General features: G+C 46.7%; 2 protein-coding genes across 2 annotated transcripts; both read left to right on the top strand.

Annotated features, from left to right (window-relative positions):
• The first annotated feature begins 36157 nt into the window (after positions 1-36157).
• LOC122551417 (protein FAM237A-like) lies at positions 36158-44973 on the top strand. The gene is made up of 2 exons (XM_043693273.2): positions 36158-36520; positions 44600-44973. Exons 1-2 carry the CDS (start codon positions 36184-36186, stop codon positions 44752-44754), a joined length of 492 nt encoding a protein of 163 aa, XP_043549208.2. The 5' UTR covers positions 36158-36183; the 3' UTR covers positions 44755-44973.
• A 4577-nt stretch (positions 44974-49550) lies between these two features.
• LOC122551416 (putative methyltransferase DDB_G0268948) lies at positions 49551-68354 on the top strand. Its single transcript, XM_043693272.2, has 6 exons — positions 49551-49874; positions 52127-52287; positions 54391-54604; positions 58387-58487; positions 62315-62452; positions 64698-68354. The coding sequence occupies exons 1-6, from the start codon at positions 49764-49766 to the stop codon at positions 64786-64788; spliced, it is 816 nt and encodes a 271-aa protein (XP_043549207.1). The 5' UTR covers positions 49551-49763; the 3' UTR covers positions 64789-68354.
• Positions 68355-68620: the final 266 nt, after the last annotated feature.

The following is a 68620-nucleotide window of genomic DNA, read 5'->3' as shown; positions in this document are numbered from 1 at the left end:
CTCTCTCTGTGTTCCTGTTCTCTCTCTCTATGTTCCTGTTCTCTCTCTGTGTTCCGGTTCTCTCTCTGTGTTCCGGTTCTCTCTCTGTGTTCCTATTCTCTCAGTGTCCCTGTTCTCTCTCTGTGTTCCTGTTCTCTCAGTGTTCCTGTTCTCTCTCTGTGTACCTGTGTTCTCTCTCTGTCTTCCTGTTCTCTCTGTGTTCCTTTTCTATCTCTGTATTCCTGCTCTCTCTCTGCGTTCCTGTTCTCTCTCTGTATTCCTGCTCTCTCTGTGTTCCTGCTCTCTCTCTGTGTTCCTGCTCTCTCTCTGTGTTCCTGTTCATTCTCTGTGTTCCTGTTCACTCTCTGTGTTCCTGTTCTCTCTCTGTGTTCCTGTTCACTCTCTGTGTTCCTGTTCACTCTCTGTGTTCCTGTTCACTCTCTGTATTCCTGCTCTCTCTGTGTTCCTGTTCTCTCTCTGTGTCCCTGTTCTCTCTCTGTGTCCCTGTTCTCTCTCTGTGTCCCTGTTCTCTCTCTGTGTTCCTGTTCTCTCTCTGTGTTCCTGTTCTCTCTCTGTGTTCCTGCTTTCTCTCTCTCCGTGTTCCTGCTCTCTTTGTGTGTGCCTGTTGTCTCTCTGTGTTCCTGCTCTCTCTCTGTGTTCTTGCTCTCTCTCTGTGTTCCTGTCCTCTCTTTGTACCTGTTCTCTCTCGGTGTTCCTGTTCTCTCTCGGTGTTCCTGTTCTCTCTCGGTGTTCCTGTTCTCTCGCTGTGTTACTGTTCTCTCTGTGTTACTGTTCTCTCTGTGTTCCTGTTCTCTCCCTGTGTTCCTGTTCTCTCCCTGTGTTCCTGTTCTCTCCCTGTGTTCCTGTTCTCTCTCTGTGTTCCTGTTCTCTCTCTGTGTTCCTGTCCTCTCTTTGTACCTGTTCTCTCTCGGTGTTCCTGTTCTCTCGCTGTGTTACTGTTCTCCCTGTGTTCCTGTTCTCTCCCTGTGTTCCTGTTCTCTCTCTGTGTTCCTGTTCTCTCTCTGTGTTCCTGTTCTCTCTCTGCGTTCCTGTTCACTCTCTGCGTTCCTGTTCTCTCTCTGTATTCCTGTTCTCTCTCTGTGTTCCTGTTCTCTCTGTGTTCCTGTTCTCTCTCTGTATTCCTGCTCTCTCTCTGTGTTCCTGTTCTCTCTGTGTTCCTGTTCTCTCTGTGTTCCTGTTCTCTCTGTGTTCCTGTTCTCTCTCTGTGTCCCTGTTCTCTCTCTGTGTTCCTGTTCTCTCTCTGTGTTCCTGCTTTCTCTCTCTCCATGTTCCTGCTCTCTCTGTGTGTGCCTGTTGTCTCTCTGTGTTCCTGCTCTCTCTCTGTGTTCTTGCTCTCTCTCTGTGTTCCTGTCCTCTCTTTGTACCTGTTCTCTCTCAGTGTTCCTGTTCTCTCGCTGTGTTACTGTTCTCTCTGTGTTCCTGTTCTCTCCCTGTGTTCCTGTTCTCTCTGTGTTCCTGTTCTCTCTCTGTGTTCCTGTTCTCTCTCTGTGTTCCTGTTCTCTCTCTGTGTTCCTGTTCTCACTCGGTGTTCCTGTTCTCTCTCTGTGTTCCTGCTCTCTCTCTGTGTTTCTGTTCTCTCTCTGTGTTCCTGTTCACTCTCTGTGTTCCTGTTCACTCTCTGCGTTCCTGTTCTTTCTCCGTGTTCCTGTTCTTTCTCCGTGTTCCTGTTCTCTCTCTGTGTTCCTGTTCTCTCTCTGTGTTCCTGTTCTCTCTCTCTCTGTGTTCCTGTTCTCTCTCTCTCTGTGTTCCAGTTCTCACTCTGTGTTCCGGTTCTCTCTCTGTGTTCCTATTCTCTCAGTGTCCCTGTTCTCTCTCTGTGTTCCTGTTCTCTCAGTGTTCCTGTTCTCTCTCTGTGTACCTGTGTTCTCTCTCAGTCTTCCTGTTCTCTCTGTGTTACTTTTCTATCTCTGTATTCCTGCTCTCTCTCTGCGTTCCTGTTCTCTCTCTGTATTCCTGCTCTCTTTGTGTTCCTGCTCTCTCTCTGTGTTCCTGTTCTCTCTCTGTGTTCCTGTTCTCTCTGTGTTCCTGTTCTCTCTGTGTCCCTGTTCTCTCTCTGTGTTCCTGTTCTCTCTCTGTGTTCCTGCTCTCTCTCTCTCTCCATGTTCCTGCTCTCTCTGTGTCCCTGTTTTCTCTCTGTGTTCCTGCTCTCTCTCTGTGCTCCTGTTCATTCTCTGTGTTCCTGTTCTCTCTCTATGTTCCTGTTTGCTCTCTGTGTTCCTGCTCTCTGTCTGTGTTCCTGTTCTCTCTTTGTATTCCTACTCTCTCTCTGTCTTCCTGTTCTCTCTCTGTATTCCTGTTCTCTCTCTGTGTTCCTGTTCTCTCTCTCTGTGTTCCTGTTCTCTCTCTCTATGTTCCTGTTCTCTCTCTGTGTTCCTGTTCTCTCTCTCTGTGTCCCTGCTCTCTCTGTGCTCCTGTTCTCTCAGTGTCCCTGTTCTCTCTCTGTGTTCCTGTTCTCTCAGTGTTCCTGTTCTCTCTCTGTGTACCTGTGTTCTCTCTCTGTCTTCCTGTTCTCTCTGTGTTCCTTTTCTATCTCTGTATTCCTGCTCTCTCTCTGCGTTCCTGTTCTCTCTCTGTATTCCTGCTCTCTCTGTGTTCCTGCTCTCTCTCTGTGTTCCTGCTCTCTCTCTGTGTTCCTGTTCACTCTCTGTGTTCCTGTTCACTCTCTGTGTTCCTGTTCACTCTCTGTGTTCCTGTTCTCTCTCTGTGTTCCTATTCTCTCTCAGTGTTCCTGTTCACTCTCTGTGTTCCTGTTCACTCTCTGTGTTCCTGTTCTCTCTCTGTGTTCCTGTTCTCTCTCTGTGTTCCTGTTCTCTCTCTGTGTTCCTGTTCTCTCTCTGTGTTCCTGTTCTCTCTCTGTGTTCCTGTGTTCTCTGTGTTCCTGCTCTCTCTCTGTGTTCGAACTCTCTCTCTCTGTTTTCCTGTTCTCTCTCTGTGTTCCTGTTCTCTCTCTCTGTGCTCCTGTTCTCTCTGTGTTCCTGCTCTCTCTCTGTGAACCTGTTCTCTGTCTGTATTTCTGTTCTCTCTGTGTTCCTGCTCTCTCTCTGTGTTGCCGTTCTCTCTCTGTGTTCCTGTTCTCTCTCGGTGTTCGTGTTCTCTCTCTGTGTTGCTGTTCTCTCAGTGTTCCTGTTCTCTCTCTGGGTTCCTGTTCTCTCTGTGTGTTCCTGTTCACTCTCCGTGTTCCTGTTCTTTCTCCGTGTTCCTGTTCAGTCTCTGTGTTGCTGTTCTCTCTCTGCATTGCTGTTCTCTCTCTGCTTTCCTGTTCTTTCTCCGTATTCAAGCTCTCTCTCTGTGTTCCTGTTCTCTCTCTGTGTTCCTGTTCTCTCTCTGTGTCCATATTCTCTCTGCGTCCCTGTTCTCTCTCAGTGTTCCTGTTCTCTCTCTGTGTTCCTGTTCTCTCTCTGTGTTCCTGTTCTCTCTCTGTATTCCTGCTCTCTCTCTGTGTTCCTGTTCTCTCTCTGTGTTCCTGTTCTCTCTCTGTGTTCCTGTTCTCTCTCTGTATTCCTGTTCTCTCTCTGTTTTCCTGTTCTCTCTCTGTTTTCCTGTTCTCTCTCTGTGTTCCTGCTCTCTCTCTGTGTTCCTGTCCTCTCTTTGTACCTGTTCTCCCTCGGTGTTCCTGTTCTCTCGCTGTGTTACTGTTTTCTCTGTGTTCCTGTTCTCTACCTGTGTTCCTGTTCTCTCTGTGTTCCTGTTCTCTCTGTGTTCCTGTTCTCTCTCTGTGTTCCTGTTCTCTCTCTGTGTTCCTGTTCACTCTCTGCGTTCCTGTTCACTCTCTGCGTTCCTGTTCCCTCTCTGTGTTCCTGTTCCCTCTCTGTGTTCCTGTTCTCTCTCTGTGTTCCTGTTCTCTCTCTGTGTTCCTGTTCTCTCTCTGTGTTCCTGTTCTCTCTCTGTGTTCCTGTTCTCTCTCTGTGTTCCTGTTCTCTCTGTGTCCCTGTTCTCTCTCTGTGTTCCTGTTCTCTCTCTGTGTTCCTGCTCTCTGTCTCTCCGTGTTCCTGCTCTCTCTGTGTGTGCCTGTTGTCTCTCTGTGTTCCTGCTCTCTCTCTGTGTTCCTGCTCTCTCTCTGTGTTCCTCCTCTCTCTCTGTGTTCGTGTTCTCTCTCGGTGTTCGTGTTCTCTCTCTGTGTTCCTGTTCCCTCTCTGTGTTCCTGTTCCCTCTCTGTGTTCCTGTTCCCTCTCTGTGTTCCTGTTCTCTCTCTGTGTTCCTGTTCTCTCTCTGTGTTCCTGTTCTCTCTCTGTGTTCCTGTTCTCTCTCTTTGTTCCTGCTCTCTCTCTGTGCTCCTGTTCATTCTCTGTGTTCCTGTTCTCTCTCTATGTTCCTGTTTGCTCTCTGTGTTCCTGCTCTCTCTCTGTGTTCCTGTTCTCTCTGTGTTCCTGTTCTCTCTGTGTTCCTGTTCTCACTCTGTGTTCCTGTTCTCACTCTGTGTTCCTGTTCTCTCTCTTTGTTCCTGCTCTCTCTCTGTGCTCCTGTTCATTCTCTGTGTTCCTGTTCTCTCTCTATGTTCCTGTTTGCTCTCTGTGTTCCTGCTCTCTCTCTGTGTTCCTGTTCTCTCTGTGTTCCTGTTCTCTCTGTGTTCCTGTTCTCACTCTGTGTTCCTGTTCTCACTCTGTGTTCCTGTTCTCTCTCTGTGTTCCTGTTCTCTCTCTGTGTTCCTGTTCATTCTCTATGTTCCTGTTCATTCTCTATGTTCCTGTTCTCTCTGTGTGTTCCTGTTCTCTCTGTGTGTTCCTGTTCTCTCTGTGTGTTCCTGTTCTCTCTCTGTGTTCCTGTTCTCTCTCTGTGTTCCTGTTCTCTCTGTGTTCCTGTTCTTTCTGTGTTCCTGTTCTCTCTGTGTTCCTGTTCTTTCTGTGTTCCTGTTCTCTCTGTGTGTTCCTGTTCATTCTCTGTGTTCCTGTTCTCTCTGTGTTCCTGTTCACTCTGTATGTTCCTGTTCTTTCTGTTTTCCTGTTTTCTCTCTGTGTTCCTGCTCTCTCTCTCTGTCCCTGTTCTCTCTCTGTGTTCGTGTTCTCTCTCTGTGTTCGTGTTCTCTCTCTGTGTTCCTGTTCTCTCTCTGTGTTCCTGTTCTCTCTGTGTTCCTGTTCTCACTCTGTGTTCCTGTTCTCACTCTGTGTTCCTGTTCTCTCTCTGTGTTCCTGTTCTCTCTCTGTGTTCCTGTTCATTCTCTGTGTTCCTGTTCATTCTCTGTGTTCCTGTTCTCTCTGTGTTCCTGTTCACTCTGTATGTTCCTGTTCTTTCTGTTTTCCTGTTTTCTCTCTGTGTTCCTGCTCTCTCTCTCTGTCCCTGTTCTCTCTCTGTGTTCGTGTTCTCTCTCTGTGTTCGTGTTCTCTCTCTGTGTTCGTGTTCTCTCTCTGTGTTCCTGTTCTCTCTCTGTGTTCCTGCTCTCTCTCTCTGTTCCTGTTCTCTCTGTGTGTTCCTGCTCTCTATCTATGTTCCTGTTCATTCTCTGTGTTCCTGTTCTCTCTGTGTTCCTGTTCTCTCTCTGTGTTCCTGTTCTCTCTGTTTTCCTGTTTTCTCTCTTTGTTCCTGCTCTCTCTCTGTGTCCCTGTTCTCTCTCTGTGTTCCTGCTCTCTGTCTGTGTTCCTGTTCTCTCTTTGTAGTCCTACTCTCTCTCTGTCTTCCTGTTCTCTCTCTGTATTCCTGTTCTCTCTCTGTGTTCCTGTTCTCTCTCTGTGTTCCTGTTCTCTCTCTCTGTGTTCCTGCTCTCTCTCTGTGTTCCTGCTCTCTCTCTGTGTTCCTGTTCTCTCTCTCTCTGTGTTCCTTTCTCTCTCTGTGTTCCTTTCTCTCTCTGTGTTCCTTTCTCTCTCTGTGTTCCTTTCTCTCTCTGTGTTCCTGCTCTCTCTCTGTGTCCCTGTTCTCTCTCTGTGTTGCTGCTCTCTGTCTGTGTTCCTGTTCTCTCTTTGTAGTCCTACTCTTTATCTGTCTTCCTGTTCTCTCCCTGTGTTCCTGTCCTCTCTCTCTGTGTTCCTGTTCTCTCTCTGTGTTCCTGTTCTCTCTCCCTGTGTTCCTGCTCTCTCTCTGTGTTCCTGTTCTCTCACTCTGTGTTCCTGCTCTCTCTCTGTGTTCCTGTGTTCTCTCTGTTCCTGCTCCCTCTCTGTGTTCGAACTCTCTCTGTGTTCCTGTTCTCTCTCTGTGTTCCTGTTCTCTCTCTCTGTGTTCCTGTTCTCTCTGTGTTCCTGCTCTCTCTCTGTGAACCTGTTCTCTGTCTGTATTTCTGTTCTCTCTGTGTTCCTGCTCTCTCTCTGTGTTGCCGTTCTCTCTCTGTGTTGCCGTTCTCTCTCTGTGTTCCGGTTCTCTCTCTGTGTTCCGGTTCTCTCTCTGTGTTCCGGTTCTCTCTCTGTGTTCCTGTTCTCTCTCTGTGTTCCTGTTCTCTCTCGGTGTTCGTGTTCTCTCTCTGTGTTGCTGTTCTCTCAGTGTTCCTGTTCTCTCTCTGGGTTCCTGTTCTCTCTGTGTGTTCCTGTTCACTCTCTGCGTTCCTGTTCTTTCTCCGTGTTCCTGTTCTCTCTCCGTGTTCCTGTTCTCTCTCCGTGTTCCTGTTCTCTCTCCGTGTTCCTGTTCTCTCTCTGTGTTCCTGTTCTCTCTCTGTGTTCCTGTTCTCTCTCTGTGTTCCTGTTCTCTCTCTGTGTTCCTGTTCTCTCTCGGTGTTCGTGTTCTCTCTCTCTCTTCCTGTTCTCTCAGTGTTTCTGTTCTCTCTCTGTGTTCCTGTTCATTCTCTGTGTTCCTGTTCTCTCTCTGTGTTCCTGTTCTCTCTCTGTGTTCCTGTTCTCTCTCTGTGTTCCTGTTCTCTCTCTGTGTTCCGGTTCTCTCTGTGTTCCTGCTCTCTCTCTGTGTTCCTGCTTTCTCTCTGTGTTCCTGTCCTCTCTGTGTTCCTGTTCTCTCTCTGTGTTCCTGTTCTCACCGTGTTCCTGTTCTTTCACTGTGTTCCTGCTCACTCTCTGTGTTCCTGTTCTCTCTCTGTGTTCCTGTTCTCTCTGTGTTCCTGTTCTCTCTCTGTGTTCCTGTTCTCTCTCTGTGTTCCTGTTCTCTCTCTGTGTTCCTGTTCACTCTCTGTGTTCCTGTTCACTCTCTGTGTTCCTGTTCTCTCTCTGTGTTCCTGTTCTCTCTCTGTGTTCCTGTTTGCTCTCTGTGTTCCTGCTCTCTGTCTGTGTTCCTGTTCTCTCTTTGTAGTCCTACTCTCTCTCTGTCTTCCTGTTCTCTCTCTGTGTTCCTGTTCTCTCTCTGTGTTCCTGTTCTCTCTCTGTGTTCCTGTTCTCTCTCTCTGTGTTCCTGCTCTCTCTCTGTGTTCCTGTTCTCTCTCTCTCTGTGTTCCTGCTCTCTCTCTGTGTTCCTTTCTCTCTCTGTGTTCCTGCTCTCTCTCTGTGTTCCTGCTCTCTCTCTGTGTTCCTGCTCTCTCTCTGTGTTCCTGCTCTCTCTCTGTGTTCCGGCTCTCTCTCTGTGTTCCGGCTCTCTCTCTGTGTTCCTGCTCTCTCTCTGTGTTCCAACTCTCTCTCTGTGTTCCTGTTCTCTCTCTCTGTGCTCCTGTTCTCTCTGTGTTACTGCTCTCTCTGTCTTCCTGTTCTCTCTCTTTATTCCTGTTCTCTCTCTGTGTTCCTGTTCTCTCTCTGTGTTCCTGTTCTCTCTCTCTGTGTTCCTGCTCTCTCTCTGTGTTCCTGTTCTCTCTCTGTGTTCCTGTTCTTTCTCTGTGTTCCTGTTCTCTCTCTGTGTTCCTGTTCTCTCTCTCTGTCCCTGTTCTCTCTCTCTGTCCCTGTTCTCTCTCTCTGTCCCTGTTCTCTCTCTCTGTCCCTGTTCTCTCTCTCTGTCCCTGTTCTCTCTCTGTGTTCCTGTTCTCTCTGTGTTCCTGTTCTCTCTGTGTTCCTGTTCTCTCTCTGTGTTCCTGTTTGCTCTCTGTGTTCCTGCTCTCTGTCTGTGTTCCTGTTCTCTCTTTGTAGTCCTACTCTCTCTCTGTGTTCCTGTTCTCTCTCTGTGTTCCTGTTCTCTCTCTGTGTTCCTGTTCTCTCTCTCTGTGTTCCTGCTCTCTCTCTGTGTTCCTGTTCTCTCTCTCTCTCTGTTCCTGCTCTCTCTCTGTGTTCCTTTCTCTCTCTGTGTTCCTGCTCTGTCTCTGTGTTCCTGCTCTCTCTCTGTGTTCCTGCTCTCTCTCTGTGTTCCTGCTCTCTCTCTGTGTTCCGGCTCTCTCTCTATGTTCCTGCTCTCTCTCTGTGTTCCAACTCTCTACCTGTGTTCCTGTTCTCTCTCTCTGTGCTCCTGTTCTCTCTGTGTTACTGCTCTCTCTGTCTTCCTGTTCTCTCTCTGTATTCCTGTTCTCACTCTGTGTTCCTGTTCTCTCTGTGTTCCTGTTCTCTCTGTGTTCCTGTTCTCTCTGTGTTCCTGTTCTCTCTGTGTTCCTGCTCTCTCTCTGTGTTCCTGCTCTCTCTCTGTGTTCCTGCTCTCTCTCTGTGTTCCTGTTCTCTCTCTGTGTTGCTATTCTCTCTGTGTTCCTGTTCTCTCTCTGTGTTCCTGTACTGTCTCTGTGTTCCTGTTTTCTCTCTGTGTTCCTGCTCTCTCTCTCTGTGTTCCTGCTCTCTCTCTGTGTTCCTGTGTTCTCTCTGTTCCTGCTCCCTCTCTGGGTTCGAACTCTCTCTGTGTTCCTGTTCTCTCTCTGTGTTCCTGTTCTCTCTCTCTGTGTTCCTGTTCTCTCTGTGTTCCTGCTCTCTCTCTGTGAACCTGTTCTCTGTCTGTATTTCTGTTCTCTCTCTGTTCCTGCTCTCTCTCTGTGTTGCCGTTCTCTCTCTGTGTTGCCGTTCTCTCTCTGTGTTGCCGTTCTCTCTCTGTGTTCCGGTTCTCTCTCTGTGTTCCGGTTCTCTCTCTGTGTTCCTGTTCTCTCTCTGTGTTCCTGTTCTCTCTCTCTGTGTTCCTGATCTCTCTGTGTTCCTGCTCGCTCTCTCTGAACCTGTTCTCTCTCTGTGTTCCTGTTCTCTCTGTGTTCGTGTTCTCTCTCTGTGTTCCTCTTCTCTCAGTGTTCCTGTTCTCTCTCTGGGTTCCGGTTCTCTCTCTGTGTTCCTGTTCAGTGTCTGTGTTCCTGTTCTCTCTCTGCTATCCTGTTCATTCTCCGTGTTCAAGCTCTCTCTCTGTGTTCCTGTTCTCTCTCTGTGTTCTTGCTCTCTCTCTGTGTTCCTATTCTCTCAGTGTCCCTGTTCTCTCTCTGTGTTCCTGTTCCCTCTGTGTTCCTGTTCTCCCTCGGTGTCCCTGTTCTCCCTCGGTGTCCCTGTTCTCTCTCTGTGTTCCTGTTCTCTCAGTGTTCCTGTTCTCTCTCTGTGTTCCTGTTCTCTCTGTGTTCCTGCTCTCTCTGTTTTTCTGTTCACTCTCTGTGTTCCTGTTCTCTCTCTGTGTTCCTGCTCTCTCTCTGTGTTCCTGTTCATTCTCTGTGTGTTTCTGCTATCTCGCTCTGTTCCTGTTCTCTCTCTGTGTTCCTGTTCTGTCTGTGCTCCTGTCCTCTCTGTGTTCCTGCTCTTTCTCTGCGTTCCGGTTCTCTCTCTCTGTGTTCCTGCTCTCTCTCTGTGTTCCTGTTCTCTCTCTGTGTTCCTGCTCTCTCTCTGTGTTCCTGTTCACTGTCTGTGTTCCTGTTCTTTCTCTGTGTTCAAGCTCTCTCTCTGTGTTCCTGTCTCTCTCTGTGTTCTTGCTCTCTCTCTGTGTTCCTATTCTCTTAGTGTCCCTGTTTTCTCTCTGTGATCCTGTTCCCTCTGTGTTCCTGCTCTCTCTCTCTCTGTGTTCCTGTTCTCTCTCTGTGTTCCTGCTCTCTCTCTCTGTTCCTGTTCTCTCTCTGTGTTCCTGTTCTCTCAGTGTTCCTGTTCTCTCTCTGTGTTCCTGTTCTCTCTGAGTTCCTGCTCTCTCTGTTTTCCTGTTCTCTCTCTGTGTTCCTTTCCTCTCTGTGGTCCAGTTCTCTCTCTGTGTTCCTGCTCTCTCTCTCTGTTTCTGTTCATTATCTGTGTTCCTGCTCTCTCTCTGTGTTCCTGTTCTCTCTGTGTTCCTGTTCTCTCTGTGTTCCTGTTCTCTCTCTGTGTTCCTGTTCTCTCTCTGTGTTCCTGCTCTCTCTGTGTGTTCCGTTCATTCTCTGTGCTTGTGTTCTCTCTCTGTGTTCCTGTTCTCTCTGTGTTCCTGTTCTCTCTGTGTGTTCCTGTTCTCTCTGTGTGTTCCTGTTCTCTCTCCGTGTTCCTGTTCTCTCTGTGTTCCTGCTCTCTCTCTGTGAGCCTGTTCTCTCTCTGTGTTCCTGTTCTCTCTGTGTTCGTGTTCTCTCTCTGTGTTCCTCTTCTCTCAGTGTTCCTGTTCTCTCTCTGGGTTCCTGTTCTCTCTCTGTGTTCCTGTTCACTGTCTGTGTTCCTGTTCTCTGTCTGCTATCCTGTTCTTTCTCCGTGTTCCTGTTCTCTCTGTGTTCCTGTTCTCTCTCTCTCTGTTCCTGTTCTCTCTCTCTGTGTTCCTGTTCTCACTCTGTGTTCCTGTTCTCTATCTGTGTTCCTGTTCTCTCTGTGTTCCTGTTCTCTCTCTCTGTGTTCCTGTTCTCTCTCTCTATGTTCCTGTTCTCTCTCTGTGTTCCTGTTCTCTCTCTGTGTTCCTGCTCTCTCTCTGTGCTCCTATTCTCTCAGTGTCCCTGTTTTCTCTCTGTGTTCCTGTTCCCTCTGTGTTCCTGCTCTCTCTCTGTGTTCCTGTTCTCTCTCTGTGTTCCTGTTCTCTCTCTGTGTTCCTGCTCTCTCTCTCTGTTCCTGTTCTCTCTCTGTGTTCCTGTTCTCTATCTGTGTTCCTGTTCTCTCTCTGTGTTCCTGCTCTCTCTCTCTGTTCCTGTTCTCTCTCTGTGTTCCTGTTCTCTCAGTGTTCCTGTTCTCTCTCTGTGTTCCTGTTCTCTCTGAGTTCCTGCTCTCTCTGTTTTCCTGTTCACTCTCTGTGTTCCTGTTCTCTCTCTGTGTTCCTGCTCTCTCTCTGTGTTCCTGTTCTCTCTCTGTGTGTTCCTGCTCTCTCGCTCTGTTCCTGTTCTCTCTCTGTGTTCCTGTTCTCTCAGTGTTCCTGTTCTCTCTCTGTGTTCTTGTTCTCTCTGAGTTCCTGCTCTCTCTGTTTTCCTGTTCACTCTCTGTGTTCCTGTTCTCTCTCTATGTTCCTGCTCTCTCTCTGTGTTCCTGTTCTCTCTCTCTGTGTTCCTGCTATCTCGCTCTGTTCCTGTTCTCTCTCTGTGTTCCTGTTCTCTCTCTGTGTTCCTGTTCTCTCTCTGTGTTCCTGCTCTCTCTCTGTGTTCCTGTTCTCTCTCCGTGTTCCTGTTCTCTCTGTGTTCCTGTTCTCTCTCTCTGTGTTCCTGTTCTCTCTGTGTTCCTGCGCTCTCTCTCTTTCCTGTTCTCTCTCTGTGTTCCTGTTCTCTCAGTGTTCCTGTTGCTCTCTGTGTTCCTGTTCTCTCTGAGTTCCTGCTCTCTCTGTTTTCCTGTTCACTCTCTCTGTTCCTGTTCTCTCTCTGTGTTCCTGTTCTCTCAGTGTTCCTGCTCTCTCTCTGTGTTCCTGTTCTCTCTCTGTGTGTTCCTGCTATCTCGCTGTGTTCCTGTTCTCTCTCTGTGTTCCTGTTCTCTCTCTCTGTGTTCCTGCTCTCTCTCTCTGTTCCTGTTCTCTCTCTGTGTTCCTGTTCTCTCTATGTTCCTGTTCTCTCTCTCGGTGTTCCTGATCTCTCTGTGTTCCTGCTCGCTCTCTGTGAACCTGTTCTCTCTCTGTGTTTCTGTTCTCTCAGTGTTCCTGTTCTCTCTCTGGGTTCCGGTTCTCTCTCTGTGTTCCTGTTCAGTGTCTGTGTTCCTGTTCTCTCTCTGCTATCCTGTTCATTCTCCGTGTTCAAGCTCTCTCTCTGTGTTCCTGTTCTCTCTCTGTGTTCTTGCTCTCTCTCTGTGTTCCTATTCTCTCAGTGTCCCTGTTCTCTCTCTGTGTTCCTGTTCCCTCTGTGTTCCTGCTCTCTCTCTGTGTTCCTGTTCTCTCTCAGTGTCCCTGTTCTCTCTGTGTGTTCCTGTTCTCTCAGTGTTCCTGTTCTCTCTCTGTGTTCCTGTTCTCTCTGTGTTCCTGCTCTCTCTGTTTTTCTGTTCACTCTCTGTGTTCCTGTTCTCTCTCTGTGTTCCTGCTCTCTCTCTGTGTTCCTGTTCATTCTCTGTGTGTTTCTGCTATCTCGCTCTGTTCCTGTTCTCTCTCTGTGTTCCTGTTCTGTCTGTGCTCCTGTTCTCTCTGTGTTCCTGCTCTTTCTCTGCGTTCCAGTTCTCTCTCTCTGTGTTCCTGCTCTCTCTCTGTGTTCCTGTTCTCTCTCTGTGTTCCTGTTCTCTCTCTGTGTTCCTGCTCTCTCTGTGTTCCTGTTCACTGTCTGTGTTCCTGTTCTTTCTCCGTGTTCAAGCTCTCTCTCTGTGTTCCTGTCTCTCTCTGTGTTCTTGCTCTCTCTCTGTGTTCCTATTCTCTCAGTGTCCCTGTTTTCTCTCTGTGTTCCTGTTCCCTCTGTGTTCCTGCTCTCTCTCTGTGTTCCTGTTCTCTCTCTGTGTTCCTGCTCTCTCTCTCTGTTCCTGTTCTCTCTCTGTGTTCCTGTTCTCTCAGTGTTCCTGTTCTCTCTCTGTGTTCCTGTTCTCTCTGAGTTCCTGCTCTCTCTGTTTTCCTGTTCTCTCTCTGTGTTCCTTTCCTCTCTGTGGTCCAGTTCTCTCTCTGTGTTCCTGCTCTCTCTCTCTGTTTCTGTTCATTATCTGTGTTCCTGCTCTCTCTCTGTGTTCCTGTTCTCTCTGTGTTCCTGTTCTCTCTGTGAGCCTGTTCTCTCTCTGTGTTCCTGTTCTCTCTGTGTTCGTGTTCTCTCTCTGTGTTCCTCTTCTCTCAGTGTTCCTGTTCTCTCTCTGGGTTCCTGTTCTCTCTCTGTGTTCCTGTTCACTGTCTGTCTTCCTGTTCTCTGTCTGCTATCCTGTTCTTTCTCCGTGTTCCTGTTCTCTCTGTGTTCCTGTTCTCTCTCTCTGTGTTCCTGTTCTCTCTCTCTGTGTTCCTGTTCTCTCTCTGTGTTCCTGTTCTCTCTGTGTTCCTGTTCTCTCTCTGTGTGTTCCTGTTCTCTCTCTCTATGTTCCTGTTCTCTCTCTGTGTTCCTGTTCTCTCTCTGTGTTCTTGCTCTCTCTCTGTGTTCCTATTCTCTCAGTGTCCCTGTTTTCTCTCTGTGTTCCTGTTCCCTCTGTGTTCCTGCTCTCTCTCTGTGTTCCTGTTCTCTCTCTGTGTTCCTGCTCTCTCTCTCTGTTCCTGTTCTCTCTCTGTGTTCCTGTTCTCTCAGTGTTCCTGTTCTCTCTCTGTGTTCCTGTTCTCTCTGAGTTCCTGCTCTCTCTGTTTTCCTGTTCACTCTCTGTGTTCCTGTTCTCTCTCTGTGTTCATGCTCTCTCTCTGTGTTCCTGTTCTCTCTCTGTGTGTTCCTGCTATCTCGCTCTGTTCCTGTTCTCTCTCTGTGTTCCTGTTCTCTCAGTGTTCCTGTTCTCTCTCTGTGTTCCTGTTCTCTCTGAGTTCCTGCTCTCTCTATTTTCCTGTTCACTCTCTGTGTTCCTGTTCTCTCTCTATGTTCCTGCTCTCTCTCTGTGTTCCTGTTCTCTCTCTGTGTGTTCCTGCTATCTCGCTCTGTTCCTGTTCTCTCTCTGTGTTCCTGTTCTCTCTCTGTGTTCCTGCTCTCTCTCTGTGTTCCTGTTCTCTCTCCGTGTTCCTGTTCTCTCTCTGTGTTCCTGTTCTCTCTCTCTGTGTTCCTGTTCTCTCTGTGTTCCTGCTCTCTCTCTCTGTTCCTGTTCTCTCTCTGTGTTCCTGTTCTCTCAGTGTTCCTGTTCTCTCTCTGTGTTCCTGTTCTCTCTGAGTTCCTGCTCTCTCTGTTTTCCTGTTCACTCTCTGTGTTCCTGCTCTCTCTCTGTGTTCCTATTCTCTCAGTGTCCCTGTTCTCTCTCTGTGTTCCTGTTCCCTCTGTGTTCCTGCTCTCTCTCTGTGTTCCTGTTCTCTCTCTGTGTGTTCCTGTTCTCTCTCTCTGTTCCTGTTCTCTGTCTGTGTTCCTGTTCTCTCAGTGTTCCTGTTCTCTCTCTTTGTTCCTGTTCTCTCTGTGTTCCTGCTCTCTCTGTTTTCCTGTTCACTCTCTGTGTTCCTGTTATCTCTCTGTGTTCCTGCTCTCTCTCTGTGTTCCTGTACATTCTCTGTGTGTTCCTGCTATCTCTCTCTGTTCCTGTTCTCTCTCTCTGTTCCTGATCTGTCTGTGTTCCTGTTCTCTCTGTGTTCCTGCTCTCTCTCTGCGTTCCTGTTCTCTCTCTCTGCGTTCCTGTTCTCTCTCTCTGTGTTCCTGCTCTCTCTCTGTGTTCCTGTTCTCTCTCTGTGTTCCTGCTCTCTCTCTGTGTTCCTGTTCATTCTCTGTGTGTTCCTGCTATCTCGCTCTGTTCCTGTTCTCTCTCTCTGTGTTCCTGTTCTGTCTGTGCTCCTGTTCTCTCTGTGTTCCTGCTCTCTCTCTGCGTTCCGGTTTTCTCTCTCTGTGTTCCTGTTCTCTCTCTCTGTGTTCCTGTCCTCTACCTGTGTTCCTGTTCTCTCTCGGTGTTCCTGTTCTCTCTCTGTGTTCCTGTTCTCTCTGTGTGTGTTCCTGCTCTCTCTCTGTGTTCCTGTTCTCACTCTCTCTGTGTTCCTGCCCTGTCTCTGTTTTCCTACTCTCTCGGTGTTCCTGTTCTCTCTCTCTGTGTTCCTGTTATCTCTCTGTGTTCCTGCTCTCTCTCTCTGTGTTCCTGCTCTCTCTCTGTGCTCCTGTTCTCTCTCTGTTCCTGTTCTCTCTCAGTGTTCCAGTCCTCTCTGTGGTCCAGTTCTCACTCTGTGTTCCTGCTCTCTCTCTCTGTTTCTGTTCATTCTCTGTGTTCCTGCTCTCTCTCTGTGTTCCTGTTCTCTCTGTGTTCCTGTTCTCTCTCTGTGTTCCTGTTCTCTCTCTGTGTTCCTGCTCTCTGTCTGTGTTCCTGTTCTCTCTTTGTAGTCCTGCTCTCTCTCTCTGTGTTCCTGTTCTCTCTCGGTGTTCCTGTTCTCTCTCTGTGTTCCTTTTCTCTCTGTGTGTGTTCCTGCTCTCTCTCTGTGCTCCTGTTCTCTCTCTCTGTGTTCCTGTTCTGTCTGTGCTCCTGTTCTCTCTGTGTTCCTGCTCTCTCTCTGCGTTCCGGTTTTCTCTCTCTGTGTTCCTGCTCTCTCCCTGTGTTCCTGTTCTCTCTCTCTCTGTTCCTGTTCTCTCCCTGTGTTCCTGCTCTCTCTCTGTGTTCCTGCTCTCTCTCTGTGTTCCCGTTCTCTCTGTGTTCCTGTTCACTCTCTGTGTTCCTGTTCTCTCTCTGTGTTCCTGCTCTCTGTCTGTGTTCCTGTTCTCTCTTTGTAGTCCTGCTCTCTCTTTGTGTTCCTGTTCTCTCTCGGTGTTCCTGTTCTCTCTCTGTGTTCCTGTTCTCTCTGTGTGTGTTCCTGCTCTCTCTCTGTGTTCCTGTTCTCACTCTCTCTGTGTTCCTGCCCTGTCTCTGTTTTCCTACTCTCTCGGTGTTCCTGTTCTCTCTCTCTGTGTTCCTGTTATCTCTCTGTGTTCCTGCTCTCTCTCTCTGTGTTCCTGCTCTCTCTCTGTGTTCCTGTTCTCTCTCTGTTCCTGTTCTCTCTCTGTGTCCCTGTCCTCTCTGTGGTCCAGTTCTCACTCTGTGTTCCTGCTCTCTCTCTCTGTTTCTGTTCATTCTCTGTGTTCCTGCTCTCTCTCTGTGTTCCTGTTCTCTCTGTGTTCCTGTTCTCTCTCTGTGTTCCTGTTCTCTCTCTGTGTTCCTGCTCTCTGTCTGTGTTCCTGTTCTCTCTTTGTTGTCCTGCTCTCTCTCGGTGTTCCTGTTCTCTCTCGGTGTTCCTGTTCTCTCTCTGTGTTCCTTTTCTCTCTGTGTGTTTTCCTGCTCTCTCTCTGTGTTCCTGTTCTCACTCTCTCTGTGTTCCTGCCCTGTCTCTGTTTTCCTACTCTCTCGGTGTTCCTGTTCTCTCTCTCTGCGTTCCTGTTATCTCTCTGTGTTCCTGCTCTCTCTCTCTCTGTGTTCCTGTTCTCTCTCTGTGTTCCTGTTCTCTCTCTGTGTTCCTGATCTTTTTCTCAGTGTTCCTGTTCTCTCTGTGTTCCTGCTCTCTCTCTGTGAACCTGTTCTCTCTCTGTGTTCCTGTTCTCTCTGTGTTCGTGTTCTCTCTCTGTGTTCCTCTTCTCTCAGTGTTCCTGTTCTCTCTCTGGGTTCCTGTTCTCTCTCTGTGTTCCTGTTCAGTGTCTGTGTTCCTGTTCTCTCTCTGCTATCCTGTTCTTTCTCCGTGTTCAAGCTCTCTCTCTGTGTTCCTATTCTCTCTCTGTGTTCCTGCTCTCTCTCTGTGTTCCTATTCTCTCTCTGTGTTCCTGCTCTCTCTCTGTGTTCCTATTCTCTCAGTGTCCCTGTTCCCACTCTGTGTTCCTGTTCCCTCTGTGTTCCTGCTCTCTCTGTGTTCCTGTTCTCTCTCTGTGTTCCTGCTCTCTCTCTCTGTTCCTGTTATCTCTCTGTGTTCCTGTTCTCTCAGTGTTCCTGTTCTCTCTCTGTGTTCCTGTTCTCTCTGTGTTCCTGCTCTCTCTGTTTTCCTGTTCACTCTCTGTGTTCCTGTTCTCTCTCTGTGTTCCTGCTCTCTCTGTGTTCCTGTTCATTCTCTGTGTGTTCCTGCTATCTCGCTCTGTTCCTGTTCTCTCTCTGTGTTCCTGTTCTGTCTGTGTTCCTGTTCTCTTTGTGTTCCTGCTCTCGCTGCGTTCCTGTTCTCTCTCTCTGTGTTCCTGCTCTCTCTCTGTGTTCCTGTTCTCTCTCTCTGTGTTCCTGTTCTCTCCCTGTGTTCCTGCTCTCTCTCTGTGTTCCTGCTCTCTCTCTGTGTTCCTGTTCTCTCTCTGTGTTCCTGCTCACTCTCTGTGTTCCTGTTCTCTCTCTGTGTTCCTGCTCTCTCTCTCTGTGTCCCTGTTCTCTCTCTCTGTGATCTTGTTCTCTCTCTGTGTTCCTGTTCTCTCTCTGTGTTCCTGCTCTCTCTCTGTGTTCCTTTTCTCTCTATGTGTTCCTGTTTTCTCTCTGTGTTCCTGCTCTCTCTGTGTTCCTGTTCTCTCTCTGTGTTCCTTTTCTCTCTCTGTGTTCCTGCTCTCTCTCTGTGTTCCTGTTCTCTCTCTGTGTTCCTGCTCTCTCTGTGTTCCTGTTCTCTCTCTCTGTGTTCCTGCTCTCTCTCTGTGTTCCTGCTCTCTCTCTGTGTTCCTGCTCTCTCTCTGTGTTCCTGCTCTCTCTCTGTGTTCCTGCTCTCTCTCTCTGTCCCTGTTCTCACTCTGTGTGTTCCTGTTCTCTTTCAGTGTACCTATTCTCTCTCTGTGTTCCTGCTTTATCTGTGTTCCTGTTCTCTCTCTGTGTTCCTTTTCTCTCTCTGTGTTCCTGCTCTCTCTCTGTGTTCCTGTTCTCTCTCTGTGTTCCTGCTCTCTCTGTGTTCCTGAACTCTCTCTGTGTGTTCCTGCTCTCTCTCTGTGTGTTCCTGCTCTCTCTCTGTGTTCCTGTTCTCTCTCTGTGTTCCTGATCTCTCTGTGTTCCTGATCTCTCTGTGGTCCAGTTCTCTCTCTGTGTTCCTGTTCTCTCTCTGTGTTCCTGTTCATTCTCTGTGTGCCTGCTCTCTCTCTGTGTTCCTTTTCTCTCTCTGTGTTCCTGTTCTCTCTCTGTGTTCCTGTTCTCTCTCTGAGTTCCTGTTCTCTCTGTGTTCCTGTTCTCTCTTTGTGTTCCTGCTCTCTCTGTGTTCCTGTTCTCTCTCTCTGTGTTCCTGCTCTCTCTCTGTGTTCCTGCTCTCTCTCTGTGTTCCTGCTCTCTCTCTGTGTTCCTGCTCTCTCTCTCTGTCCCTGTTCTCACTCTGTGTGTTCCTGTTCTCTCTGTGTTCCTGTTCTCTTTCAGTGTACCTATTCTCTCTCTGTGTTCCTGCTTTATCTGTGTTCCTGTTCTCTCTCTGTTCCTGTTCTCTCTCTGTGTTCCTGCTCTCTGTGTGTTCCCGTTCTCGCTGTGTTCCTGTTCTCTCTCTGTGTTCCTGTTCTCTCTCTGTGTTCCTGCTCTCTCTCTGTGTTCCTATTCTCTCTTTCTTGTCCAGCTCTCTCTCTGTGTTCCCGTTCTCTCTCTGTATTCCTGTTCCCTCTCTGTGTTCCTGCTCTCTCTCTGTGTTCCTGTTCTCTCGCTGTGTTCCTGCTCTCTCTGTGTTCCTGTTCTCTCTCTCTGTGCTCCTGCTCTCTCTCTGTGTTCCTTTTCTCTCTCTGTGTTCCTGCTCTCTCTGTGTTCCTGTTCTCTCTCTGTGTTCCTTTTCTCTCTCTGTGTTCCTGCTCTCTCTCTGTGTTCCTGTTCTCTCTCTGTGTTCCTTTTCACTCTCTGTGTTGCTGCTCTCTCTCTGTGTTCCTGTTCTCTCTCTGTGTGTTCCTGCTCTCTCTCTCTGTGTTCCTGCTCTCTCTCTGTGTTCCTGTTCTCTCTCTGTGTTGCTGATCTCTCTGTGGTCCAGTTCTCTCTCTGTGTTCCTGTTCTCTCTCTGTGTTCATTCTCTGTGTTCCTGCTCTCTCTCTCTTTGTTCCTGTTCTCTCTCTGTGTTCCTGCTCTCTCTCTGTGTTCCTTTTCTCTCTCTGTGTTCCTGCGCTCTCTCTGTGTTCCTGTTCTCTCTGTGTTCCTGTTCTCTCTCTGTGTTCCTTTTCTCTCTCTGTGTTCCTGCTCTCTCTCTGTGTTCCTGTTCTCTCTCTGTGTTCCTTTTCATTCTCTGTGTTCCTGCTCTCTCTCTGTGTTCCTGCTCTCTCTCTGTGTTCCTGTACATTCTCTGTGTGTTCCTGCTATCTCGCCCTGTTCCTGTTCTCTCTCTCTGTGTTCCTGTTCTGTCTGTGTTCCTGTTCTCTTTGTGTTCCTGCTCTCGCTGCGTTCCTGTTCTCTCTCTCTGTGTTCCTGCTCTCTCTCTGTGTTCCTGTTCTCTCTCTCTGTGTTCCTGTTCTCTCCCTGTGTTCCTGCTCTCTCTCTGTGTTCCTGTTCTCTCTCTGTGTTCCTGCTCACTCTCTGTGTTCCTGTTCTCTCTCTGTGTTCCTGCTCTCTCTCTCTGTGTCCCTGTTCTCTCTCTCTGTGATCTTGTTCTCTCTCTGTGTTCCTGCTCTCTCTCTGTGTTCCTGTTCTCTCTCTCTGTGTTCCTGTTCTCTCCCTGTGTTCCTGCTCTCTCTATGTGTTCCTGCTCTCTCTCTGTGTTCCTGCTCACTCTCTGTGTTCCTGTTCTCTCTCTGTGTTCCTGCTCTCTCTCTGTGTTCCTGCTCTCTCTCTGTGTTCCTGCTCTCTCTCTCTGTCCCTGTTCTCACTCTGTGTGTTCCTGTTCTCTCTGTGTTCCTGTTCTCTTTCAGTGTACCTATTCTCTCTCTGTGTTCCTGCTTTATCTGTGTTCCTGTTCTCTCTCTGTTCCTGTTCTCTCTCTGTGTTCCTGCTCTCTGTGTGTTCCCGTTCTCGCTGTGTTCCTGTTCTCTCTCTGTGTTCCTGTTCTCTCTCTGTGTTCCTGCTCTCTCTCTGTGTTCCTATTCTCTCTTTCTTGTCCAGCTCTCTCTCTGTGTTCCCGTTCTCTCTCTGTATTCCTGTTCCCTCTCTGTGTTCCTGCTCTCTCTCTGTGTTCCTGTTCTCTCGCTGTGTTCCTGCTCTCTCTGTGTTCCTGTTCTCTCTCTCTGTGCTCCTGCTCTCTCTCTGTGTTCCTTTTCTCTCTCTGTGTTCCTGCTCTCTCTGTGTTCCTGTTCTCTCTCTGTGTTCCTTTTCTCTCTCTGTGTTCCTGCTCTCTCTCTGTGTTCCTGTTCTCTCTCTGTGTTCCTTTTCACTCTCTGTGTTGCTGCTCTCTCTCTGTGTTCCTGTTCTCTCTCTGTGTGTTCCTGCTCTCTCTCTCTGTGTTCCTGCTCTCTCTCTGTGTTCCTGTTCTCTCTCTGTGTTGCTGATCTCTCTGTGGTCCAGTTCTCTCTCTGTGTTCCTGTTCTCTCTCTGTGTTCATTCTCTGTGTTCCTGCTCTCTCTCTCTTTGTTCCTGTTCTCTCTCTGTGTTCCTGCTCTCTCTCTGTGTTCCTTTTCTCTCTCTGTGTTCCTGCGCTCTCTCTGTGTTCCTGTTCTCTCTGTGTTCCTGTTCTCTCTCTGTGTTCCTTTTCTCTCTCTGTGTTCCTGCTCTCTCTCTGTGTTCCTGTTCTCTCTCTGTGTTCCTTTTCATTCTCTGTGTTCCTGCACTCTCTCTGTGTTCCTGCTCTCTCTCTGTGTTCCTGTACATTCTCTGTGTGTTCCTGCTATCTCGCCCTGTTCCTGTTCTCTCTCTCTGTGTTCCTGTTCTGTCTGTGTTCCTGTTCTCTTTGTGTTCCTGCTCTCGCTGCGTTCCTGTTCTCTCTCTCTGTGTTCCTGCTCTCTCTCTGTGTTCCTGTTCTCTCTCTCTGTGTTCCTGTTCTCTCCCTGTGTTCCTGCTCTCTCTCTGTGTTCCTGTTCTCTCTCTGTGTTCCTGCTCACTCTCTGTGTTCCTGTTCTCTCTCTGTGTTCCTGCTCTCTCTCTCTGTGTCCCTGTTCTCTCTCTCTGTGATCTTGTTCTCTCTCTGTGTTCCTGCTCTCTCTCTGTGTTCCTGTTCTCTCTCTCTGTGTTCCTGTTCTCTCCCTGTGTTCCTGCTCTCTCTATGTGTTCCTGCTCACTCTCTGTGTTCCTGCTCACTCTCTGTGTTCCTGTTCTCTCTCTGTGTTCCTGTTCTCTCTCTCTGTGTCCCTGTTCTCTCTCTCTGTGATCTTGTTCTCTCTCTGTGTTCCTGTTCTCTCTCTGTGTTCCTGCTCTCTCTCTGTGTTCCTTTTCTCTCTCTGTGTTCCTGTTCTCTCTCTGTGTTCCTGCTCTCTCTGTGTTCCTGTTCTCTCTCTGTGTTCCTTTTCTCTCTCTGTGTTCCTGCTCTCTCTCTGTGTTCCTGTTCTCTCTCTGTGTTCCTTTTCACTCTCTGTGTTCCTGCTCTCTCTGTGTTCCTGAACTCTCTCTGTGTGTTCCTGCTCTCTCTCTGTGTGTTCCTGCTCTCTCTCTGTGTTCCTGTTCTCTCTCTGTGTTCCTGATCTCTCTGTGGTCCAGTTCTCTCTCTGTGTTCCTGTTCATTCTCTGTGTGCCTGCTCTCTCTCTCTTTGTTCCTGTTCTCTCTGTGTTCCTGTTCTCGCTCTGTGTTCCTGCTCTCTCTCTGTGTTCCTGCTCTCTCTCTGTGTTCCTTTTCTCTCTCTGTGTTCCTGCGCTCTCTCTGTGTTACTGTTCTCTCTCTGAGTTCCTGTTCTCTCTGTGTTCCTGTTCTCTCTTTGTGTTCCTGTTCTCTCTGTGTTCCTGTTCTCTCTCTCTGTGTTCCTGCTCTCTCTCTGTGTTCCTGCTCTCTCTCTGTGTTCCTGCTCTCTCTCTGTGTCCCTGTTCTCACTCTGTGTGTTCCTGTTCTCTCTGTGTTCCTGTTCTCTTTCAGTGTACCTATTCTCTCTCTGTGTTCCTGCTTTATCTCTGTGTTCCTGTTCTCTCTCTGTTCCTGTTCTCTCTCTGTGTCCCTGCTCTCTCTGTGTTCCCGTTCTCGCTGTGTTCCTGTTCTCTCTCAGTGTTCCTGTTCTCTCTCTGTGTTCCTGCTCTCTCTCTGTGTTCCTATTCTCTCTTTCTTGTCCAGCTCTCTCTCTGTGTTCCCGTTCTCTCTCTGTATTCCTGTTCCCTCTCTGTGTTCCTGCTCTCTCTCTGTGTTCCTGTTCTCTCTCTGTGTTCCTGCTCTCTCTCTGTGTTCCTGTTCTCTCTCTCTGTGTTCCTGCTCTCTCTCTGTGTTCCTTTTCTCTCTCTGTGTTCCTGTTCTCTCTCTGTGTTCCTGCTCTCTCTGTGTTCCTGTTCTCTCTCTGTGTTCCTTTTCTCTCTCTGTGTTCCTGCTCTCTCTCTGTGTTCCTGTTCTCTCTCTGTGTTCCTTTTCACTCTCTGTGTTCCTGCTCTCTCTCTGTGTTCCTGTTCTCTCTCTGTGTGTTCCTGCTCTCTCTCTCTGTGTTCCTGCTCTCTCTCTGTGTTCCTGTTCTCTCTCTGTATTGCTGATCTCTCTGTGGTCCAGTTCTCTCTCTGTGTTCCTGTTCTCTCTCTGTGTTCATTCTCTGTGTGCCTGCTCTCTCTCTCTTTGTTCCTGTTCTCTCTGTGTTCCTGTTCTCGCTCTGTGTTCCTGTTCTCTCTCTGTGTTCCTGCTCTCTCTCTGTGTTCCTTTTCTCTCTCTGTGTTCCTGCGCTCTCTCTGTGTTCCTGTTCTCTCTCTGAGTTCCTGTTCTCTCTGTGTTCCTGTTCTCTCTTTGTGTTCCTGTTCTCTCTGTGTTCCTGCTCTCTCTCTCTGTGTTCCTGCTCTCTCTCTGTGTTCCTGCTCTCTCTCTGTGTTCCTGCTCTCTCTCTGTGTTCCTGTTCTCTCTCTGTGTCCCTGTTCTCACTCTGTGTGTTCCTGTTCTCTCTGTGTTCCTGTTCTCTTTCAGTGTACCTATTCTCTCTCTGTGTTCCTGCTTTATCTCTGTGTTCCTGTTCTCTCTCTGTTCCTGTTCTCTCTCTGTGTTCCTGCTCTCTCTGTGTTCCCGTTCTCGCTTTGTTCCTGTTCTCTCTCAGTGTTCCTGTTCTCTCTCTGTGTTCCTGCTCTCTCACTGTGTTCCTATTCTCTCTTTCTTGTCCAGCTCTCTCTCTGTGTTCCCGTTCTCTCTCTGTATTCCTGTTCCCTCTCTGTGTTCCTGCTCTCTCTCTGTGTTCCTGTTCTCTCTCTGTGTTCCTGCTCTCTCTCTGTGTTCCTGTTCTCTCTCTCTGTGTTCCTGCTCTCTCTCTGTGTTCCTTTTCTCTCTCTGTGTTCCTTTTCTCTCTCTGTGTTCCTGTTCTCTCTCTGTGTTCCTGCTCTCTCTGTGTTCCTGTTCTCTCTCTGTGTTCCTTTTCTCTCTCTGTGTTCCTGCTCTCTCTCTGTGTTCCTGCTCTCTCTCTGTGTTCCTGTTCTCTCTCTGTGTTCCTTTTCACTCTCTGTGTTCATGCTCTCTCTCACTGTGTTCCTGCTCTCTCTCTGTGTTCCTGTACATTCTCTGTGTGTTCCTGCTATCTCGCTCTGTTCCTGTTCTCTCTCTCTGTTCCTGTTCTGTCTGTGTTCCTGTTCTCTCTGTGTTCCTGCTCTCTCTGCGTTCCGGTTTTCTCTCTCTGTGTTCCTGCTCTCTCTCTGTGTTCCTGTTCTCTCTCTCTCTGTTCCTGTTCTCTCCCTGTGTTCCTGCTCTCTCTCTGTGTTCCTGTTCTCTCTCTGTGTTCCTGCTCTCTCTCTGTGTTCCCGTTCTCTCTGTGTTCCTGTTCTCTCTCTGTGTTCCTGCTTTATCTCTGTGTTCCTGTTCTCTCTCTGTTCCTGTTCTCTCTCTGTGTTCCTGCTCTCTCTGTGTTCCCGTTCTCGCTGTGTTCCTGTTCTCTCTCTGTGTTCCTGTTCTCTCTCTGTGTTCCTGCTCTCTCTCTGTGTTCCTATTCTCTCTTTCTTGTCCAGCTCTCTCTCTGTGTTCCCGTTCTCTCTCTGTATTCCTGTTCCCTCTCTGTGTTCCTGCTCTCTCTCTGTGTTCCTGTTCTCTCTCTGTGTTCTTGCTCTCTCTCTGTGTTCCTGTTCTCTCTCTCTGTGTTCCTGCTCTCTCTCTGTGTTCCTTTTCTCTCTCTGTGTTCCTGTTCTCTCTCTGTGTTCCTGCTCTCTCTGTGTTCCTGTTCTCTCTCTGCGTTCCTGTTCTCTCTCTGTGTTCCTTTTCTCTCTCTGTGTTCCTGCTCTCTCTCTGTGTTCCTGTTCTCTCTCTGAGTTCCTGTTCTCTCTGTGTTCCTGTTCTCTCTCTGTGTTGCTATTCTCTCTGTGTTCCTGTTCTCTCTCTGTGTTCCTGTTCTCTCTCTGTGTTCCTGTTCTCTCTGTGTTCCTGTTCACTCTCCGTGTTCCTGTTCTCTCTCTGTGTTCCTGTTCTCTCTCTGTGTGTTCCTGTTCTCTCTCTGTGTTCCTCTACTCTCTCTGTGTTCCTGTTCTCTCTGTGTTCCTGCTCTCTCTGTTGTTCCTGTTCTCTCTCTGTGTTCCTGCTCTCTCTGTGTTCCTGTTTTCTCTCTGTGTTCCTGTTCTCTCCATGTTCCTGTTTTCTCTCTGTGTTCCTGTTCTCTCTGTGTTCCTGTTTTATCTCTGTGTTCCTGCTCTCTCTCTCTGTCCCTGTTCTCTCTCTGTGTTCCTGTTCACTCTCTTTGTTCCTGTTCGCTCTCTGTGTTCCTGCTCTTTTTCTGTGTTCCTGTTCACTCTTTGTGTTCCTGTTCTCTCTCTGTGTTCCTGTTCTATCTCTGTGTTCCTGTTCTCTCTACTGTGTTGCTGCTCTCTCTATGTGTTCCTGCTCTCTGTCTGTGTTCCTGTTTTCTCCCTGTGTTCCTGCTCTCTCTCTGTATTCCTGTTCTCTCTCTGTGTTCCGGTTCTCTCTCTGTGTTGCGGTTCTCTCTCTGTGTTCCTGTTCTCTCTCTGTGTTCCGGTTCTCTCTCTGTGTTCCTATTCTCTCTGTGTTCCTGTTCTCTCTCTGTGTTGCTATTCTCTCTGTGGTTCCTGTTCTCTCTGTGGTTCCTGTTCTATCTCTGTGTTCCTGTTCTCTCTGTGTTCCTGTTCTCTCTCTGTGTTCCTGTTCTGTCTCTGTGTTCCTGCTCTTTCTCTGTGTTCCTGTTCTCACTCTGTATTCCTGCTCTCTCTCTGTGTTCCTGTTCTCTCCCTGTGTTCCTGCTCTCTCTGTGTTCCTGCTCTCTCCCTGTGTTCCTGTTCTCTCTCTGTGTTCCTGTTCTCTCTCTTTGTTCCTGCTCTCTCTGTGTTCCTGTTCTCTCCCTGTGTTCCTGCTCTCTCTCTGTGTTTTTGTTCTCTTTCTGTGTTCCTGCTCTCTCTGTGTGTTCCTGTTCTCTCTCTGCTATCCTGCTCTCTCTGTGTTCCTGTTCTCTCTGTGTTCCTGTTCTCTCCCTGTGTTTCTGCTCTCTCTCTGTGTTCCTGTTCTCTCTCTGTGTTCCTGTTCTCTCTCTCTGTGTTCCTGTTCTCTCTCTGTGTTCCTGTTCTCTCTCTCTGTGTTCCTGCTCTCTCTCTGTGTTCCTGCTCTCTCTCTGTGTTCCTGCTCTCTCTATGTTCCTGTTCTCTCTCTCCGTGTTCCTGCTCTCTCTCCTTGTTCCTGTTCTCTCTCCGTGTTCCTGTTCTCTCTGTGTTCCCTTTCTCTCTGTGTTCCTTCTCTCTCTGTGTTCCTGTTTTCTCTCTCTGTGTTCCTGCTGTCTCTCTCTATTTTTGTTCTCTCTGTGCTCCTGTACTTTCTGTGTTCCTGTTCTCTCTGTGTGTTATTGTTCTCTCTCTGTGTTCCTGCTGTCTCTCTGTGTTCCTGCTCACTCTGTGTTCCTGCTCACTCTGTGCTCCTGATCTCTCCGTGTACCTGCTGTGCCAGTGTTCCTGTTGTCTCTGTCCTCCTCCCTGAGTGATGGCTCTGAGACCACATGGAGATATTAAGTTGTTGTTCTGTATACTCCCTGGGGTAATCTTCAGCCTGACATTATATTTGCCTTAACGAGGGATTAATTACCATGTGATGAATGCCACTTGTGCTGTTAGACCTAAACAGTTAAGTGAATGAGGTGCATAAACAGATGCAAATCATGGATAAAACAGTTTGTAAACAAATATTAAGAGGCGAAATATGGATATATTCAGCCAGTTATCGCAAACATTGATGCCATGAAGGGATGTTGATTTCCAGTCCAGTAAGTGGATTGATGCAAGTGTTACAAAAATAAACTGAATATCTTGCCCTGGAACCATTTGTAGGATCAAAGATGGTTGTACGACTGAGCAATGAGTGTCCTTCACAATGCAAATGCTATTTCCTTCTCTGCAAGTGGAGGGTAGACTGGCTTAAAGTTGGAGAGAGGCCACACCGTGGATTTTGGAGCATCCAGATGAAGTCTATTGTCAGCGAATCCGTGGAAGAAAGTTCCATTGTATCTGTCCCAGTATGTACAGTCGCAGGGTTCTAATGTACCTGTAACACTAACCATTAAATCAAACAAAGGATTGCATGTTTTTATCATGTACTTCACTGGTGTTCCAAAGCATTTTACAATCAAGAATGCACTTTGAATTGTTGTCACAAAATGTGGCATCTTACGCACATAGAAAGGTTCCACAAACAATAATATGATAGTAATTATCACAATATCTGTTTCTGTTTTGTGATGTCGATTGAAGGATAAATATTGACCTGGATACCAAGCCCCTACTCTCCTTTGAATATTGTCATGTGACTTTTCATGTCCACTCAAGAGATCAGATTTAACCCAAAAGTATTTAACATCTTATCTGAAAGATGGCTGCCCTGGCATTGTAATGCCACGTCAATCCTGCTTTCGTTCAGGACTTGAACACACAAACATCTGAGCGATGAGTTTGATACACTCAGTGATGCCCAGTTTGGGTTCTGTCAGGGCCACTCAGTTCCTCACCTCATTACAGCCTCGGTTCAAACATGAATGAAAGAGCTGAATTCCAGAGGGGAGGTAAGAGTGACAGCCTTACCTCCCCATCAAAGTTGCATTCGACCAAGTGTGGCATCACGGAGCCCTAGCAAAACTGGAATCAATGGGTATCGGGGGAAAGCTGTTCACTTGGAGTCATAGCCGACACATAGGAAGATGGTTGACATCTCTGCAGGAGTTCCTCAGGGCAGTGTAGGCCCAACCATCTTCAGCTGCTTCATGAATGACTTTCCCTCCACCATAAGGTCAGAAGTTGGGATGTTCACCAATGATTGCATGATGTTCAGCACACTTCACAACTCCTCAGGTACTGAAGCCGTCAGACTTCAAATGCAGCAAGATCTGGACAATATCCAGACTTGCGCCGAAAACATGGTTAGTCGCATTCACTCCACATAAATGCCAAGCAATGACCATTTCCAATAGGAGACAAACTAACTCTCGCCCTTGACATTCAATGGCATTGTCATCAGTGAATCCTCCACTATCAACATCCTGAGGGTTAGCATTGACCAGAAACTCAACTGGATTTGCCACGTAAACACAATGGCTGCAAGATTAGGTCAGAAGCTAGAAATACTGTGGTAAATGACTCACCTCCTGACTCCCCAAGCCTGTCCACCATCTACAAGGTGCAAGTCAGGAATGTGATGGAATACTCCCCACTTGTCTGGATGGGTGCAGCTCTAACAACACTCAAGAAGCTTGACACCATCCAGGACAAAGCAGCCCTTTGGTTTGGCACCACATCCACAAACATTCAGTCCCTCCACCACTGATGCCCAGTATGATCTACAAGATGCACTGCAGAAATTCACCAAAGACCCTGAGAAATAGAATTAGAATTAGGTTTATTGGCACATGTACTCAGTTACAAAGAATAGGAGCACAGTGAAAAGTGTACAATGTCACTAACACATGACGCCATCTAGGTATGACAAAGTAACTAGATACAAATCTTAGGTATCAAAATAAAACCCACAATCACTTCCATCTAGAATGACAAGGACATGGGGAAGCCTCCATCTCCAAGCGACTCACCATCCTGACTTGGAAATAGATTGCAAATCCTTCACTGTCACTGGGTCAAAATCCTGGCATTCCCTCTGCACCGGCATTGTGGGTCAATCCACAGCAGGTGGGCTGCAGCAATTCAAGAAGGCAGCTCACCCCCACCTTCTGAATGACCACTAGGGACGGACAATAAAGGTTGGCCCAGCCAGTGACACCCACATCCAGTGAGTGAATAAAATAAGATAAAAAGGTGGACCTTAGATGCCATTGATCCATCGTTAGTGAACATGCCTTTAGCTATCTACGCTCTGAGATTCACTCCCTCCTGTCCAACTCATTCTGTTTATTAGCATACATCTCGCATACACCTTCAAAGCAACTTGTTTGATGAAACATTTGGAAACCTATCCTAGTAGCTTTTACCACATATTCTGTCTGATAGCAGACTTGTGAAGCACCTTGAGATTTTTTGAAAGTACTATGTAAATGCAAGTTGCTATTGTTGGTGTTCGGAAGCCCCCATTCTGTCTTTGTCAGATTGCAGACATTAATGCTTCCACTAATTTGTGTTCAGTGCTTTGAGGTGCTGAGATCAGGAATCAGAGTCCACTCTCTTAAAAGGCATCTGGGTGGGTGTATGAATAGGAAGGATTTGGAGAGATATGGGCCAGGTGCTGGCAGTTGGGACTAGATTGGGTTGGGATATCTGGTCGGCGTGGACGGGTTGGACCGAAGGGTCTGTTTCCATGCTGTACATCTCTATGACTCTCTTCCTGGCTGGATGAGTTAAATTGAGAAGGGTGAGATTCCTTCTCCTTTGAGAAGTTTCTTGATTTAAGGGAGACGGCCACACTCAGGTTTGCATTTTTCTGCCATAAGTTGTCGTGTTGGTGAACAGGCCAGTTCTTGACCTGTCGACCTTTGCATGCTTGGAGCACGGTGTCCCACCGAGATCCAGAATGTGGGATTTGCATCCTTTCCCTTCCCCCTCTGCTGCCGCGCTGCCCCATCACTAGGACATTTGGACTGAAAGCCATGAGACAGCTAGATAGACAAGTTACATGGGAAACATAGAAAATAGGAGCAGGAGTGGGCCGTTCAATATGATTGTGACTTTGACCCCTTTAGCCCTAAGAGTTCCATCAAACTCCGTTTTGAGAGCATTCAAAGTTTTGATCTCAACTGCTTTCTGTGGCAGAGAATTCCACAGGCTCCCCACCCTCTGGATGAAGAAATTTCTCCACATCTCGGTCCCAAATGGCCTCCTCCGTATCAAACGGGAGACTCTGGAATCCATTGAGCACTTCCCATTCTTTGGCAGCCACCTCGCTCAACAGGCCGTCATTGACGAAGAGATGCAGCTCTAAAAGATGGCAAAACATTTGCAAAGTCAATGGCAATGAAGCAGAATCTGTGTCAGATCGTCTGAAAATTGTCTGCCCACCTACTGTCTTTCTTCTACTTTCAAACTTGTCCTTAATACCCACTGACATGCCTCACTGGGACAGAACGCCCAGACCCTATTATTCCTAGGGCCATCACAAAGGTTAAAGATTATATAAAATATGTAACTTTCCCCAATTTAATTGATTTTTCCGACCCTTGAACAGGTTTCTGCACCAAACAAGAATTATTATACCTTACAGGTAACCAGCCACAGGTAAACAATTATGGACCATTTAATTATTTAATAAGTAAATAAAGTATTATATAAACAAATAATTCAATAATAATAAGTAAAGGAAGAGATTGAATAATAACTGAAATAATAATTTAATAAACATTGCTATTTAAAATTTGAATCCCCTTATAAATTTGCCTTGCGCACACGCATACATACAGACAGCGTAAAATAGGTTATGGATTGTGGAGATAAACTGGACAGTCAGTTCAGTATTCTCTGTTCCCAGGTTCTGTTGTTGACTCGATCCTTATGACTTCTGCTGGTCAACATCACTTCAATGGTCCTTCTCTTGTTTTTCCACTGGTCACTCAGAGACACAAGGTGCCTGGCTCCCTTAGAAAAGTCTCTGACTTGCCAGTTAAAAATTAAAGCTAACTTGCAGGAAAGATCAACTGGCTCTCTTCAAGTTTACAGTGAGTTTTGACTGCAGAGAACAGACAGACTGCTCCCAAGCTGGAGAAGAATAGAATACCTCTCTCTCTCTCTCTCTCTCAGTAACTTGTTCCCAGCTCCAAGCTGTTCAGTTAATTGAGAACTGTTGGAAGGCAGAAACATCTCGATCATTGATAAGTGGTCATACACCAATCCATTTCTTGTTGCTAACAGAGGCTGCATTTGTGTACCCCCTTTGCTCCAAATTGTCCCTAACTCAAATTTCCATTACTGTTTGCTAAAATAGCTACTTACAATACTTGGAATGGGTGCCAGGTTGGTATCTTTCACAAGACACAGGCAATTGCTTTAAAATAGATCTTATTCAATTAAGTTCACAACATTTCCATTAAAAAAAACATAATATTAAAAGCCATGGTCCTTACACTGGTGATAATGGGATTAAACAGTCTAAGAATTAATTCTAGGGTGAAAATGGTGCAGCATTAGTAGATATGTACGTGTAAATATTTAAATGTTAATTACATGATCCCATCTTTCAGTCATCTTTGTTTAGAATCAGATTGTCCATCTTTTAACAATTTCTTCCTGTCTTTAAGGAGAGGGAGTTTAGAATGTGGAACTGATTATTTGGTAGACAAGTGGAAATTAATAGCCCAATTGCATTTAAGAGGAATCTAGATTAAATGTTGTTAGATGAGTAATCTAAATCTGAGACATACATGAACACAGCATGCAAGTTAAAATCCAATCACTGCCTCTGTAGAATAAATATGTCATAAAATACCTCATTCATAACAACAATGATAGCACTGAATAGGTGTTAAAATCCTACCTGGTCCTTCAGAGGTAGTCAACACATTTTTTAAAAACAGGCAATTTTACTCTTTTATGGTGCTTTAAACTACTTATCCAATTCGCTACCTGGCGATCTTTTTTCTTTATTCTCTGGGTACAGGAAATGTTTGGAGAGAGGAGGACTGATAAAGAGCTCCTGCTCGAAACGTCGATTTTCCTGCTCATCGGATGCTGCCTGACCTGCTGTGCTTTTCCAGCACCACTCTGATCTAAACAAACGTTTGGAGGGAGCCCGCTCCCGTCCCTTCCCCTGCGGTGTGAACACTTGCTTGCACTAAAGCAAAGGGGAAGAGGAAGAGGGAAAGGGGCATGGAGGGGGGGTAAAAAAGCGAGGGTGAGGGAGAGAGTGAGAATATAGAGAAGGAGGGAGGGGGAAGGAGAGGCTTGGGTGCAGAAAGTTGGTGGGGGGTGAGGAGGAGAAGGAGCAGAATGGGGAGGGAGGAGGAGAAAAGAGGAGGGGAGATGAGGATAATGATGGGTCAGGGAAGGAGCGAGGAGAGGGAAAGCAGGAGGGGGAGAAAGGTTAACCCCAGAATACAGTCTGAACGGAAACGAAATACATGCAATATCCAATCCTTTCCTGGGCTACAGGTGACCAAGGGGGTCAACTCTCAACAGAAATGACTTCCCACTTATCTTCCTGACAGTTCCACAATGCTTTCAGAATTTGTGTCACCTGCACATTAGTTCCCTCAAGTGCCCTACACCCACAAGTCTCGCTCATTGATATAGATGAAGAAAAGCATATTGCCTTAAGGGTGGCACAGTGGTTAGCACTGCTGCCTCACAGCACCAGGGACCCGGGTTCAATTCCCACCTTGGGCAACTGTCTGTGTGGAGTTTGCACATTCTCCCCGTGTCTGCGTGGGTTTCCTCCGGTTTCCTCCCACAGTCCAAAAATGTGCAGGTTAGGGTGAATTGGCTGTGCCCGTAGTGTTAGGTGAAGGGGTAAATGTAGGGGACTGGGTCTGGGTGGGTTGCTCTTCGGAGGGTCGTTGTGAACTTGTTGGGCCGAAGGGCCTGTTTCCACACTGTGGGGAATCTAATCTAAAAAAAAACGACACCTACAGGCCCTCACTGGAATGTCACAGCAACATAATACAAGGCTCTTGCGCTGCAGTGATACCTCTCCATCTTTACACATGGGTTCAAATCCTACCTACTCCACAGGTATGGCATAATATCTCTGAACAAGTTGATTTCTTTTGTAAGGATAAAGCCTGCAACGGGAGATCTGGAAAACACAGCCAAAACTGCAGCTTGGAGAAACCCGAATTATCATTCATTATGGGAAAAACAAAATGGGCATGAAACTGCAGCGGTTTGTCCCTGTGTTTCTGATAGGTCTTCAAGTTTACACTGAGCAGAGGTAAGGGACGGTGGAGGGGGAATACAGGGAGAGTTGTACTAGTGGCTGATTCACAGGTTTAAAAGCTTTCCTCTGTGTCAGGAGCCTGACGTATGAGGCAAGGTGAGTTCAAAAAGGTGTCAATGAGCAGGCAGTGCCTGAGGAATCGCGCACACAGCGGCACAGGGCAGAGAACAGCGCTCTCTATCTGATCAGCCGGAGGCAGCCTTGGCAGAGCCGCACCACAGCTCACAGACTGAAGGCAAGTTTTTATACTGCACGGGATAAGAAGGCCAGAGCGGGCTCTCTCCAAAAGTTCCCAATACCCAGAGATTTTTTTTTAAAATCACCAGGTCGGGAATTGGATAAAATAAAGTGTAAAGTACCATGCTTTTAAAAATGTGTTTACTGACTAGGGTATTGCATGTATTTCGTTTCCGTTCAGACTGTATTCACCATTCTCCCCCTCCTGCTTTCCCTCCCCTCCCTCCTTCCCTGACCCATCATTATCACCATCTCCCTCTTTTCTCCTCCTCCCTCCCCATTCTCCTCCTTCCCCCTCCCCCCACCAACTTCCTGCTCCCAAGACTCTCCTTCCCCCGCTTCCTTCTCTATTTTCTCACTCTCTCCCTTGCTTTTTTTTTACCCCCTCGATGCCCCTTTCCCTCTTCCCCTTTCCATCTTTCCCCCTCTCTCCTTAACCCTTTCCTCTGTCCACCACTCCCTCTTTTTCTTTTTCCTCCATCCTCTCTTTTTTGCTCCTTCCCTCCATCCTTGCCTTTTCAGCTGCACCTTCTTCTCCCTTCCTTCCTCTGATAATTGGACCTCCCACCTCTCCAGTTCCCTCCTTCCTCCCCTTTCCTCCCTCTCCCTCATATCTCTCTTTGCTCCTCTTTTGCCCCCAACTTATTTCCCCTCCCCTTCTTCCTCAGAGTGTTCTCCAGCATTCTGCCGTTTGCATATGTTTGGTCTGGTGGTCAGTTTCAGGTATGTTTTGTCCGTCTGATGTGGGTGCTTAGGACCGTCACTTTGTCGAACTGTCAGCTAGTTAACCAGAAAGGAAAACACTAAATATTGTTTTACACTTAGTGACATGGGAAGCAATCTTAAATGGTCCACAATACAATGGGTTAGAAAAAGCAACTGGCATTTGTACATCTTTAATGTAGAGATTGTGAAGTGAGGGATTTGCTTGTAAATGTGTACAATTGGAAAATTCATGTCTTTAATTTAGGTGCAGACACTAAATGTGAAGCTTGCAACTGAAAGTTGTGATTTGAAAACAAATTATGACAGATTATCTGATCTGATGTGTATAGGGATTGAAATGAACTGCAATTTGTTAATTGCCATTTGTAGTGAAAGCATTACCAATAGTGGAGTATAAAAGCTGATGATTAATTCTGTGTTCATTACAGGAAAGGAGAAATGTTCTCTGTGCTTTAGAGTTACTGTAAATACAGTAACGTTAGTCTTTGTCCTCTGCAGCTACTGTAAACACAATGGGAGCACTTTGTGTGGTCCCAGTGAAATGAGTCCTCACTGATTTTTGGGAGCAGGAATGATGATTCCTGACCTGCCCAGGCCTGTGGAGGTGCTGTCAGGTAACTTACAAAAGTTGCCGCTGCCTCCTCATCTCCCTGAGTATGACGCAGGGGCAAGAAGTCTGTCTCTCCTGAAGCTAGTTTGTATAGAGTTATAGCAGGCTGCTGCTGAATACAATTGTTGCAGTTGTGAACGAGGAAGGGGTCGGACACTAGGAATAGGAGGGGATTGGAGGGTCATAGATGTTGCACTGGATTTCTCAGTGGACCTGCCTCCATTTTGGCGAGGGGGCGGAGGGGGTGCAAGGTTCACCCTCCCTGGCGATTGGAGGTAGGTGGCCAGTCCCAGTATCTGAGGACCCAGGAACAGTGTCACAAGAAGTTTAAGAATGTCATGTTGGTGGCCAAGGTCAGCAGCAGAAAGGGGAACCATTTTGTCTCTTCATTATTTTCTGTTATTCAGTACAAAGTTGACTGACTTTGTGCTTCAAATCCACTTTCTCATGTTCCCCCAACTCCCATATGTCTGGATTCCCCAAGACATCAGGAGCTTGAATATCTTCAACAGTGGAGCATCTATGATATTCTGGAGAGAGAATTCCAAACATACATAAACTCTTTAAGTGAAGAAATTTCTCTTCATCTGAGTTGTAATGATCAACCCAGTATTTTCTGTGTGTGCCCTTGTGTTTGAGAATCCCCAGGCAGGAAAGCAACTCATCATTGTCCACTCTGTCAAGCTCCTCAAAAAGCATTTACATTGAAACAAAGTCACTCATAAACTGAGAGTATATTCTGTACTGGTCCTAACAACATGGCAGATGTTATAACCCACTGGGGCAGTGTGTTGGAGATCATGTCATGCCATTCTCTGGAGTCACCTCAAATATGAAAAGATTTTACTAAGCTGTCCAATTTACCTGACTGATGAAGTTGAGTTAAAAGCAAACTCCCATCAGGTTTATGCACGTGACAGGGAGAAAGTGGAGACTGCAGATGCTGGAGATCAGAGTTGAGAGTGTGGTGTTGGAAAAGCACAGCAGGTCAGACAGCCTCCGAGGAGCAGGGGAATTGAGGTTTCGGACATAAGCCCTTCATCAGGAATGAGGCTTTTGGGCCAAGGGGGCTGACAGATAAATGGGATGGGGATGGGGTTGGGGGCAGGGGGAAGGTAGCTGGGAATGTGATAGGTAGGTGAAGGTGAGGTAGGTGATTGGTCGGAGAGGAGGGTGGAGCAGATAGAAGGGAAAGGTGATGGACAGGTCAGGAGGACGGTGCCGAGTTGGAGCCTTGGCACTGGGATAATGTGGGGGGAGGGGAAATGAGGAAACTGGTGAAATCCACATTGATTCCGTGTGGTTTCAAGCTCCCAAGGTGGAATATGAGGCATTCTTCCTCCAGGCGTCGGGTGCTAAGGGTTTGGCGATGGAGGAGGCCCAGGATCTGCATGTCCTTGGTGGAGTGGGAGGTCCCACTGGCCTTATCTCCTTCCGCCTTATCTTTTGCACTGATGTGCTGGGCTCCTCCATCATTGAAGATGGGGATATTTGTGGAGCCTCCTCCTCCAGTGAGTTGTTTAATTGCCCACCACCATTCATGACTGGATGTGGCAGGACTGCAGAGCTTAGATCTGATCTCTTGGTTATGGGATCACCTTGCTCTGTCTATCATTTGCTGAGATTGATAAATTCTTAATCTTCTCGCAAGGAATTAAGAGATACGGGGAGAGAGTGAGTAAGTGGCATTGAAATGACCATCAGCCATGATTGAATGGCGAGTGGACGTGATGGGCTGAATGGCCTTACTTCCACTCCTATTTCTTATAGTCTTATGATTATTTAGTTTGACAGGCAAGGAGTCCTGTTTGCAGGCTTCACCAGGTTGACACCTCATTATCAGGTATGCATTATGCTGCTGCTGGCATGCCCTCCTGCACTCTCCATTCAACCAGTCCCTGGCTTAATGGTAATACTGTAGAGGGGATATGCTGGGCCGCGAGGTTACAGATTGTGCTGAAGTACAATTCTGCTGCTGTTAATAGCCCACAGTGCCTCATGGATTTCCAGTCTTAGTTGCTAAATCTGTTTGAAGTCTGTCCCACTTAGCATGGTGATCGTGCCACGCAACATGCTGGAGGTTATTCTCAGTGTGAAGGCCAGACCTTGGTTCCATTAGGACAGTGTGGTGGTTGCTCATACTGACACTGTCACAGACAGGTGCATCTGCGGCTGGCAGATTGCTAAGGATGAGGGGAAGTATATTTTCCCTTCTTGTTGGTTCCCTCACCGCCTGCCACAGATCCAGCTACGCCCTTGAGGACCCGACCAGCTCGATCAGAAGTGCAAGCGCCTCGATGCATTGTCTCCTTGGTTTAAAGCAGGACCTTGCTTTGTTAGTGCACAGTCCAAAAATATGACATGGTGAAAAGATGTGGTTTTTACACTGACGTTTCATTGATCTGCTACTTGACAAATTTGTTTTCTGAACATTTCTCTGCTCATACCCTTAATGGATTTGAGTGCTATGTGTGTCCTAACTAGCAGTGCATTTGTTTTCAGAATTGGAGGGGTGGGGAGACTTTGAAAATAATATTCATGAAGCAAAGTAATATTCGATGGTAGGCAATGTTCCCAGTTTGAAGCGAGGTGTAATATTACTTTGGGGACAACTGGAGGGTTGATCTCAAGTGACAACAATCCGTAGGCAGGAAATGTTGAATAATTTACTCCTTTCCCTTTGAATAAACTCTTTGTGTGCATCTTTCTTTTACAGAACAAGTAAGATGGGTCCCAGGAGTGTAAGGAGGCCGGTGTGGAACCACAGCTTAATAGCTGCAGTGTTTCTCATGGGATTGCTTTTCCCATGTTTATACTCCTGCCACAGACAGATCGACCCCCTAACTCTGGGTCGGGCGAACCCTCAGTGTTGGGAATCCTCCTCCGCCCTTCTCCTTGAGATGAGGAAACCCCGGATAGCGGACAGTGTCAGCGGCTTCTGGGATTTCATGATTTACCTGAAGTCGTCGGACGAGTCGAAGCACGCTGCTCTGTTCTGGGTCCTGGCCCAGCTCTTCTGGGACATCTACGTGGACTGTATGGTGTCGCGCACCCACGGACTGGGGCGGAGGCGGTTCACTGACGATGAGAAGGAACTGACTGCTCTCCACACTCAGATCTCAGGCAGTAGGTCTCCAGCCACCTCTGGCTGTTCAGTCATCCATCAGCCCCCTCATTCCATTTACCCCCCCCACCCCCCTCTCCGCTCCTCCTGACTTATTTTCCCGGGCCCCCGCAGCAACAACAGCTTGCATTTGCATGGCACCTAAAGCCTCCCAGGGTTTCCCTTTCACAGAAGCTTCACCCGCAAAAGGAACATTGTGTACAGGGAGCCAAGGATGGGCCTGAGAAATACATTTCAGGGACACTAGAGAGATGCAGATGCTTAGAGAGAAAATTCCAGGGTTGGTGACATCATGGCTTGGTGTCAAGTATTGTTTGGTACTTTGGGACATTTTGCTAAGTTAAAGGTACTACATAAATTTGTGGGCACGAGTAGAATTTGCAAATGGCCCTGATTTGCCGCCAAAGGTCAAATATTGTTCAAACCAAATTGAAATGCATTTAATGCTTGAGCAGCAGTCATGTTGTGAGACCTGGACAAAGTTGCTCTGCTTTTTTTTTTGGATTGTCAACAGCTTTTTGTTCTCATTAGAGAAACATTTTTCTAATCACACATTCTGCCCTGGATAATTCCATCGTTAAAAGCCGTCGCGAAAAGAACAGCCAGAAGTATTGGGGTGAGTTTAATCATCTCACTGAGATGTCTGCACAAGAGCTCAGAGCGCAATCATTGCTCAGTTTCACCACCTCCACCCTAATCCTGGGCCAGCTTCTTGGAAATGGGACTGAAGTGGGTGTTACCACAGCCCAGAATAGACTACATTCCCTACAGTCTGGAAACAGGCCCTTCGTCCCAACAAGTCCATACTGACCCTCCAAAGACTAACCCAGCCAGACCCATTTCCCTCTGACTAGTACACCAAACACCACAGGCAATTTAGCATGGCCAATTCACCTGACCTACAGGTCTTTGGAATGTGGGAGGAAACTGGAGCACCCTGAATGTAACCCACGCAAGACACAGGGAGAATGTGCAAACTCCACAGACAGTTGCTTGAGGCTGGAGTTGAACCCGGGTCCCTGGCGCTGTGAGGCAGCAGTGCTAACCACTGAGCCACTGTGCTGCTCCGAGATCAGGTTGTCTTGTTAAATAGCTTCTAAAATCCCAGGAGAACCTTGCCGGAGGTATTTCCTGAGAAAACCCCAGCATGTTTAACCGCCTTACCCGGCCTTTCTCCTCTTTTCAGGAAGCATTGACAAAGTTTCAATGATGGCCGCAAACTTTGAACATTTCAGTCCCCCTGCCAACAAAAATGGAAAAAATGTGAACGGTTAAATCTTTCATTGTTAACCCCTGAAGCTGTCTGGATGTGAGCAAACATTCATTGCACTGTTTCAGCCACTGAACAAATTGATGTGCAGTTTATCAGTCAAAACCTCTAATTTTCAAGATGAAAACAAATTCTTGCCCTACATCTATGCATATATGTAAGAACAGGTCTACAAGGCACTTTGCAAAACTCTTCCAGTGCTTCTGAGATTAGATTAGACTTGTCAAATCAGGAAGAACCTGAATTGTTTCAAAAAGAAATCAGCAATATCGATTTTGGGCAATTTTGTGGAGAGTTTTTCCCCATGAGCTCTGGTGAAATTTCTCAAGCTGTGCACCTGATTACATATGCACTACCTCTCTATGGCACACACTCTCACTATATCCTACTCCCTCGTTGGAAACTTCTGGGGTTCATGCCCAGAAGGAGGCACCATATTTAAGCTCCAGCTGGGCACCAGTGTGCCATGAGCTGCCTGTTACAGTCACGCCATTATGCCCCTAAGATGGCAGTCAGGGGCAGCCCGATTTGCTGACAGGGATCTGCTGGTCCTGATGGATGGAGGAGGAACATGGTTTTCCCACAGAACCACTGGAGAGAATACCGCGCCACCAGACCCTGCCAGTCTGGTCTGAAGTTGCCACTGGGGTCGGTGCGGTGCTCAGAGGAATGCCCGAATGCATCGACATGTTAACGACCATCCACGCTCCGTAAGGGTAATGCCATTTCTGCTGCCTTGCACTAACTCTGTCAGTGCCCACACCATCCACCCACCACGGCTCCCAACCTACCATTTCCACCGTTGCACTCTGCACCTTCCCTCAATAAAAACGGAAAGAACTGCAGATGCTGGGAATCAGAAACAAAAACAGAGGTTGCTGGAAAGGCTCAGGAAGGCTCTGAGTATCTGTGGAGAGTATTTTTTTTCCCAGCCCGACTACCCTTCCTCAGGTCTTCCCTCAATGGCTCTTTATCCACCCTGTTCCCCCAGGTCACTAAGCCTTCCTCTATCTGACTCACTCATTCAAGAGGCCTCATGTTTTCCATCACTTGCAACACAGCTAACAATGGTGGCTAGCCATTCGCATCTCACCGATCCCCTTCCTTTGTCTTACTGTGGGACATAACAGTTCATAGTAACAGAGCAGAAATGGGTGATAGGGTCTCTGTCCTCTTGTCCCGTATGAGGGAAGAATCCTTGAGCTGGTGGGAGAAGACATGGGTGGCTTATGAGGGAGCACTCCGTTTCCTGACAACCAGGTCAGTTCCTCTGTAAACCCCATCATTGCCCTCCCGTTGCCAGCACTGTCATTGTATTCTTGAGGAGGCCAAACTATTACCCGTATCTCACCATGCTCTCACTTAACGCGGGCACCGATGGCATCCAAACAATCTCCGCTCTTGACGGGTCAACTCCGCCAGCTCAGGTGCTGCCTCCTCGCTGGGCATTCTTCACGTGTTGGAGTTGGGAGCACACTCTGGTGAGCAGCTCACTGCGAGAGCTCCGTGACAGGCTTGAGGGAGGAACGGTGCCAGTTCGCCAGCACTTGGAGGGCTAACAGAGACCAGGGGCCTTCCCCAGCCCCGGGGCAGGAGAGGAAGTTGTGGCGTTGGTGATTGAGAACTTCATTCAGATGCGGAGAACCCACAGGCGCGTTTATTGGAGGATGTCCCCTGATGCCTTCTGCACTGTGTCATCTGGATTCCGTGGCTGCCCAGGGGGAGCCACGTTCGGTGACCCCCGTTAGCTGCTGGTATTCGCATTGACCTGCACTCTATCACTCTAACTGTTGGTGCTCAGTACCAATGGTGAGGTGACAAGGGGACATGAGACTTTGACTCTTACTCTGGGTGCCCCTTCCTCACGAGGAGACAGGCTGGTGCCAGGCAGGGATTGACGCAAGTACAGACAAAGCCCCAGCACCCTGGTGGTCTCCCCTCAGGATGTTGCCACCTTCACCCTACCCTTGCAACCCCAAACAACCATGTGGGGGTTAAAGTTGAGGGATAGAATCCAGATGTGGCTGCAAATTCCACCGCCCCCCCCGCCACACCGCCAGGGATTCCCACCGAAAACCCCCAAGTGGGCAGGCTCCCTGTAGCTCAGCTGTCAGACCCCAGCACTGCACCTGGAAGAAGAACACATTCTGAGGGCACTCGGGTGGCATTGGGGAATTTGGAGCTAAGTGCGCTATCATGTTTTTTAAAGATGTTTTGTATCATTAGCAATGTGAGTGGCTGTCACCTTAGCTGGAGCTACAGAGATGAAGCCAGAGGGGCCTTCTTTAGGAATGCCTGATGTTCCAATGCTGTCTGAATGCTAGCTATCCCTGTCGCAGTACCCTGGCCAACACAAACGTTTGTCAGGATTGAATGAAGAAGCATTAGATGTCCTGAAGACTTCCACCGGTTTGTAACCTTTACTTACATCAAACTGTGGGAACAGTGTCCAGGAATTGAACTGCTAAGTTGCATTTGCAATTGGGATCAAGTTGGTGATTGTAGGCCTTCATGTAACTTTTACAGTCAGAGAAATGTCACTTCACGCAACACTGCCATCAGGTGAATGCACAAAGTCCCATACCATTGCTCCAAGGACAGCTGGAGAATTTCTCCCTATTTCGCTCAAATTCTTACCCAACTTGCTCAAAGCTAACTACCTGGTCATTAGCGGGCAGGCCCAAGGGGCCGAATGGCCATTTCCTATTCCTGTTTCTTCTTATACTGTTTGTGGGAACTTGCTTTGTGCAAACTGGTTGCTGCATTAGAACAGTGCGCAAACCCTTCATGTGCACATCTTTCACTGTACACTAATTTTGGGACTTGCTGAGGATGTGAAAAATCAGTTTTTAAAAAGAAGTCTTTTTCTTTCTGTTACTCAGTTCAATCGTGGTGAAGGTGGGGTCACATTTCTTTTGATGTGAAAAGAAAAATAAATCAAGGATGTCTAAGATGATATGCAAAATCATCGACTCATTGTTATTTTTCTCGAGTGAGTGTGTAACGAAAATGTAATTATCTATCTGACAGTACAGATTGATCTCAGATGAAGTAGTTGTTTAAGACATGGGACTAGGAGCTGTGTTGATAACAACAAGAGCTAAAGGTGACTCCGAGTTCGGGTGTAAAATTGAGGAGTGAGCTCCGCGTCTGAATGGGCTTATTGAGATAAAGGATATAAATGTTAGGGATATTTCATTCCCTTTTTGGTGACTGGTGCCAAATTTGAAGACTTTGCAGAGCAATGCAATATCAGCTCCAAGGGCAACGTAGATTTTTGTACAGTTTGCCAAAACTGGTGAGAACCAATTGGCTGCTTGCTTTAGCCTCTGCCCATCATTCATTTCCAATGGATTCATTTCCAGAAGGCTCCGTGTCTGTCACATTCAACTGTGGAACAGGAGGAATTCAACCCCCTCCCCCCCACAAAGGTAGATTTAATTTTGTAGACACACGCATACACACCCACACAACTCCTATCCGAATGCCATTTCTCCTTTCCTTCTCCCTACAACCATCCCTCAAGCCACCTTCTGATCCTACAGTTCTCTCTGCTTCTGCAGTCTCCATAGAGCCCAACTTGTTCAAAGCTCTCCTGGATGTTATTTAAACCCTCATCCAGCAGGCCAGAGATTTTCTGGTCAAGTGCCTCAAGCGTGCTTGCATGTCCTTGCTGTGTGCAAACTAGCCACCAATTTCCATCCACAATACTCATTTTAAAGGGCAAGTACAGACAAGGTAGGTAGAATGGCCTCTTTCTGCACTAAGGTAGCCATGTTTCAAAACAAGTTTGTTGGCCATGTTAGTTGCTCTGGGACATCTTGAAGTTGTGAAATAATATTTCTGTAGAAAGACAAGTCCTATTTCTTTGGCTCCTTTTCTCCTCCCTAGGCTCAGTTTGCAATAGCCTGTATGTGTTTGTGAAGCCCTTTGGCAGAGTTTCTTACATTACAGGCAATGAAGAAATGCAAGGTGCTACAGCGCAGTGAGAGAGATTTCCACCTTCTGCACATTGTTCCTTGCGGTGGGTTAAGTCAAGCAACCAGGGCTCACCTCCAAGTGGTAATGTGATCTGGTTTGAGCCAATCAGCAAACTGACCTTCTACAGGGTGCAAATCTACAACTTGTCCTCTGTGCTCCATGCCTAGATTTTAAACATTTTCTTAGGACAGAGCGTGTTTATTGTATTTTCAGAACCTACACCACTGATTTCATAGCTAAATATAACTGAGAGAACTGATACTATTCACTGCTGCAACATTGACCACAGCCCCCCTGTTGAGAATACTGTGGGCCAGGGTTCAGTTGGGTTCCATTCCTTTGCCTTATCTTCACCAGCTTTCAGGTTGGCAACAGCGCCTCCTGAAGTCTGATGAGGGAGTTGCCTTTAATTCCAACCTACTCGTACCATATTGTGATTTTAATGTGGTGGGGGGGGTGGGGGTGGGAGTGGGGGTGTGCATCCATCATCACCACAGTTGGAATAGTCAACTAGCAGGAGAAAAGCTAAGGAAATTGGTCCCTGGATAATTGGGGTGAAGGTATTGAAGAGTTTAAGGTTCTCACGGTGCTGGACAGACCAGTGAAATCATCTCTCTGCCTAACACAGTCTCAGGATAAGAATGATGTGGAGGAGCCGGTGTTGGACTGGGGTGTACAAGGTTAAAAAGATCACTCAACACCAGATTATAGCCCAACAAGTTTAATTGGAAGTACTAGCTTTCGGAGCGCTGCTCCTTCATCAGGTGGTTGTGGAGTTTAAGATCATAAGACAGAATTTAGAAGCCAGGAATGGGGTGGCATGTTGGCTCAGTGGTTAACACTGCTGCCTCACAGCGCCAGGGACCCGGTTTGATTCCACCCTCAGGTGACTGTGTGGAGCTTGCATGTTCTCCCGGCGTGTGCGTGGGTTTCCTCTGGGTGCTCTGGTTTCCTCCCACAATCCAAAGATGTGTAGGTTAGATGGATTGACCATGCTAACTTGCCCCATAGTGTCCAGGGATGTGCAGGTAAGGTGGGTTAGCCATGGGAAATGCAGGATTACAGGGATGGGGTGGGTCTGGATGGGATGCTCCTTGGATGGTTGGTGTGGACTCGATGGGCCGAATGGCCTGTTTCCACATTGTGATTTATATATCCTGTGATTTATGACCGAGCTGAGGAGAAATTGCTCACAGTCGAACTCTCAAGCCTTGAGCCTTGTGTTTGCTCCAATCTTGAGTATATTTAAGGCTGAGACAGACAGATATTTGATCTCTCTCAGGGAATCAAAGGGTTGGAGGAGCAGGCGAGACAGTGGAGTCAAGGTTAGTCATGATTGTATTGTACAGCAGCACAGCCACACGATCCACTCCTTTCCCATGTCTTGTTCTTTTCTGAAACCTTTGAAAATGTACCTCAGTCCCCACAATGTGCCAAGGAGAGAGAAAGAGAGTGTATCCCCACCCAGCCCCTGTATAAAAAATCCCGGAGCCTTCCATCTCCCCCCCCCATCCCCAGTCAAAGTGCAAAACCCTTCACACCCCTCACCTTCCCCCCCACCCCACCTCCCCCTCAACTCCCCTGTATGTCCCCTAAACCTAATTCCACTGTTTCTTGAGAATGTTCCCATTGCTGTAGCCTCCTCTCACCAATTACATTGGGCTATCATGAGTAGATGGACAGCAGGTCCTGACTGAAAGGAGCCAAGCTCTAAGTCTCCGACATTGGGTTCAATCTGCACAGCTACAGGAAGTTAACTTCCAACTTTCAAATGCTCACTCTGGCCTCAGAACCCCTTTCCGTGTTCCCACATTTCAATCAAACCTTCTGCCATCTCTGGCACCATTCCCCAATTAGCATAATACCTCCCCTCCACCCTTATTGGTCATCCACTCCTGATGAGGCTGGTATCCGAAATGAATCGTGTTCAATGGCTCATTCTAAGAAGGGCCTGGCTTCCAAATTCATAAAGTGTCTTGTATAGAGAGGGACACGGGGGACGGTAAGATTTCACAAGGCACTCAAGTCCACTCCACCATTCAATTAAACTGTAGTCCACCTGAATCGGGTCTCCACTCACCTGCCTCAATTCCACATCCCTCGCCCAATGAAAATAAAAATCAATCTTAGATTTTACATTTTTTCCGTTGGGCCCCAGTGTTTCATGGGAGAGAGTTCCTTCACGTGACAAGGTGTTACCCGACATCATCCCTTCAACAGCCTGAGTCCACCGTTATCCCTCAGACATCGATTTAGGTTTTCTTCCGTGATAAACGCAGCGCTGCCTCACCTCCTGGGGTCAGTTTCAGTTTTGATGCGTTCGAGGTACTGCGCTGGAAACCCATCCAACTCTACCCGCTGTCAGTGCCCAGGTGGGTGGCAGTGGTGTTGTGCGCCACACCAAATTGTCGCTGTGCCGACAGGAAGACTGTGCCAAGAAAAAGAAACTGTTGCCAACTCCATGCGGATGGATTCCAGGAGGCTTCACCATACAAACCCCACCCACCCCCACCTCAAGTGCTTCACCCACCGCACTTCCACTCTTGGTCAACCATCGTCACTATCTATTGCCACCCCATTACCAGTCGGAAGGTGAATATGCTTAACACTTCATTAATTAAACAGCTTTTCTATCCCCATCAGTAACCTTTCTTGGTGTAGCTCTCAACCTTTTCAATTTTGCATTTCTTTTCTTGCAGCAGTTCCTGTGGGACATTCCTGGGAAGTTGACAACATTGTTTCAAATCTGTGCAAGATTGTCCGGTGTAAAATGTATCGCTCCCTTTCCAATCCTGGTGACGATGACAGGATTTCTTTGCTTCCTTTTTAGGGTCCTACGTAGAGGGCCGATGGGTGAGTGATGCCAGGGAGCAGGAGGTCGTCCAAGACTGGGTTGGCATCCAAGTGTACAGAAGTGGCCATGGCATCATGCAGAACAGGATAGCGAAAAGCATGGGTCTCAAAAGAGCCTCCAGCCCCACGTAAACAATCCTGCTACTCAGTGTCTTCTCTGCACCTTCGGGAAATTCAATAATGAACAAGATGGACAAAACATCCAGATTGAATTGTCCTGTCATCCCTCAAAAATTAAATTGTTTTCATTTCAGTACATACTCACCGAATAGCGCTCTATTCATAAAACAAATGTCTTCAACTTGTGATGTGATACTGATTTTAGTTTGTACATAAATAAATTTTACCAATGTTGCATCCAAGTGCTTACTTAAATCTAATTTACTCAAAAATCTATAAAGGCTACCATCCGAAAGAAAGAGGCTATTTAAAATTAAAGCTAGCCGCATTTAACTATGGGCACCTTTGGCTGTGCACCAGCATTTATTGCCCGTCCCTAGTTGCCCTTGAGAAGGTGGGGGTGAGCTGCCTTCTTGAACCACTGCAGTCCACCTGCTGTGGGTTGACCCACAATGTCATTAGGGAGGGAATTCCAGGACTTTGACCCAGCAACACTGAAGGATCAGCAATATACTTCTAAGTCTTGAAGAACTTACAAGGGGTGGCGTTCCCATATAACTGCTACCCTTGTCCTTCTTGATGGAAGTGGTCGTGGGTTTGGAAGATGCTATCATCAGAAGCTTTGGTGAATTTCTGCAGTGCATCTTGTAGATGGTACATATTGCTGCTACTGAGCATTGGTGGTGGATGGAGTGAATGATTATGGATGTGGTGCTAATCAAGTAAGCTGCTTTGTGCTGAATGGTGCCAACTTCTGAGATATTGTTGGAGCTGCACCCTTCCAGACCAGTGGGGAGTATTCCATCACACTTCTGCTTTGTGCCTTGTAGATGGTGGATAGGTTTTGGAGAGTCAGGAGATGAGTTACTCACTGCAGGATTCCTAACCTCTGACCAGGTGAATGCTGCAAAAGCTTTGGCCTTATCTTTTGCACTGATGTGCTGGGCTCAACTACATCTCTATCTGACTGTCTTCATTAGCACAAACCCAGAGAACTCTCAGGACAAATGACAGTTTTAGTCATTCTGAACTTTGCAGTGTCCACTGCAGGATTGTTAGTGCTGTGCACAAAATGGCTGCTGTATTTTCTACCTCACAACAATACCTGCATTTCAAAATGTACCTCATTGGCTGCCAGGTTCATTGGGATGGCTCTCAAATCCACCACATCCTCTTCCCTTATCATGCCTGTTCTCACTGACCTGCATTGGCTCTGAGTCCAAAAATGCCTTGATTTTAAAATTCTCACCCTTGCTTTCAAAGCCCTCTTTGGCATTGCCCCTCCCTATTTGTAATCTCCTGTAGCCCCAAAATCCTCTGGGCTCATTGTGATGCTTGAACTCTGACCTCTTGCAATTTTAATTGCTCCAGTATTGGTGGGTGAGAATTCAGGCTGAGGCCTAAGCTCTCTCCTGCTCCAATAGACAATAGACAATAGGTGCAGGAGTAGGCCATTCTGCCCTTCGAGCCTGCACCACCATTCAATATGATCATGGCTGATCATCCTTAATCAGTATCCTGTTCCTGCCTTATCTCCATAGCCCTTGATTCCACTGTCCTTGAGAGCTCTATCCAACTCTTTCTTAAACGAATCCAGAGACTGGGCCTCCACTGCCCTCTGGGGCAGAGCATTCCACACAGCCCCCACTCTCTGGGTGAAGAAGTTACTCCTCATCTTTGTCCTAAATGGTCTACCCCGTATTTTTAAGCTGTGTCCTCTGGTTCGGCACTCACCCATCAGCGGAAACATGTTTCCTGCCGCCAGAGTGTCCAATCCTTTAATAATCTTATATGTCTCAATCAGATCCCCTCTTAGTCTTCTAAACTCAAGGGTATACAAGCCCAGTTTCTCCAGTCTTTCAGTGTAAGGTAGTCCCACCATTCCAGGAATTGACCTCATGAACCTACGCTGCACTCCCTCAATAGCCAGAATGTCTTTCCTCAAATTTGGAGACCAGAACTGCACAAAGTACTCCAGGTATGGTCTCACCAGGGCCATGTACAGCTGCAGAAGAATCTCTTTGCTTCTATACTCAATCCCTCTTGTTATGAAGGCCAGCATGCAATTAGCCTTCTTCACTACCTGCTGTACCTGCATGGTTGCCTTCATTGACTGGTGTACAAGAACACCCAGATCTCTCTGTACTGCCCCTTTACCTAACTTGATTCCATTTAGGTAGTAATCTGCCTTCCTGTTCTTGCCACCAAAGTGGATAACCATACATTTATCCACATTAAACTGCATCTGCCATGCATCTGACCACTCACCTAACTTGTCCAGGTCACCCTGTAATTTCCTAACATCCTCCTCACATTTCACCCTGCCACCCAGCTTTGTATCATCAGCAAATTTGCTAATGTTATTACTAATACCATCTTCTATATCATTAACATATATTGTAAAAAGCTGCGGTCCCAGCACGGATCCCTGTGGTACCCCACTGGTCACTGCCTACCATTCCGAAATGGAGCCGTTTATCACTACCCTTTGTTTCCTGTCAGCCAACCAACTTTCAATCCAAGTTAGTACTTTGCCCCCAATACCATGCGCCCTAATTTTGCTCACTAACCTCCTATGTGGGATTTTATCAAAAGCTTTCTGAAAGTCCAGGTACACTACATCTACTGGATCTCCCTCATCCATCTTCAGAGTTACATCCTCAAAAGATTCCAGAAGATTAGTCAAGCATGTTTTCCCCTTCATAAATCCATGCTGACTCTGACCTATCCTGTTACTACTATCCAGATGTGCCGTAATTTCATCCTTTATAATAGACTCCAGCATCTTTCCCACCACTGAGGTCAGACTAACTGGTCTATAATTTCCTGCTTTCTCTCTCCCATCTTTCTTAAAAAGTGGTACAAAATTAGCCACCCTCCAATCCGCAGGAACTGATCCCGAATCTATTGAACTCTGGAAAATAATCACCAACGCATCCATGATTTCTCGAGCCACCTCCTTCAGTACCCTAGGATGTAGACCATCAGGCCCCAGGGACTTATCAACCTTCAGACCTAACAGTCTCTCCAACACCAATTCCTGGCATATATAAATTCCCTTAAGTTCAGGTCCTTCAACCACTGTTACCTCAGGGAGATTGCTTGTGTCTTCGCCAGTGAACACAGATCTGAAGTACCAATTCAATTCTTCTGCCATTTCTTTGTTCCCCGTAATATATTCCCCTGTTTCTGTCTTCAAGGGCCCACCTCCTCACTTCTCTCCCTCACTCTCCTCCTGTAAGACTTTCTTGAAAATTACCTCCCAGGCCATGTTATTGCTCAGCCCTCTTAATCATAGATCATAGAGTCCTACAGCACAGATACCCGAGCTGGTCCATGCCAACCTGAGCTGGTCAACGCTAACCCCATTTCCCTGCACTTGGTCCTTAATTTCACCCTTTTGGTCTAGGCCTCACATTTTGAGATATTGAGAGTCTGCCAAGTGTCTGAAGACCAAAAGGTCATGAGAAATAGGCCTGCACCACCATCCAATAGGATCACGGCTGATTTGACATTCCTCACTCTCCTGCCTGTTCCTCATAATCCTTGAGTGACCTACTGATTAAGAGTCTATCTATCTCACACTTAAATATACACCAGGTCTCTGCTCCCACAGCTGTCTGTGGCAGAGTTCCAAAGATTCATATCTCATTATTTCGATCTCAAATTGGTAGCCCTTCATTCTGAGACTATGCCCTCTGGTCATAGACTCTCGCATGAGAGGAAACAGCTCTCAGCAATAACCCTGTCAATTCCCTTATGAATCCTCTAGGTTTCAATGAGATCACCTCTCATTCTTCTAGAATCCCAACGCATTTAGCTTTGCTCGTCGGATTGTCCCTCTATACTAGGGATCAGAATCGAGGAGCAGGAGAATCGACGTTTCAGGCAAAAGCCCTTCCTGATTCCTGATGAGGAGCTTATGCCCGAAACGTCAATTCTCCTGCATCTTGGATGCTGCCTGACCTGCTGTACCTTTCCAGCACTACACTCTCGACTCTGATCTCCAGCATCTTCAGTCCTCACTTTCTCCTATACTAGGGACCGTCCTAGTGAATGTGCTCTGAACTGCCTCCAATGAAATGACATCTTTCCTTAAATAAAAAGACCAAAACTGCTCACAGTACTCTCGATGTGGTCTCATCAGCACCTTGTAGAGTTGCAGTAAGACTTCCCTACTCTTCCCTATCCTCCAATCTCCTTGAAGTATAGACCACTATTCCATTCACCTTCCTAATTACCTGCTATCCCTGTCTGCTAACTTTCTGCGTTTTGTGCACAAGTATCCCAAGTCCTTCAGTATTGCAGCTTTCTGCAGTTTTTTTCTCCATTTAAATAATACTCTGTTCATTTGTTCTCCCTTCCAAAATGAACAACTTCAGATTTTCTCACATTATACTCCATTTGTCAACTTTTTGTCCACTTACTTAACCTACCAATATCCTCCAAGTCAGGAATATGTATTGTAAACAGTTGCTGTCCCAGTACTAATCCCTGTGGAAGCTCACCGGTTACAAGGGAAAAGGACCCCTTAGCTCATTCGCTGTTTCCTGCCCATTAGCCGATCCTCTATCCACACCAATAGTTTTGTGTATTTTGACAATTTTTATTAGTTACATTAAGGTGCTAATTAAATACAGATTGTTGCTGTTGTTGTTGAACAGAGCCATATAAATGCAGGTAGTGTCCTTTACAATGTCCTTTGCTTCATACACAGGGCATAGTCCAATAACTAGGCTTCTGTTATCTCTAGCAGTCTTTCATGCAACTCACGGAAAACACTCATTAATTTGCAAGAGGAAAAGCAGCTTACTCTTGCTTTGCATTCAACCATCTGCATTAATTAATTAGTTACTCTTACACTTGAATGGAATGTTTCAGCTGTGGAAAGCAGTGCTGTGAAAGCATTTACTAGACGATGGATGGGTTAGAATCACACCCTTTAATCTCACTGAGTGTTTATTAACAGACTGGGAGAGCCGCTTTTGCGGACAGCTATTGGCCACAGGAGCTGCGGCAAGATGGCGTCGCGGCTGTTTGAAGAGCGTGAACATGTTGCCCTGTACCTGAAATACCGGCTTCCCTCACCCTTCCAAATCCGCAATCTCATCCTCGACTACTTGCAGAGAAAGGTGAGAACGTGGAGAAATAAAACGGAGCGGCTCCCCGGGAGATAAAGAGGTCAGCTTAAGATAGGCACAGCAAAGGTCAACAGCCTTGACTTGTCAGGATTTGGAAAGTGATTATCTCAGCAATAGGTTTGTTTGCTGCTGCTATCCTGATGTGTTAGTGAGTCCCAGTTTGTTATCTGAGTGGGGCGAATTTCCGCTCTGTTGCGTTGATAGTAACTGATAATGTAACTGCAACCCTTCGGCACTTTTTCTTTTCTTTCTGATGGTCATGTGGATCCATAAACTGTCCTTTGCTGTCACCCAGCTGCCCATGAGAGACCATAGCTGTTATGGTTAGTTAGCTGTAAATGACGTGTAAATTTCCAGAACTGGGGGGAGAAAAAGAGTCAAAGCTGTCTTCAAATGCATCTGTGTAAGTTCCAAGGCCCTTCAATAGGAGCAGGCAGACTACAAGTGGCATCCTTGCAAGGAATTGTCAAACATTACCATTCTTGACAACTAGAGTTTAGGATACAGGCAGGAGGGGACTGGGATTGTGTGATGGGGACTAACACATGAGGCAAGGGGATGGGGACTAACACAGAGCTGGAGTGAACACAACGAGTACAACTGCCTCCCTCTGTGCAAGAACCACTCCAGGGTTTTGTGCGTAGCTTTTGCATCATCAATCCCGCTGATATCAACAATCTGTGGCCCATGTTTATGTAGTTAGAAATAGGAACTAAAGTTTTATATGAGTTGAATGTTTCAGTGGGGAACAATTTCGCAGCTGTACCTGGGTAAGCAGGCTGTGTAAGAGAGTCCGCATGAACCAGTCCATGCGGTCTGAGCAAAATGTATCTCCTTTGCAAGCAGCCCACAGATTTAAAAAAAAGATAGACTTCTCTTCACTGGAAGTTTGAAATGTGAGTAATCAAACGTCACAGGACTCCTCAAGTAAGCAACTTAAGTCTCATAACCCATTTGAGCTGTTACCTGATTAATGATAGAATTATCTACGATTCCAACCAACATTGTCAGTCTCTGGATGTGTCTAGAATTCAATCCTTGTGCCGTGTTGTTCTCCGGGAGTTCTGCTACTGAAGAAGCCTGGATTTGAATTCTTATATTGTTTTCTGTCCTTCAAGTTCATGATGTAACACCACGGATGATCGTTTATATTCGTTCATAATCAATAGTGCAAGCCTGCAGCTTGCCTTTTTTTATCAGAAGTAGCTTCCTTGTTATATTTGGCATTGACTGACAGAAGACACAACTTTGCTGTGATTAACTCCTTAAATTCTCCTTCAGGGCAATCATTTGTCCTTGTGGCATAAGGCAGTCAGTTATCAAGCAATTGTTAAAACAGTTTTGCTTCTGTAGCAGTGACTCCTTCTTCCCTCATACATGGCTAATTGCTTTCAATTCCTGTATAACAGCATGTCCTTGTCTCTTAGCAGTTCATTGCTGGTTCTGTTAATTCATCAACTGTTATTAGTGGACTTGCCTTCAGCTGCCTGGCTCCGAAGCTCTGGAATTCCTTCCCTTAACCTCATCTTCTAAGACGCTGCTGAAAACCTACTTCTTTGACTGACCTTTGGGACCCCTACAACGTCCCCTATATTGCCTCCTTATGTACCCCCCATGTGAAATTTGGCTCAACAATTGGTTAGGTTAACAGTGCAATATAAACGCAAGTTGGGGGTGGAAACATAGAGGTGTACAGCACGGAAACAGACCCTTCGGTCCAACTCGTCCATGTCGACCAGATATCCCAACCTAATCTAGTCCGATTTGCCAGAACTTGGCCCATATCCCTCTAAACCCTTCCTATTCACGTGCCCATCCAGATGCCTTTTAAATGTTGCAATTGTACCAGCCTCCACCACTTCCACTGGCAGCTCATTCCACACATGCACCACCCTCTGTGTGAAAAAGTTGCCTTGAGGTTCCTGTGAAATCTTTCCCCTCTCACTTTAAACCTATGCCCTCTAGTTGAGGACTCACCCACCCCTGGGAAAAAGACCTTGGCTATTCACCCTATCCGTGCCCCTCATGATTTTATAAGCCTTCACACGGTCGCCCTCAGCCTCCAATGCGCCAGAGAAAATGGTCCCAGCCTATTCAGCTTCTCCCTATCAAGCTCAAGCCCTCCAATCGTACATTGTGCGACTCCAGCAATTAGACATGGGATTACTCAGCACAGAAATTCTCAGGTAGGGGGGGTGGGTTAGCAGGGGTGTGTTTAACTAAAAACGTGGTTCTTTTTTCAGAAGGGCAAGCCATTCACCCTGGCAGTGGATATTGGATGCGGCTCAGGTCAGAGCACCAGGGGATTGGCTTCTTACTTTGAAAAGGTGGTTGGGATTGATGTGAGTGAAGCTCAGATTGAAGAGGCGAAGAAGGTGGATGGACCTGATAACGTCTCTTACAGGTAACTAATGGACACCGAAAAGCATCCCTCCAATCTGAGCCCCGTTGATGGCAATGGGAGACTGTGCTCAGGGGGGACTGAATTCCATAGAACTAAACAGGCTCAGGCATAGAGTCATAGAGCTCAGAAACAGACCCTCCTGTCCAACCATTCCATGCTGACCAGAATCCCAAACTAAACCAGTCCCACCTGCCTGCGCTCAGCCCAAATCCCTCCAAACATTTCTTATCCATGTACTTATCCAAATGTCGTTTAAATGTTGTAACTGTAACCTACATCCACCATTTCCTCTGGCAGTTCATTCCACACAAAACAAATGCGCCTCGTTGTCTTCTGTAAAACTTTCCCCTTGTCTTGAAATCCCTCAACCTAGGGAAAAGACACTTGCCTTTCACCTTATCTGTACCCATATGATTTCATAAATCTCTATAAGGTCCATCTCATGCACTCCAGTGAAAAGTCCTGGTAAGTCTGTTCTGAACTCACTCTCATCCATCACCCCTGCCTGTCTCTGGCCACATCCAGTCTCAGTCCCCCAAAGCCAACCGCAGACATTAATCCCTCAGATCCTGTCTCTGTTAAAACCAGACATTCCTGCACTTCACATCCCTTTCTTCCATAGCAATCCCTCCCGAACCAACACACCCTCCACTCCCACTTCGAGCTCCCTCCCCCTCCCCAGGTCGCAACAGGATGGAACATCCAGGGATTGTCACATTTCTGCTGGAATTCAGTCATTGGCTCTCAAACTGGGGTCAGCACACCCCGGAGATTCGGTAGGGGTGGCACAATGTGAAATGGGAGGCATGTGTTCTAGGTTGACTGCCCAATCAGCAGGAGAGTGCGCCTGACCCCTACCCACCTACCCACCCCTCCACAAAAGGAGAGCTCACACAGAGAGACAGACCCCGCAACAGACAACAGAAACACCTATCTCATTTCCAGCTGTAAATGATTAGCCATCCCCTTCAAAGTAACATTCAAACACTTTTTTCCATGTTCCCAGAATTACATTGTTTTATCATTGAGACTGGGGTGAGGGAGGGGGAGGGGTGTCGTCACAAATGCACAAGTTGGAGAACCACTGCACTGCATCGTGGGATAGCCAGGACTGAACAATGGCACGGAAATATTAAAGAGTGAATTTCATTCCAAGCTGAGCCGAAACATACACATGAAGATTGCACTGTTTGAAATTCTCACATAGTAAAACAATCGGATTGAGACATTCTGCCACTGCCTCGATCAGGATGCCAAAGATTTGTTTGGGAAAGAGTTTATTTGAACCAAACACATTTCACAACCAATGCTCTGGGCCATCTCCAGACACCCAGCTGTGATTAGGTCTCCTGGCTTCACATTAACCAGAACCCCCCCAAATAAGGGCCAGCCATCCAAAACACCTCCTTCCTGCTGTTCTGGCTTTCACCTCTTGTCCCAGTCATCATTTACTCCCGCACTGAACTCCTTATAGTTCCTCACCCTGGAAAATGTTTCATGACAATGAACAAACTGAATAGTGATTCTCCCCTGGGAATCTGAAAGAAACAAATTTGAGTTTACTGAAGGGGCAGCTAGGAAGAGCATTGGTGGGGGTAAGCGGGCTGGATCAAAGGCAGTCTTTGGGCATAGCACCCCCCCCCCCCCACAAAACGTATCCCGGGTAGATCCTCAACTGGCTTCCAATCATCTTATCCCAATATCCCAATATCCCAGCACGGTGGCTCAGCGGTTAGCACCACTGTCTCACAGGTTTGATTCCATCCTCAGGCGACTGTGTGGAGTTTGAACATTCTCCCCATGTCCAGTGGGTTTCCTCCCACAATCTAAGGATGTGCAGGTCAGGTGGGCTGGCCTTCCCAAGGCTGGCCATGGGAACTGCAGGGCTACAGGGATAGGTGGGGATTGGGTCTGGGTGGGATGCTCTTTGGAGAGTCGGTGCAGACTCGATGGGCTGAATGGCCTGCTTTCCACACGGTAAGGATCCCACAATAATTTGCTCTCAATCAATGAATGCCTACTGAGGTAGAAGGTGTCCCAGAGATACCCAAATAAATGCCACTGAAGCTGTTGTATTCCTGTGTTTGTCGATTCCCTTCACAGACAGGGCCTGGCGGAGGAACTGGGATTCGAGGACAGTTCTGTCGACCTGATAACAGCAGCAGAGGCCGCACATTGGTTTGACTTGGAGAAGTTCATGAAGGAAGTTGACAGGGTTTTAAAACCCAAAGGCTGCCTGGCTCTCTATTGCTACCGAGTTCCCTTTGAAGTACATTACAATGACTGCTCTGAGCGTTTGATCCAGATTGTCCAACAGGTAGGTAGCGGACTGCGGCTAACTGAGCAACTGTAAGAGAATAGGATCAATCTATGTGTAACATGGGGTTTGGATCATCCCTCCTTTCACTGCCTGCGGTCCAAACTAATTGTACGAAATGTTTCTTCTTTCCGAGGATGTAACTCACAAGATGGACGAGGGAGATCCAGTAGATGTAGTGTACCTGGACTTTCAGAAAGCTTTTGATAAAGTCCCACATAGGAGGTTAGTGAGCAAAATTAGGGCGCATGGTATTGGGGGCAAAGTACCAAGTTGGATTGAAAGTTGGTTGGCTGACAGGAAACAAAGGGTAGTGATAAATGGCTCCATTTCAGAATGGCAGGCACTGACCAGTGGGGTACTACAGGGATCAGTACTGGGACCGCAGCTTTTTACAATATATGTTAATGATATAGAAGATGGTATTAGTAATAACATTAGCAAATTTACTGATGATACTAAGCTGGGTGGCAGGGTGAAACGTGAGGAGAATGTTAGGAGATTACAGGGTGACCTGGACAAGTTAGGTGAGTGGTCAGATGCATGGCAGATGCAGTTTAATGTGGATAAATGTATGGTTATCCACTTTGGTGGCAAGAACAGGAAGGCAGATTACTATCTAAATGGAATCAATTTAGGTAAAGGGGCAGTACAGAGAGATCTGGGTGTTCTTGTACACCAGTCAATGAAGGTAAGCATGCAGGTACAGCAGGTAGTGAAGAAGGCTAATAGCATGCTGGCCTTCATATCAAGAGGGATTGAGTATAGAAGCAAAGAGGTTCTTCTGCAGCTGTACAGGGCCCTGGCCCTGGAGCAGCTGTAAGACCGCACCTGGAGTACTTTGTGCAGTTCTGATATCCAAATTTGAGGAAAGACATTCTGGCTATTGAGCGGGTGCAGCGTAGGTTCACGAGGTCAATTCCTGGAATGGTGGGACTACCTTACGCTGAAAAACTGGAGCGACTGGACTTGTACACCCTTGAGTTTAGAAGACTGAGAGGGGATCTGATTGAGACATATAAGATTATTAAAGGATTGGACACTCTGGAGGCAGGAAACATGTTTCTGCTGATGGGTGAGTCCCGAACCAGAGGACACAGCTTAAAAATACAGGGTAGACCATTTAGGACAAAGATGAGGAGAAACTTCTTCACCCAGAGAGTGGTGGCTGTGTGGAATGCTCTGCCCCAGAGGGCAGTGGAGGCCCAGTCTCTGGATTCATTTAAGAATGAGTTGGATAGAGCTCTCAAGGACAGTGGAATCAAGGGTTATGGGGATAAGGCAGGAACAGGATACTGATTAAGGATGATCAGCCATGATCATATTGAATGGTCGTGCAGGCTCGAAGGGCAGAATGGCCTACTCCTGCACCTATTGTCTATTGTCTATTGTAATATCGACGGTATTTTTGTAAAGGGGAGGATGATGTTTGGGAACAGTGCTGTTGGACACTGACTCACTATAATTGGTTTGGCAGACAGTGGGGAGAGTTGTGCTCTGATGAAGCCCTGATCAAACAACCGCAGTTAGTTAACAGTCAGATTGTCTGACTCACAGAAAGAATGGGCCCCCCACTGAGACAATTGGAGCATCAGCCCTTCAGCATTCTGCTGCTGTCGTTGATAAGAACCCTACCTCCACCAGTGGAATAGGTTCTTGAATTACTCAGTCCTGGTGGGTGAACATGGTCAGCGCTGAGCTCAGCATACTGGTTTGAACCCCCAGTCTTCCTTTCAGATACTCATGATCAGTTCATAGAATCCCTAATGGGTAGAAAGAGGCCTTTCAGCCCATTGAGTCTGCACTGTCCCTCCAAAGACCAGACTCAACTAGACCCAACATTTCCCATAGCTAACCCACCTAGCCTGCATATCCCTGAACACTATGGGATAATTGAGCATGGCCAATCCACCTAACCTGCACAAGTTTGGACTGTGGGAAGAAACTGGAGCACCTGGAGGAAACCCACGCAGACACGGGGAGAATGTGCAAACTTCGCACAGACAGTCACCCGAGGGTGGAATCAAACCCAGGTTGCTGGCTCTGTGAGGCAGCAGTGCTAACCACTGAGCCACCATGTCACCAGTTAGTGAGTGGTTGCCAGTGTGGTCAGAAATGGAGTGCAATGTCAACAGAGAGTAAATATGGGGAACCTGACAAGAAGAGGACAGGGTTGCTGTGTTTCTTTTTCCACATCAACAGTTGTAGTGGTTATCATAGAACAGAGAACATAGAACAGTACAGCACAGGAACAGGCCCTTCGGCCCACAAAGGTATGTTGAATATGATGCCAAATTGACCTAATCCTTACTGCCTACCCATGATCCATATCCCTCCATTTAAGCCTGATTCTGTAAATATTTAGGTTCTGTGTGGGAATGCCAACAGGCAACCTGCCTGGCCCCTACCACCCACCACCATGGAGGCTCACGCTGCACCCAGTTGTGACCACCTAAAGGCCTCATCACGCCGCCACAGGGTTTATGAAGTCAGGGATATCCGTGCAGAGAGGAAGGACCAGCAGCACAGGCTTCAACTTGATTAGTATGTCATGGCTGGAGACGCTGAGAAAGCAGCACTAATGAAATCATGGGTTGGTGACTTTTGGAATACTGTGTGCAATTCTGGTCTCCCTCCCATAGGAAGGATGTTGTTAAACTTCAAGAGTTCAGAAAAGATTTACAAGGATGTTGCCAGGGTTGGAGGGTTTGAGCTAAAGGGAGAGGTTGAATGGGCTAGGGCAGCTTTCCCTGGAGCATCAGAGGCTGAGGGATGACCTTATAGAGCTTTATGAAATCATGAGGGGCATGGATAGGAGTAAATAGATAAGGTCTCTTTCCTAGGGTGAGGGACTCCGAAACTAGAGGCAGAGGTTTAAGGTGCAAGGGGAAAGGTATAAAAGAGATCTAAGCAGCAACTTTTTCATGCAGAGGGTGGTGCATGTATGACATTAGCTGCCAGAGGAAGTGGTGGAGGCTGGTACAATTGCAACATTTAAAAGGCATCTGGATGGGTATTTGAATAGGAAAGGTTTGGAAGTGCTGGCAGGTGGGACTAGATTGGGTTGGGATATCTGGTCAGCATGGACGGGTTGGACCGGAGGGTCTGTTTCCGTACTGTACATCTCTGTGACTCTGACTCCAAATAGAGGCTGTAGATTTCTACTGACTGGAGTACCAATTGTTGTACTGATTTTAATCTCATGGCCCCTGCAGGACTTTCTTCTGTATTTTACGTTGACATGGTTAACATTGTGATAGGCAGCTAAAACCACCAGATGTACTCTATGACACAACTGCATTTTTAAGTTTTATGTCATTGGCAAACTTTGCAACAATGCTCTGCACACCCAAGTCTGGGGTATGTTCTGTACACCCAAGCCCAGAGCAGTGGTCCTAAAACTGATCAGTACATGCCTCTTTGAACTGTATCTCTATTCCTGCATCATGAGTGTCAAAATCCTGGAACTCCCTCTCAGACAGCACAGTGTGTGTATCTACTCTCTGAAGACTCCAGTTGTTCAAAAAGATAACTCACCACTGCCATCTCAAGGGCAATTCAGCATGGAAAAATAAATGCTGGCACAGCCAGAGACACTCAGATCTAAGGAACAAATGAAAACAAAATCTGGATCTATTCTGCTGCTTCTCTGTCATGGCAGAGGGATATGGGTGCAATCAGGGCCACACATCCTTGTAACCCATACACATAATAGTCAGTCACTTCTTGGTGGGTATTGAATGATAGCATGACCAGTTTTCTCTTGCACTTCCTGTTCCCAGACACTGAAGACCCTGGCTCCCTATGAGAGTGAAAGGACTCAGATTGTTCGGAATGAATACAAGGAAATATTTGATGCTATCACATTCCCTGATAAAGAGAGGTGAGACCAGATATTGAGGCTAACAACAGTTCTGAAGATGGGTCACTGGACCTGAAATGTTAACTCTGCTTTCTCTCCACAGATGCTGCCAGACCTGCTGTTTTTCCAGCAATTTTGTTTGTTTCAGGTCTCCAGCATCCACAGTTCTTTGTTTTATATTAATGCAACAGACTATCTTAGATTTAAGCTTTAAGGAACGGTGAAGAGGTACTTGCTGAATTATTGAGCTTTAATGTTCATGTTCTGTGCCCTTGTTCCAAAACCCGTGAGAGGAAATACAATCTCACTATCGATATATTAAACATCCCCATCAAAACCTCTCAATCTGCTTGGATTATCAATCTGCAACTTTCTTCAGCTGGGCTAAATGTTTCCAGTGTGTACGCAGACATCCCTGAGTGTTATCGCTCACGCTGTGTCTGTCCACATGCATCAAAAGAGACATTGGTTGATGTTACAAGGCGGGTTTTATCCTGTCCCCCTGAAACCACATTCTCTGTAATGTTGGGTTGGGTTGGTTAAAGGAGATCACACCATACAATGAGCAGGTGTCGTACATTACAAATCAAATCTCTAGGACGGATGTCAATTGACTAAAGAGATTGGACAGGAATTGTCAGACATTTTCTGCCCCATTGGCCTATACATTTGTCTCTGCTTTCTCCCCCAGCTCTTGCAGTGAGCCCTATGATCCTGGATGGATGTTGGGGGTAGGGGTGTCTTCACTGTCACACATCAGAGAATCGCAATGATCCATCACACCATCATTGTCAGGGTCTTTCTCCTTCTCCTCAGCTTCATACATTTTTGTCCTTTTCACTCATGGGAGGTGGTTGTCGCTGGCTGGCCCAGCATTTATTGCCGGTCCCTAGTTGCCCTTGAGAAGGTGATGGTGAGCTGCGGGTTGACCTACAATGCCCTTAGGGAGGGAATTCCAGGATTTTGACCCAGTGACAGTGAAGGAACGATGGTATATTTCCAAGTCAAGATGGTGAGTCGCTTGGAGGGGAACTTGCAAGTGGTGGTGTTCCCATGTATCTGCTGCCCTTCTCCTTCTTAATGGAAGTGGTTGTGGGTTTGGAAGCTGCTGTCTGAGGATCTTTGGTGAATTTCTGCAGCAGTGCAACTTGTAGATAATACACACATTGCTGCTCTTGAGCACTGGTGGTGGAGGGAGGGGATGTTTGTAGATGTAGTGCCAATCAAGCAGGCTACTTCATCCTGGATGGCATGGTGCTTCTATAGTGTTGTTGGAGCTGCAGTCATCCAGGCAAGTGGGAGTACTCCATCACACTCCGGACTTGCACATGGTGGACAGGCTTTGGAGAGTCAGGAGGTGAGTTACTCACTGCAATATTCCTAGCCTCTGACCTGCTCTTGCAGCCACTGTTTACATGGTGAGTCCGATTCAGGAACTGGTCAAGTTTCTGAGCACATTTCATTTCAGGGACAAAGTCACAGCCGACACCACCATAAAGATGACACGGTCTCAACAACAAAAGGAAGATGGAGGTTAAAACTGCCAAGAATTAGGAGTCACTCAGTGCAGAGAGGGTGGGTGGGAAGGAAATCTCGGAGAAACCTCAGGATCAGGACGACAGTAGGGAATGAAGATGTTTATAGGTGAGGTTGAAGGATTAGCACCAGTAGAGCTGCTTAGTGGAGGGGAAGATATCAGAGGAGCTGGGTGACTGGGCCAAGGTAAGACTTTGGTGATAAAGGCCACATGTCTGAGTGGGGGAGGTGATGGAGGCTATCGCTAGGCAGGGAAGCTGCAGTTAGGAGGAAGCCCCAGATTTCAGTCAACAACAAGAGGCCAAAGGAAGAACCTTGTGCAGGAGTGAGTGGAGAATCCGAAGGGAAATGCAGAGTAGGTTTATTGATCAATCCAGCAGCAGGATAGTGTAAAAGGGCTCAACAGGACAGGGTGCATTGGTAAGATTAGCCATCCACAGGGAGAAAGGTCATTCAGAGAGGATGATGAGGCACTTGTTACCTCCCACAATCCAAAGATGTAGGTTAGGTGAATTGGCCATGCTAAATTGCCTTAGTGTTCAGGGATGTGTAGGTTAGATGCATTAATAGAGTAATAGGGTCGGGGAATGGGTCTGAGTGGGATACTCTTCGGAGGGTCGGTGTGAACTTGTTGGGCCTGTTTCTACACTGAAGGGATTCTACTCTATGATAAGATGTGCCTGTCCATGTTCGTGCAGAAACATTCTGTGTAGGTGCATAAAATATGCATCTGTACCTGCACAATGTTACCTTGTGGAAACATGCAAGTCCATCAGCTCCAAGTAATGTGTTAAAGACCTGAAAGTGGTATCTGAATTGGATTGAGAACAGAAGTCATGGTTTGGCGAGATGGGTAGTTTGTCGATGCTGCCTTGCGTGGGTGAAAAGTTAAGGAGGCTGGTGGTAACTGTGGAACATACAGGGACATTCTGTGGGAGAGGCAGCTCCATGATGGCCAGGTCACAGCCATGGGTGGCACAGTGCTCCCAATTTGCATGTACCCATCTTAAACAGTAGCAGATGGGCAGTACAGTAGCTCAGTGGTTAGCACTGCTACCTCACAGCGCCAGGGACCCGGGTTCGATTCCACCCTCGGGCGACTGTCTGTGTGGAGTTTGCACATTCTCCCCATGTCTGCGGAAAGTCCAAAGATGTGCAGGTTCAGTGGACTGGCTATGGGGAATTCCCCCATAGTGTCCAGGGACATTCAAGCTAGACGGAATAGCCATGGGAAATGCAAGATTATGGGGTTTGGGTGGGATGCTCTTTGGAGGGTCGGTGCAGGACTCACTGGGCTGAATGGTCTCTTTCTGCACCGTGCTGTCTAATTTCTCAGTGGAGAGGAAGAGAGTGGAATGTAAGTCTGGCAAGTTGTTGCTTCAAGGGGATGGGAAATAAGGTAGGCCCACTGAACAGTGAGATTCAGAAGTCACCGTTTACAGTTTGAGGGGAAAATCGAGACAGCTTTTCCTAAAGCTGAGGACCTGACCTTCTTTTACACGCTCCCTCTATTTCGTCATCATACTTGCCATTAATCTCACCACAGCCAAGACAGGAAATCTCATCCTGTCTTCACAACGATCTTGATTTGTGTCTTAAAATCCAGCTTTTAGATTCAAGGATTAATTTAGACTACAGAGGTCCAAAACATAATTTTTAAATGATTTAAAAAGCAGTATAATTATTTTCCGAATGTCATCGGTTTATTCAGTTTGAGCTTTGATTCTTAGTACAGCAGGAGTTTAAAAGAGCACTTACAGATTTGTGACAGCAGAGGGCAGACCAGGCCATGATACTCAAACCTATTGAGCCATCCAGTGTACTAAAGCAACACACTAAACCAATCTACCCATTAGACCAATATTTAAACAAAAGGCCAAAGTCTTTGAGGACTCCAGCCTCGAATGTGAACTGGGTGTAGTCATTGGTGGGAGAGGCAGTATTTTGGACAATTAAATTCACCCTTCTCTACTTTCAGACCTTTCTCTGTGTGAAGAATTGACTCTAACCGAGTCGGAATTCAGGGCAACAAAGTGAGTTGTCTCTACGCCTGGAAAATTACTTTTCAAAACAGGAGGCACAGTTCATTCTTTGGCAAACTGAAGCAGGCTGCAGAAAGAAAATTGATGAGTTGGAAGAATGGGCTAATAAATGTGATTCAGTGCTGGCAAATCAGGGAGGGGATGGACTTTGATTAAGTTAATAATCATATCGATACCATCAATGGAAGTAGGGTCAGTGCTTGACCTGCCAAGTGTTACCTGCACTTCCTGTTTCCACATTTGAAAAGGAATGTTTTATTTCTTTTCCAGAGTCGATAGCATTTCATTCAAGCAATTGGTGCCAGTCTTGTGGATCAAAGGCTTCTTTGAATCCTTGTCTTTCTACCAAACGTTTCAGAAGAAGGACCCGGAAGCTGCTAAAGCCACCCTCGAAATGATGGAGAAAGAGTAAGAGTTATCGTGGAAGTGGGAAAATTAATTGATCGGCTTGAGCGGTCAAATAGATCAGGATATGTGCACAGCGAGACCAGTGGGGCAACTCAGTGAATCTTGGGAACAACAATGTTTCCTGTCACACCTTGCTGGGGTAGTCCACTGGAAATCAAGTGTTCCCCACTATTCCCGGAGTCATCATAGAAGTTGAGGATTTGTAAAAGTGCACAAAATTCCCCAACGTCTCCTGGACACAGTTTAATAGAAAGCATGGAAGCAGGTTTCTGCACTTATCACAAATTGCCTTTTAGTAGAAATAAATTGATTCCAGCTACAGGTAAACAGTTATGCACTGTCAGCGTAAAACTCCACTAATTAAAACTTATACACTCCCCCTTGGATACAGACAGATGTAAGCAGGGGAACAATAAAACACAAATTATGGATGGAAGGAAAACTGGGACAGCAGTTGGCAATCTTTGTTCCCAGAATCTGTTGCTCTGATTCTCCTGTGGATCAAAATGCCGCGTCTTAGTCTTCCTTTTTCCAGGAGCTCTTACTGGTTTGCAAAAGACACAGGGTGGCTGGTTCATCAAAGAAAGACCTGTGTCTTACTGGCTAAAAGTTACAGCCTACAGCAACTGCCAGAGGAAAAATAAACTGGTTTTCTTCAGACTTGAAGTGGCTTTTACTCTGGAGAACAGAGAGAGCATTGCTGGTGGTCTGAAGGCTCTTATTGAGAGCCCCGCACTGCTCAGCTACCTGAGAGCCAATCACATTGCTGTTGGCAGGCAGAAGACTTTTGTCGTTGGTAACTGGTCACTGATCCACAAACCAATCTGCTTTTCCTGTTGCCAAGCAGATCTCCATTTATGTACAGCCCTTTAGCTGCAGTTCCTCTGCAAACACTGCTGTACAAACAGTATTCACAATGATTTGGAGATGCCGGTGTAGGACTGGGGTGTACAATCACCTGATGAAGGAACGGCACTCCGAAAGCTAGTGCTCCCAATTAAACCTGTTGGACTATAACCAGGTGTTGTGTGATTCTTAACTTTATTCACAATGCAAGTGTCATATTATTTACTTTTGTACCAGGCAACTTTAACTCAGCCACATTAGGGAGATTTAAACAATCCTTAGATAAGCACATAAGATGATTTTGGGATAGTGTAGGGGGACGAGCTGAGAATAGTTCACAGGTCGGCGCAACATTGAGGGCCAGACGGCCTAGTCTGCGCTGTATTGTTCTATGTTCTAGGCAGTGATCCTCTCAATCTCTGGTTTTAAAACAGGTCTTTTCTCATTTTATTTCGCAATTAAAAAAAAATCACAAAAATTAAAAGCTACAGTCTTTACATTCCTGATCTTAATATAATTTAAGGTCTGAGAAAGGAACAGGGGAATGGAAAAGGTGTTCAATCAGGTACACTAAGAGAGTGAACAAACAGGAACACAAAAGATAGTTAGGATTCGGAGATGCCGGTGTCGGACTAGTTAAAAGTTAAAAATCACACAACACCAGGTTATAGTCCAACAGGTTTAATTGGAAGCACTAACTTTCAGAGCACTGCTCCTTCATCACAACCACCTGATGAAGGAGCAGCGCTCAGAAAGCTAGTGCTTCCAAATAAACCTGTTGGACTATAACCTGATGTTGTGTGATTTTTAACAAAACATAGCAGCAGGATGAGACCACAAAGTTCATCGAGCCTGTTCAGTACAACCAAGGCGTGGAACATCCAAAAGCCTTTGGGGGGAAGACGATGCCAATGATTCACTCCCCTAGGAATGAAGAAATTTCTCCTCCTCTCAGTCCTGAATGATATCTGCTTAACCGGAGATTGTGTGTCCTTGTTCCAAATACCCCAACAAGAGAAGGAAACAATGTCTCAGTATCCAGCCCTGAAAGACCCACTGTCATCTTCTGTGCTTCGATAAGGTTATCTCATATTCTTCTAAACTCCAGTGAATATAATCTCAATTCACTCGGTCTCTCATCATACGGTAACCTTTTCACCCCAGGGGGACCAACTTAGTGAACTTCCTCAAGCCCATGTTATCCTTCCTTCCCTAGAGATTGGGGGTGAATTTTACAGCCACTTCTGAGCTGTGGGACCAGCTGTGCTTCAATTAAGGTGTAGAGTGTTAACATTTTCCCAGAATGTTCCAGTCGTTATTACGTTAGCCAACTGAGTGTATTTTCCAGACATTTCCATACAGTGGGCATTAAACTCATGACATTTTTATTTCTTTTTAGTTTTATGCAGACTATGGGAGTTTCTTCCAGGGAGACTGTGTTGGAAGTGAAGTGGACTGCTTTCTGTTTATTGGCAAGCAAGCCTGAGTAATATCTACAACCCTGTCTCTCAGACCAGTTGCGTCAAGTGATGATTTCTGTTTCCTTAAGTAAGACTTTAAATCTGTGTTTCATAATGTGGACATTGGTAAATGTTGGTTTGTACACAGTCATGACACATTGCACGGGTGAATGTTCACCTTCAGCTGGAGCACAGAACAGTGTGCGATTGAAAGCCTGATAGACATCCTTCACATTTTCCTGGGCTTTGGAGGGTTGATTACTTCTGCAGCAGTTAGAGTTTGAGTCTAATACTTCCTGTGCATACCCGCTGTTTATGAAACATGACTGAGGGACTCCACGTTTCTGCCCAGGACCGTAAGAAACTACAGAGAGTCGCGAACACAGCCTGGTCCATCAGGCAAACCAGCTTTCCATCCAATGCCTGCATCTATACTTCCCACTGCCTTGTGAAAGCAACCAATATAATCAAAGATCTCTTCCACTCCAGTTATAATCTCTTCCAAACTTTTCCATCAGGGAAACACACATACAAAAGCTTAAACACAGAGTCAAGAACAGCTTCTTCCCTGTTGTTATTAGACTTCTGAATGGACCTCTCAAATTTTTAAATCTAATGTTGATCTCACTCTTTATGCACCTTCTCTGCAGCTCTAACATTGTATTCGTCACTCTAGTGCACTTTACATGACGTGACAGAACTATTCACTGTACCTAGGTACATGTGACATTAATAACTCAAATCAAATCATTATTCAGGCAAGACCTTTGTAGAGAGTTAAGATTCTATTGTATTGTTGGACATATTCACTTTGCAATTTCTCATTGCTCAGTGTGTGTAAACCTGTCAGAATCACAGTGGGGGTTTACATCAGATCAGAACAGGACAGAACACTCTTCCCCAGAGCCAACCCTCACCCTCCCGATTCTCCCACCACTGAACCCTCCAGAACCCCCTTTGCCTGAATCAGCTAAAGCACTGTCTCTCCTGCGAACATACTGGAACGGGAGGTTGGCACCGCTCGTGAGTTGTGTGCTAGTTGTTGCTGCCTCTTGCTTGCTGCCCTGTTCTCCTCCGTGCCCCACCTCCTGATGCCACTTGATGCCCAGCTTGCTGTCTGGCTCCCCGGCTCGTTCAGGGAGTGGGGAGCCAAACAGTGAGCCTTGAGGCGGGGCAGCAGGCAGCCTGAGGGGTTGGGAGTGGGCCAGTGATCGCAGACTTCCATACCATCATTCTGTGGTCGCGGCATCACTGTGCCACGGTCACGGTGTCTGCACGCGCCGTATGTGTCCTTCAGAATGTCCCTAATGGCCTGCAGGATCGCTCTCCCCGTCCCACCACATTCTCCCCTCCCTTGTGCCTCCCCCACCTCCTCTTCCTCTTCCTCCCACTCACATCAACCGTCTGAGATCCTATCAAATGGAGTGGAAACAAATTACCCTTCAACCCAAGAGACCGTCCAACAGAAGTATAGGCCCTTAACTGACACAATTGATTACTCATAATGTACTCCCCCCAACCCTCCCCTCACCTCCAGGGTTAAACACACTTCCCCCAACCAAGACCCTACAGCTTACTCTAAAGGATCTAAAATCACTCACTTAACCATTAGCCAGAAATCATGCTTAATTCATGTAAAACTCCCAATCCTGAACCTCGATCACTTGCTGTGCTATTAAATCCTGGTTCAAACAATGTTCAAAAAGGCAACACATTCCTTTAACTGTTTTGGTTAAAAATGTGACATTTTACAATATTAATTTCATTTGACTTGATATTGTGAACTATTATAGATAACAGAGATGACAGGGTTGTTCAGTACTCCTGAACATTAGAGAGTGAAATAAGGCCGTTTAAAGAATCTGATCGAGATTAATTGAGAGTAAGAGATTTCTGATACTATGTGGGTGGATTTGGAAGTGATCTCAGTCTGCCAGCTGGGGTGTTTTAATGCAGATATATCCTTATTTATAATTGTTTTTGAGTTAGGAGGCACTAGGTGTGGATGAGGACCTACCCACACAGTGTCATCTCATTTCTAGTATTTGGAAAGCCAGTTCATTCACTCTCTCCCCACCTGCATCTCTAGCCTAGACCATGACCCCACAATCCCTGTCCAAGTGGTGGAGGCTGATACAATTGCAACATTGAAAAGGGACCTGGATGGGTATATAAATAGGAAGGGGTTAGAGGGATATGGGCTTGTGCTGGCAAGTGGGAGTAGATTAATTTAGGATATCTGGTCAGCATGGACGAGTTGGACCGAAGCTGTAAGTGCTGTACATGTCTATGACTCTCTCTATTTCCCAACCTCTCCACCATCCTCTGCATTGCCTACCTCCTCCACCCTCCCCCTCTCCTCTGTGCTTCCCCTCTCCCTATCTCCCTATTTTATTCCCTCTCCTCACCTCTCTCTGCACCCTTTCCCCCTCTCCCACACCTTCCCTGCCTTCCCCTGCTCTCAGCCCAGGATGCCAAAGTGGAGCATGATCCTAAGTCACCAATCTTGCCATTCTGATAAAGCTGAACATCAGTCCCGGAGATATATCTGAAATAAATTCCAGCACTGCATGGAGCTTGTAACCTATACATTTTCACTTCAGTATTTCACGTTTAATCCTGTGACTGAGCGAGTCTGGGTGCCTCGTATAATTCAGAGAAATGATTGCACTGTCCTGGTAATGGAATGTTTCCTGTGTGCAAGCAAGTTTTAAATTCATCAAGTGAACACAGAATGGATCACGCCATATACACATTTAATTTACAATGCAACTCACAATTTGGAAATTTTAGATGCCACAGCAACCAATTCATAGAATCCCTATGATTTTGTTTCCTACAACTCAAAATGTCTTTTTCCATAGTAATGGCAGAATTTTATGATCTTCTAGATGTTAAGGTAAATTGAAATATAGACAGACACCTTGACATCTTTCCGATTTCATTCATACCTTACCAATATCTGTAGGGCTGATCACAGAGACATTAAAATGTAAGATGTCCATTGAATTGTGAAAAATCACAGCTTCTGTGATAAATGGCAAGACATTTCAAAGGGATTCCAGCATGATTGAGCTCCTTGCCCTGCTTTTTGGTATAATTGTCACCTGGATTTGCATTGTAGCCATTAATTGTCAGTTTTGAACTGCATCAAGTCTGGCTGAAGTCAGTCAAATTGTTCGGGAGACATCACTAAAGAGAGTTCTTGGTTATGGGAGGCAAGAAGGAAGGAATTGGAAATCAACTGCTGTTCCATCAAAAGATCAGGCAGTCTACAAGTGCCATAGCTGCAGAATTAGTGCGAAATAAATAACCTCTCTCTGAGCTGATCTGCATGGGCAAACATTGACTATTTGACAACAGGAGCTGTTGAATCTGCTGAATCTGTCTTCAAGTGTCAACCATTTCACCTCAGAATGAGAAATTTCAAGAAGCACTGTTCATAGAATAGAGACTGATCTTACCTTCAATTACCTGTCAGCCTTACCTCCTGTTAATCTTTATAAATGTATTTCTAACTAATAGCTTGATCACTTTTACTTGAATAATTACAGTAGTTTTGTAATAAATTAAAGCTTGTCTTGTTTACATTTCAAGTATTGCTGCTGGTCATTTTTAAATTAACTTGTAATTCAAAGGGGGCTACAGACATATACATGCTCATGATCCATTTTGAAGAATACTTTTAATCTGATCATGACACTTGCGAACACTCTGGGGAAGTGGACAAGTCAGTGAGCTGGCTGTACTGCTCCTTACACAAGAATAAGCTTGAACCAGATGAATGAAGATAAAAAGGGTTTGGCGATGGAAAACAACTTGGTCAGGTTACACAATGAACAAAATTAGGTGTATTCTATCC

This window comes from Chiloscyllium plagiosum, unplaced genomic scaffold (assembly GCF_037043375.1).
Source record: "Chiloscyllium plagiosum isolate Xiang-an unplaced genomic scaffold, Cpla_swu_hap1 HiC_scaffold_7, whole genome shotgun sequence".
NCBI lineage: Eukaryota > Metazoa > Chordata > Chondrichthyes > Orectolobiformes > Hemiscylliidae > Chiloscyllium > Chiloscyllium plagiosum.
The sequence above is the reverse complement of the archived record's forward strand: the minus strand, read 5'-3'. Positions and strand labels throughout refer to the sequence as shown.

Bases quoted from the DNA above. Each gene is read 5' to 3' on its own strand.
- LOC122551417 (XM_043693273.2), top strand. From the start codon at position 36,184: ATGGGATTGCTTTTCCCATGTTTATACTCCTGCCACAGACAGATCGAC. The intron at 36,521-44,599 runs GTAGGTCTCCAG...CTTCCTTTTTAG, and splicing joins CCACACTCAGATCTCAGGCA to GGTCCTACGTAGAGGGCCGA.
- LOC122551416 (XM_043693272.2), top strand. From the start codon at position 49,764: ATGGCGTCGCGGCTGTTTGAAGAGCGTGAACATGTTGCCCTGTACCTG. The intron at 58,488-62,314 runs GTGAGACCAGAT...TTTCTTTTCCAG, and splicing joins ACATTCCCTGATAAAGAGAG to AGTCGATAGCATTTCATTCA. The intron at 62,453-64,697 runs GTAAGAGTTATC...ATTTCTTTTTAG, and splicing joins CTCGAAATGATGGAGAAAGA to TTTTATGCAGACTATGGGAG.